General features: G+C 39.9%; 2 protein-coding genes across 9 annotated transcripts in view; one reads left to right on the top strand and one right to left on the bottom strand.

Moving 5' to 3' along the window:
- Positions 1 to 8,582: 8,582 nt before the first annotated feature.
- igbp1 (immunoglobulin (CD79A) binding protein 1) lies at positions 8,583 to 30,422 on the top strand. Its single transcript, XM_043704923.1, has 6 exons — positions 8,583 to 9,757; positions 13,308 to 13,616; positions 13,730 to 13,925; positions 22,486 to 22,556; positions 26,741 to 26,853; positions 29,543 to 30,422. The coding sequence occupies exons 1-6, from the start codon at positions 9,516 to 9,518 to the stop codon at positions 29,680 to 29,682; spliced, it is 1,071 nt and encodes a 356-aa protein (XP_043560858.1). The 5' UTR covers positions 8,583 to 9,515; the 3' UTR covers positions 29,683 to 30,422.
- Positions 30,423 to 42,498: 12,076 nt separating this feature from the next.
- Positions 42,499 to 64,821, bottom strand: part of LOC122557511 (serpin H1-like) — a 37,449-nt gene continuing 15,126 nt past the window's right edge. For 2 of the 8 annotated variants that reach the window (XM_043705260.1, XM_043705259.1), the window contains 5 exons: positions 56,316 to 56,383; positions 48,117 to 48,730; positions 47,902 to 48,000; positions 47,048 to 47,280; positions 42,499 to 43,530 (listed from right to left, as the gene is read on the bottom strand). In XM_043705260.1, coding sequence (XP_043561195.1) covers positions 43,231 to 43,530; positions 47,048 to 47,280; positions 47,902 to 48,000; positions 48,117 to 48,699 — 1,215 coding nt within the window. In that variant the 5' untranslated portion in view covers positions 48,700 to 48,730; positions 56,316 to 56,383 and the 3' untranslated portion in view covers positions 42,499 to 43,230. Of the gene's footprint in view, positions 43,531 to 47,047; positions 47,281 to 47,901; positions 48,001 to 48,116; positions 48,731 to 50,746; positions 50,791 to 56,315; positions 56,384 to 57,095; positions 57,116 to 61,243; positions 61,353 to 64,821 lie in introns of those variants that run through there. The other 6 variants (XM_043705263.1, XM_043705257.1, XM_043705258.1 and 3 more) reach the window with 5 other exon arrangements.

Below are 64,821 nucleotides of genomic sequence, written 5' to 3' on the forward strand. Positions count from 1 at the left end.
AGCCTATTGGCCCATCTGGTCCAGATTCTGTTGTAATCTGAGGTAACCCTCTTCGCTGTCCACTACACCTCCAATTTTGGTGTCATCTGCAAACTTACTAACTGTACCTCTTATGCTCGCATCCAAATCATTTATGTAAATGACAAAAAGTAGAGGATCCGGCACCGATCTTTGTGGCACCCCACTGGTCACAGGCCTCCAGCTTGAAAAATAACCCTCCACCACCACCCTCTGTCTTCTACCTTTGAGCCAATTCTGTATCCAACTGGCTAGTTCTCCCTATATTCTATGAGATCTAACCTTGCTAATCAGTCTCCCATGGGGAACATGGTCGAACACCTTACTGAAGTCCATATAGATCACATCTACTGCTCTGCCCTCATCAATCTTCTTTGTTACTTCTTCAAAAAACTCAATCAAGTTTGTGAGACACGATTTCCCACGCACAAAGCCATGTTGACTATCCCTAATCAGTCCTTGCCTTTCCAAAAAAATGTATACCCTGTCCCTCAGGATTCCCTCCAACAACTTGCCCACCACTAAGGTCAGGCTCACCGGTCTATAGTTCCCTGGATTGTCTTTACCACTCTTCTTAAACAGTGGCACCACGTTTGCCAACCTCCAGTCTTCCGGCACCTCACCTGTGACTATTGATGATTCCAGATGCCCAGCAATCACTTCTCTAGCTTCCCACAGAGTTCTCGGATACACTTGATCAGGTCCTGGGGGTTTATCCACCTTTAACTGTTTCAAGACATGTGCTAATTTTTTCGCTGTTGTTGACCTGCAAAATGCCTTTTACTCTCTACGTCTTCACAGTAGTCAGCACCTGTTCGCCTCTACCTTTAATGGACACCAGCCTCGTGAACTCGACTATGTCAAGACTCCAACCTTGTCTCTCAGACCTTGTAGAAACAATTGCGATCTCTAACCCTCAAGGTGGATCTGCACTGATACAATATGTAGTTGACCTCCTTATTGCCAGTCTGGATGAAGAATCCAACCACTCTTATGTCGTCCTCCTCCTCAACTATCAGAAACGCCTGGGGCATGTAGTCTCCCCAAATAAGCTTTCCATTGTACAACATCAAGTAAAATTTCGAAATTTCAACCTGACTGCTGACTCATGCTCTCTTGAACAGAGTGCATCACTCCTATTGTCAACTTTCCAGTCCAAACAACCACAAAAATGGTACGCTGGTGACTACGCATGGTCAACATCTGCCGACAATGGATCCCCAATGCTGCTCTCCTTGTTAAGATGTCAACCCCATTTACCACCCATGAAGGTACCCTCGACCTCTCCTCAGAGGCAAAGCAAGCCTTCGATGAACTTAAGCAAGCCTTGTCACAAGCTCCAGCTTTGGGAAGACCCCTCAATGACAAACCCTTCCAAGTATGCTGCACCATTCTAGATGACCGTGCTACCTCAGTTCTCACTCAACTACATGGAGATTGACACCGCCCAGTTGCCTATTTCTCTACTAAACTTAACTCTGTTGCTTTAGGACATCCCCGTTCCACCCAAATCCTAACCACTATTTATCTTAGTTTGCAGTCCGTAGAAAACCTCACACCTCAACAGGACATTGTTATCTACAATTCTCATGTGGTGATCACCCTGTTAGGACAATTGCAAACTCAGCATTTGACTGCAGCTCGCCAAAATCTTTATGAGGTTTACTTCCTGAACAATCCCAGACTGACCTTTAAGTACTCCACCACCATTAATCCTGCCGATTTCCTTCCACACCCCCTTCACCCTTATCCACTCCTGACCATGATTGCTTTCTTCTCATCGATGAAGACATCCAAATTCATCCAGATCTTTCTGATGCCCCTATCTCAGACCCCAACATTAATATGTTCACTGATGGTAGTTCCTCTACTAACCATACAGGTACTCGCCTTTCAGGCTATGTGATAGTTGATGACCATAGCTCTGTCCTGGAGTCTGCTGCTTTTGAGTCTCCCTTTTCCACCCAACAAGCTGAGCTTTTTGTCCTCATCTGTGCCTGCATCTTCAGATTTACACTGACTCCCGATATGCTTTTGGGATTGTGCATGATTTTGGATAACTCTGAAGAAGCAGAGGATTTTTGATATCATATGGTACTCCCATTTCCCACCGCCAACTTGTCTCAGATCTTTTAACCACGCTCCTGCTCCCAAAACCGGTTTCTGTTATCAAATGTGCCGCCCATACTACTGGCCAATCCCCTGTTGACATTGGTAACCGCGCTGCTGATGACACTACAAAAGAAGCCTGTCATGACCATCTTATGATTGTGCCTATAATGATGAGCCAGACTGAAAGCTCCGACAAGAGTGGGTCAACCTTGGACAAACTAGTGCCAACCGTTAAAGATGTTGTTACCTTACAGGGGGGCACCTCTGATTGTGAAAGACAGTTGTGGTCCAAAGCTAGCTGTTATTGTAATCCTGTTACTAAACTATGGACCACTCCGGTTGGACCGACGTGTACGTCTGATGCTCTTGCTTCATGGATAGTCAATTGCCTCCACAATGCGACACACTCTGGTGATCGCTCGATATCTGACCTCCTTTAGACCACTTGATGGTACCCTCGCCTCCAGCAGATGGCCCAAAGTGTCAGTGCTCGATGCCTCACCTGCCAAGAACACAACTCGGGCAATGGTGTGCCTTCCCTGGTGGGGCAGACACTCCTCCCTGAAGGGCCCTTCCAAACCCTCCAACTTGACTTCATTGAGTTACAAAAGCGTCAACACTATGTTTTGGTCATTGTTGATGTTTTTTCTCGATGTATTGAAGGTTACACCACTTCTAATGCTACTGCCAAAACTGTTGTAAATATCTTACTTAAGGAGATTATTCCCCACTTTGGTATTTCTTTTTGCCTGTCTTCTGACAATGGTCCTCATTTTATTGGCGACATTCACAAGGAATTATACTCTCACTTTGGCATCTGCCACTAACTTCATTGTGCTTATCGCCCACGTGTTCTGAAAACTAAACTTGCCAAATTGACTTCTGAGACAGGTCTTTCCAGGGTTAGATTATTGCCTCTGGTATTGTTCCACCTATGCTGCACTCCTGTTGGTAAAACCCGTTTGTCCCCAGCCGAAATCATCTATGGTCGAGCTTTCCGCACACCTTGGAATGATGCTTCCTCCCCTATTCATTTCCCCCACATGACTGAGGACATGTCCACCTCTGTCCTTTCCTTTACTAAAATTTTGCCAGGTCTTCACTCCCAAGTCGTGCTGCTCACAAGAAAATCCCCTCCCTCAACAGTGTTCCCATTGTTGAAACAGGCTCTTCCATTCTCATCAAAATTGGAATTGCCACGGCCTCCAACCTCGATGGGAAGGACCCTTCCGGGCCCTCCTCACCACCACAACTGCTGTTAAGGTCACTGGGCGTTCTGCCTGGGTTCTACTCCATCATTGCAAGGTCTTCGTATGAGCCCCTTCCAAGGGAGGAGATGATGGAGATGAAGACGATGGGGAACCGAGAGAGGAACCGGAATCAGACTACTAAGATATAGCTGCATGTTTCGAATAGTAATTCTTCTTCTGTTTTAGATATCCTAATCCTTGCTCCAGAAATGACCACTAGGATCACGATTGAACTTGCCCTGCTATAATGACTTGTCATCGCCAGCATTGGTAATCAAGAAGGGACTGTTTACCTGTGTGATCCTGAGCAACCAGAGACTGTGTATCATTTATGCCAGAAAAATGTCCTTGTGTGCCAAGAGACTGATTCCTTCGATGCATGGAACATTACCAAAAATGACTGTCGCAATAGTCAACTGCATCAAGATTATCGGACAGTTCAGTTACAGAACAAGTCTAAATGGTCCTTACCCTGTCAGGGTGTTGTGTGCCAGTTTGATTTCAGTTGTGCTATGGGCAGCCCTGGTAAGCCTTTCCCCCGTTCAAATAGGTCTAAATCTGCATGCCATAAAAGAGAAAAGGGGGAAATGTTATCTTTCATTAATAATCTGTTTCTTCAGAGTCATAATAAAATATTGGTTCGGGATGAAGTGGTCTGTTATGTCCTTACATCAGCAAAAGACACTTTGACCCCTTTCCCCCTCCTGAATCCCAACGAAGAGGTATGGAACGCTTCTAAGGCATTTATTGGACATAATATTTCGTTTGACTATTACTTATCCCCACTTGCTAGCTGCTTATGGACTTCCTCTAGTAAGTCTGGAGTAGCCTATTCTAACTGTTACAATGGTGAGGGAAGGGAGTGCACTTACGTGAATGTGACTAAGACTATTCCCTGCACTATGATCAAATGGTACCAGTTGCAACTACTCCCCTGTAGGACCTCGAATATCGTGGGTATGGCCTAGAGGAGGAGTGTGGCTCTGTTATCGCTGGTACTCAGGCCCTTCGTGGAATGGGTAATGGCACCCACCTGCACTATGAGACCCCTAACGGGACCTCCATTTTCCCAATTGTGGGATGGAAGGAACCATTCTGGCACAATAACCATATCTCTACCAAAAGACCCACTTCTTTCTATTGAGCAGCTTTCACCCTAAGCACTCAGGACAACCATACTTTGTAGCAATGGACTACCCATATGTTCGGGGAAGTCACAACGACAGACCTGCTTCTTATCGGGAAGCTCCCTCCATTATCTGTACTAAACCTGGTTACTACTTTTTCAGCCAAGGCAAAGCAACCAACTTCCTTCCCTTGATGAAATAAGTACTCCCCATGCTGTAGCTGTAGGGACACCTTTCCCAACTACTGTTCCCTGTCCAATTACCTGAGGAATGGGATTGGAGTTTCCCTGCCAAATGTTCAGTTTCACCTGAATTCTTCACACATTGGAGGCTAAGGCTTTAGACACCACAAAAGCTCAGTCTGTGGGGTACACATTTCTTAGTACTTTTTCCTTAGGAGGGTCTGCAGGAATTATTAGCCATCAAACCCAAAATTATCTTATTTCCAGTCTCACCCTCTTGGGCAACGAGACGGCCTCGGCCTTAGCAGGAATTAAGGACATTCTTTCAGAATTACGCCTATTTCCCAACAAAACGCCCTTGATTACCTTCTTACAAAAGAGGGTGGGGTTTGCACCATAGTTAAAGGCAAATGCATGATTGAGGTCATCGAGAATATTACTAGACATGTAGATAACACCCGCACCTTCATCAGTCAAATGACAGAAGGCATGAGAAGGGGAGATTGGGGCTTTGGCTCATGGTAAAACTGGTTGATAAATCTGACCATGTATATTGGTATTATTTTAGTTTGTCTCTTTGCTAGTATTACTATTGTTAAATGTATTATTGCTAAGTTAATAGCTTCTGTTGACATCATCGGTTCCCACCCCCCCAATGCTTCTTCTCTATCCAAGTGAAGATGAGGAGGTGCAATTGCCTACCCCTACTTCCTCCCAAGAGTAGAAGGAAGTCTGGAAGTCTCTAGCATCCATTCGATTGGACTGATCTAATCTATGCCCTCCCATCCTCTGGTATGGTCATGGAATGACCAAAGTGGGGGAGATAAGGATCTGAAATCTGAATACAGGCTGAAGTAACTAGTTGTAGTCTGAAACAACCATTTAATACATGCCCTTACTAACATAGGCAGCAATAAAATGGTTTCTTAATGCAAATAATGTAACAAAATGGCTTCTAGGCTGCAAATTGACAATTCTGCTTAAAAGCTGCATAATATAGCTTTTAACCCTGCTAAAAGCTGCATTCCTGAACAAGCTATAGTGTGCCTCAACAAAGATTAGCAGACAATGCTTCCTTTACAGTATATAAAGAACTAGACTAGATAAGACATTGCTAGCCATCCTAAATGACCTTGCAAGTGCAGGTGCAAAGAAGTTGGGGATGCTTGGATGTGGAAAATAAGGTTGGTTCCCAGGAAATACCATTGGGCTAAGTTGCTGTCAGTAAAGCCAGTTTATTAAAGTCGGCTGAATGTGTTCTGTAATAATGCCCTGTACTCCTCTCAAAAAAAAGGTATAAAAAATGTCTTTGTCTTAAGCCATGCGCTCAGTTTCTCCTAGGGACACAGAAATGTTTAACCTCTGTGTTGCTGCACAACCTGTGCCCGGCCGTAATTAAAGTTTGAAATCGTACAGAACTAGACCGAATTGCTAGTGTTTATTGACCAATCACGGAACCGAGAGACCCCTCCCATGTGTTGAGATCTTCAGATGGAGAGCATGGGTTGGCATAGATTGCATGTAGAGAGTATATGGGACTAAAGAGGAATGAGGGTGGGTTGACAACTGAAGGTTGGAGGAATATTTCATGCCCACATCCATTGTTTTAACTTTTAGGTGCAGCACTGAAGCCCTGAGGTAACGCCAATCTACCTTGATAACTGGCAGACTCCTCAGATTCTGGATCACCTGGCCTTGCTTCCAATCCAACTCATGCCCGTGGAGCAAAAGTGGATAGAGCATGCTGTCATTTTCAATTTAGGTTCACAAAGCAGACCACCTCTGCCCACAACCTGGGAACAAAAGTTGGGGCCAAAATGTCAGTATTTCAGCCGTTTGATCATCGCTGAAAAACCACAGAGATCCTTTCTGGCAGAAAAAAATGAATGTCAACAAAATTGAGCAGGTCAGCCTTTGTGTCTTGGATGATGGTCACCACAGAATGGTTGAAGATAAACTACAGTGGATGTGTGAGGATGGTGCATGACATAGCATGGCAGCAGCACTCTTGGCAGGATTAGCAGTGGCACAGCAAATCTCCTCTCAACATTCTCTTCTACAAGGGGAACAGTCACAATTTCTCCAATCTGAGATCCAGCAGAAACCCGAGTCATGTACAGACATTAATACAATTGCACAAGCAAAAGCAGTGCTCTGAGCTTATTTTAATTAATCACATCGGGGCTTAATCAGGTTTTGTTATGGACAAAGTACCGCAGATGCCGGAGATTGAAATACAAACAAAAAAGTGCTGGAGAGATTCAGCAGGTCTGGGAGCAGCTTCAGAGAGAGGAGTTAACCGTTCAAGTCCAATATGATTCTTGTTCGGAACAGCCAGTCAATTTTAGATTGTCTTGTAGCTACTTTTCCATCTGTGTATGCAAAAGGCTTCAATGGGCAGAAGACATGGCTTGAGTGTCATATTCCAGGTCTCTGCCAGTGAGCAGTCTATTTAAAAGGTGGCAGCAGAGGAGAAAAGCAGAGCAATAGTAAAGGAGATGGGCGAAAGATGTATCCATAGAGAAAATCAGGAGCTGAAGCAAAGGGAAGGTTGGATCCAGAATGAAGATTAGAAACCAGAGGAGAAGTCAAAAGCTGTAGATGAGGAGCCAGGTTCCAGGGAGATCAGAAGCCTCATCAGTGGAGACATCACAAGAATCAAAGAAGGGGAGATGGTATGGGGTGTCCAGTCATGGGGATGGAGACAGGTGGTGAAATTGGTAAACTTAATCTATAAATTGAATCCATCAGCTAAGTGGAAATTGCTTAACCTCAGATCCAGCAGTCCTCACCTCCCTTTACAAGGATCATTAACCCAGTGATGTAACTATCAGATCAGCATATAGTGAAATTCAAAGTTTGTGAGAAGATTTGTAGCTCGGGTGCTCGTTGTTGTGGTCCTGTTCGCCGAGCTGGGAATTTGTGTTGCAGACTTTTCGTCCCCTGTCTAGGGGACCTAGACATCATCAGCTGGAACTGATAACCGGAAGTGGCAGATTCAAACCACTACAAATGCCGGAGGAAAGATCACATAAGCACTTCACAGGAGGCTCCCAAGCACTGAGGATGTCACCTAGACAGGGGACGAAACGTCTGCAACACAAATTCCCAGCTCGGCGAACAGAACCACAACATATAGTGAAATGCCTAGGGAGCAAAGGCTGCCTGATACATATACCACAGCAGTCATACTAGCAATCACATCATAATGAATTATGCTCTCTTTCTCTCTCCTTCTCTCTTTTGCAGTTTTCATTTCTTAAACATGGCAACAGTAATTTGATGCTGAAGATTCTTGAATATGCCATGTAGGTGCCAAAACAAGCTGGAAAATAAATTTTGTCTCTTTCCACCATAGTTTAAATCAGAAACCTATCAAGCAAACAAAATCAAGTGTAACTAAAAATATATTTTAAATCTATTTCATTCACATTAACATGGTGCAGTTGGTGAATATAAAATAGGTGCCACACTTATTTTCAACCATATTCACATTCTCCCTCGGTTACGGGGGGTGAATTTGGTTGTACTGGAAAGATGGCGGGCTAGGCATTGAAACGCATCCCCCCATCAATTGAAAATACACCTGACAGGGGCAGGTAAAATCCAGTCTGTGACCCTAAAGCTGGACTTACCAGCTAGGGAACATCTTAACCACATTCATTCTGTCACACCCTCCATGAATTTTGTAAGTTTCAATGAGATCCTTTGAAAGTCTAAAAAAATACAGGCCCAATTTCCTCAAATGGTTCTCTTAAAATAATCCTGACATTCCAGGGACTAGTTAACTCTGTTCCTCTTTCCAAATTAGAATATTATTGTATTCCCTCCACAGGAAGTACACTCTTCATTAGAAGACTAAAACTACTCAATACTTTGGGTGAGGGCTTGCCAAGGCTGTATAACAAATGCAACAACACATCTTTAATTATGTACTCAATCATTTTCAATATTTTACTGAACACCAATTGTCCTTGTGGGATTTGAATCAAGAACATTAGCCTGTGGGCACTGGATTATCAGTCCAGTGACATTACCACTACACAACTATCTTTTCACAGAAGCGTGGTTTAAGGATTCTGCAATATTCCATGTGGAAGCACGTTTGGCCATCTAAATTGAATGGTCTCTGTGCTGTTGAACACAGCGCAATAGAGGATATTTTGTTGTTAGTGAATTTCTTTAACTGTTGAATTTTCATGGGCGTCCTCAGGTGAATTTGACGCATTTTCCATAGTAGAATTACGATTCTAGGCCATGCAACAGGGAGGAAGGGATAATAGCGTGCTAGCATTTAAGTTTAGTCTTCAGTTTACGTGTTTCCAGATATTAACGTAATATATTTTAAGTTATAAACGTGCTAGCCGTAAAGTTAAAAAGCATTCCAATGTTAATCAGAAACATAGTTTGACATTTATTTTTCTGGTGAAGTATTCATCCTACGTGTTGCTCATTTTTCTCTCATAAATGCATGCACCCGCATTTCCAAATTTGTTGTTCACACATGTTTTCAAGGTGACTTTTTCCCCCCTCGCTCAAGAAGAGCCGAACAAATATCTGCTGAACTCATGTTCAAAGCTGGACCAGGAGATAGCGCTGCAACTGCACGGAAGGGACAGGAATGAAGGTTATCGAAAACTGGAAATGCCATCCTCCTACCGCTGGGTGGCGGTCAAACAACCAGTTTCGGGGGGCGAGAGGCGTGTTCAGACGGAAACAGTGAAGGCGGTCCTCCCACCGCCAGGGCGGCGTGGCAGCGTATCCCCGCTCTCCTTCCCTCCCCCCGGACAGACGGAGCGGAGGCGGAGCGTTGCTACCTCGGAGTGATGGCGGCGGTGGGGATGTCAGAGCCTGAGAAAGAGGGAGAGGCGTCCGCGACGTGTTCTAAGGCAGAGCCGGCCGAGTCCCGAAAACTGTCCGACATCTTCGAGAGCGGTTGGAAACTGCACGAGGAGGCCGAGAGCAGCAACGAGCCGTCCAACTCGGACACCTACCAACGCAAAGTGCGGCGAGGGGTGGAGCTGTTGGAGCAGGCCACCCGAATGGTCAACCAACTGGATCTTTTCAGGTAACCAGAGATTAACAGCAGGAGCCTGCAGTCTGGGCTGTTCACGCAATGCTTTATTACAACATGTATCACTCTTAAGTGCTTTAATGTTACTCACGTTTTTCCATCTTTAATCATTGGCTAGAGTAGGCTACAATTACACAGTCATTGGTAGCCCTGCAGCCTGTTGTCTGGACGAGGGGGTGTTGTTTCAATAACTGAAAATGCTGGAGAAACTCAGCAGGTTTGGTCCATCTACGGAGAGAAATAAAGTTCCGAGTCCACAGACACATCGAAACGGCTGTCTTCCTTTTTGGAAAGAGCTAATTTGTCAGTCTGTGTTATTTCTGTCTTGTGGGCAGACATGGGCTGCTTTGTAATCAGAGGGGTTCTGAATCAGCCAACATTGCACTAAACGCTAATATTCACACTTCTGATCTAGTGGCAGACCGTTCTATACTCTGCATTGAATCAAGGTTCATTTCCTGACTTCATGATCAAGGTTGAAGGTTATTACCAGATGTAAAATTATAGATTATTATGGTGTATAAACTCAATAGTTTCTCAGTTTCTGTTAATCTGATTTTAATTTGGCCTACTTGGGGGTAACCATTCCATGAGAGAAGATAGTGGAAAAGTGAAGTAAAAGCAGGAATTGATGAAAATTTTCAGTTCATCAGGAAGCATTTGTGGAAAAAGAAGTTGTTTTTTTTGTTGGTAAGGTTTCAAAAGTGACTTTGACTTCAAATTACATGGTCACCTTTACCTCCTGTTTGGGAACACACATTAAATGCCAGAGACAATGATTTGGAGATGTCGGTGTTGGACTGGGGTGTACAAAGTTAAAAATCACACAACACCAGGTTATAGTCCAACAGGTTTAATTGGAAGTACACTAGCTTTCAGAGCCTCGCTCCTTCATCAGTCTTCAAAGTACTGTTACATGGCAGACAGCAGATATGTTCCTTGAAGGCACGCAAACTCAAAGAAAGTCAACCGTCGCGAACAAATTAAGTTCAGAATTATATGAGATCAAAAGAAAAGGCCTACAAAATTGTCAGAATTTCAATAAATTTGGGAAGTTTTGAGAATACAGCAAAAGACCAAGAAATTGATAAGGAAAGGGTGAATAAAATAGGAATGGATTCTAGCAAAAAAAACAAAAATTATCTGAAAAAGCTCCTATTGGTATGTTTAAAAAAAGGAAAAAAATTGGCTAAAATGCAATGAGTCGATAACAGACAGGAGAATTCATTTTGGAAGAATAGAGAAATAACAGAGAAGCTAAATCATTACTTTTGAGTGTTTTCATTCAGGAAGATACAAGAAATCTCCCAGAACTAGAGATCCAAGTGGCTAAGAAGAATGAGAAGTTAAAATAAATTAGTGTTAATACAAAAATGGTACTGGAGAATTTAATAGGTCTGAAAGTTGATAAATTCCAAGGATTTCTATAATCCTACAATACTGAAGGAGGTGGCTATTGAGGTGGTCAATTGATTGGGATTATCTTCCAAAATTCTTTAGATTCTAGAATCATTTCCTGCAGCTTGGAAGATAGCAAATATCGCTACACTTTTTAAGAAGTGAGTGAGATGAAAAACAGGCAACTACAGACCTGTAGGGACCTGTAGGGAAAAATATTAAAATCTAGATATTTTCTAATTAACCTGATCAATGATGTTATTGCGCATCTTTGGAGCAGGTGAAACTTGAACCACAGACTCCTGGGTACGAAGAAGGGACACTACTGCTGCACCACAGGTGCCCAATGAAAAAATACTGGAACCTATTATAAAGGAGTATGATGAATAGATAATTAATTATCATGATCTGATTGGGCATCGTTGATATGGTTTTGCAAATAGGAAATAGTGTTTGAGCTTGGAGTTTTGATTTTGAAGATGTGTCTAAAATAATTTATAAAGTAGGGTCAATGTGCATTTATACTTGGATTTTCAGAAAGCTTTTGATAAAATTGCCCACTGGAAGCAGGTTTGAAAAGTTAAAGCACCTGTGATGGTAGATGATTTATTGACGTGGATTTATAATTGGCTAATAGAGAAAAAGAGTAAGAATAAATCATTCATTCTGACATTGGCAGCCTATGATGTAGGGCGAGAATCAATACCTGTGCCCCAATTGATCACTATATATCAATTACTTGGAGACTAAATTAATGTTTTCACATTTATAGATGACACATAGCTAAGTGTGAATTTATGTTGTGAGGAAAATGTAAACTGACTCCAGGAGGATTTGGACAGGCATAATGAATGGGCAAAATATGGCAGGTGGAATATAATTTTGTGAAATGTGAGCTTACCCATTTTGGAGAAACAGATGGACAGAATATTTTCTAAATGATAAGAGGTTGGTAAATGGTTGTTATTGATAAGTTACTGGAATAAACATGCAAATACAGCAAAAGACTATTTGAACGTTGACCTTTATTGCAAGAGGATTTGAGAACAGGAATAGTGAAGTCTTGCTTCAATTATATAGGATCTTGGTCAGACCCCACCTGGTGTGTAGTGAGCAGTTTTGGTCACCTTATCTCGGGTAAGATATTATTGCCATAGAGTAAGCGCAGCACAGGTTCACCAGACTTGTTCCAGGATGGCAAAACTATCAAAAGAAAGATTGGGAAAACTGGGCCTGTATTGTCTAAGGTTTTGAAGAATGAAAGATGATCTAATTAAAATTTAGAAAATACCTAAAGGGTAGACAGGATTCATGCAGGTCAGATGTTTCCTTTGGATAGGGACTCTACATCTAGAAGACGCAATATAAAAAATGTGATGCCATTGCAACTGTTGAGGAGAATTCATTTTACCAGAACCTTAGGCATTCTTTACCACAGTGGGCTGTTAACGCTCAGCCTTTTAAGTATGTTTAAAGCAGAGAAGAAGAGATATGCTTTTCAGTGGCCTACAGGGTAATGGGGATGGAATGGATAAAAAGCATTAGTGTTTCATCGGGAACATATGTATTGAATGCCGGGGCAGACTTGATGGGCTGAATAGTTAGCATTTTGATTCCAGTGACCCTTCTTCAGAACAGGTCATGGCTAAATCAACTGGCTTATTAGTTTCAAATTTAGGAGGCATCCAATTCCTGGCAATAGCTCTGTCAATTTAAGTTTGGAACAAAAATTTCCATTTGGGTCACTCAGATCTGCTGACTGAAGCAGCATTGCTTTTTTACTTTTGCATTGTCATCATCAGCAACACTGTCAAATATAAATGTGAAGCTTCCTAAACACGTCAGTGTTCCTTTAAACCAGATCGTAGGGGAGTACAAAAATGATGAAAACACTCAGCAAGTCAGGCAAAATCTACAGAGAGAAACAGAGCTAATATTTAGGTCCCTGATCTCATCAGTTCAGATTAAACACCATTGATAACTTTAAATGTAGTTTCTTCTTTGTGGGCAAACACAGCAAATTTCTACATTCAGCACTGAGGTAAATTATCAGTTAACGTTTTTAGTTTTGACTTAATATCAAAATTGAAAGTTTTTGCTTAATGCATTTGAATTTATGTTAAGATTTTCTTTCATTGAATTGCAGTCGAAATGAAGAGCTGGAAGAAATAGCCACTGCAGATGTTAAATATCTGTTATTGCCTGTGCTCCTGGGAGCCCTTACAATGAAATTAGGAAATTCTGCTAAGCGACTGGAACATGTACAGAAAGCCCAGGTCTATTACATGGACTTCTTAAAGCGTTGCAAAGATTACAATATTATGAAATTTGAAATCCCTCAAAAAGTAGAAAACAACGAAGAACATAATGAGTCAAATGTTCCCAGTAGTCCTGGTGTCTGCAGTCAATCCAGTTTACTCTCCATGGCAAGTAAAAGACAGGCTAAAATTGAAAGGTAAGAGTTTCATACATTTCTTTGTGCTTAACGGAATAACTTTGGAATAAATGAGGCTTGAAAGCAGATTATCTAGCAGTGCTTTGAAAGTTTTTGTAATGCATTCCAAACAGGTATAATATGAAGAAGGAAACTGAAGCTCAATTGAAAGAGATTAAATCTGTTATCTGCAGTGGAAAGGCAGATGATGAGCAAACGAGAAAATTCTATCTACTCAATTTGCAGCATTGGATAAGCACAAGTCTAGAAGAGATTGAGAGTATAGAGCAAGAAATTCAAATTTTGAAAAGAATGGAAGGAACGAAACGGGTATGTGATTTATTTTAGTCTCTGCATTTTATACACTTCACAACTACAGACGTCGTGTGTAGAAGAACTGTAATAGGAATGTTAGTGAGCAGACTTGGATCATCTCAAATATAACATGGTTAATTCTTGTGTTGTTACTCCCAGTGTGGATGAGGGCATAGACTGCAGGAAGGATAAGTTAACTGACCATAGCATCGTGGCCAAAAATACCAATTAAGTGCCTGGGAGAAAAGAAAAAGTAGTATTAAGGCTAGCATAGTTTGGGGATGCTCGTCCTCACTGTTCTGCAATAGTAGATGCTGAAACAAAAACAAAGATTCCTAAAGGTTATTTTGCCTGCCTAATGAATGCCTGTTCTGGAGTGGAAAGGAACTTGAAGTTCAAGGAGTGGATCCAATTGATGATGCCTCAAGTTTTTTTAGAAAAGGGACTTCAAAGAGTATTTCAGGATTGCTACCACTGTACGCACTAGTTAGAATAGAAATAGGAGAATATGTTGAATGAATATGTGGCTGGAGAGATGGTGCAAGGTGAGCATTTCAGATTTCTGAGGCATTGGGACCATTTCTCAAAGAAGTAACATCAGTACAAGCTGAGTGAGTAGTACCTATCCAGGACTGGAACTGATATCTTAGGGGTGTATTTGTGAGTACGGTTGGGAAGGGTTTAAATTAAAATGGCAAGCGTGGGAGCCTCAAGAGACAGATGACAAGAAATACTGTACATACCCGTGTAAAAATTGAATTTTTAGACTTTTTTTAAGGTTAAAATTATGGGGTCAACTATTGCATGGATACTACTTTTGAGGAGCTGAAAGTCGTGCTACAGTCCAAAGTAGCAGAAGCCCAAGTAATCTCTAAACGAATAAAGAAAAGAAACAGTATGAATTACAATAATTCCACAATGCTACAGGGGAACTGAGCTGCACACATTGGAAGGTTGTCACCTGACTCTGACTTGCACGACAAATTCTTCTACTTCCCACCATTTTCTCTCGTCTACTGTTGTATTAGTTTTTCAAACTAATATTTTAAGCTTTTATTTCTGATAAAGTTGTCAGACATTTGATTCTCGTACAGTCTCACCGATCATTGTAGCCATGAAAAATTGTCAACAAATGCACTGTAATTGTAGTGAAGTAAATGCATATAGGCCTATCTTATATAGGAAATAATGTGATAAACTTTGTAGCACACTATTTCATACTAATTACAGTGCTCATTCAATAATAATTTTAAGTAGTCTGTAGCATAACGTTGGTGTGAATTGTACATCAAAACATAATAGCATGAGAAAAATTCATTTCCTCATCATAACGTTTATGTATAGATAATACCTTGACTCTCAAATCTTGATCTGCGAAGAATCTTTACATGAGATCAACTTTTGCTCTAGCATGTACAGTAAGGTCTAAAATAAAACACTGAATTGGAAATAAGGTGACAGGCAGATAATTCCAGAGAAGAGCAAGGCCTTAATGCACAGATGTTTGCAATGAAATGGATGAATTAGTATCACAAATAGATCTAATTAGATACAATATAGTAGGAGTTGCAGAGATGTCACTCTAGAGTAATAGGGAATGGGAACTGAGTATGCAGTTTCCAGAAAGGAGACAAAAGGGAAAGGTGGAGTAGCATTGCTGATTTAAAAAGAAGATTTAATGTGATTGTGAGCAAGGATGTTAACTCCAGAGAAATAGAATCTCTGGGTTGACCTTAGAAACACCAAGGGGCAGAAATGATAGGAGTTGGATTTTCATTCCAAATCTATTGGGGAAGCATTAAGAAAGAAATAGAAATGCAAGTAATAGATATATGGTTGTAATTTAGTGACTTCAGTTTGCATGTAGGTTAGATAAATGAGTAGCAATATTGTAGAGGAGGAATTCTTGGAATATGTACAGGATAGTTTTATAAATCTATATTTAGAGGAACCAATTAGAGAAAAAGTTCTCCTTGTCTGGGTATTTTGTAACAAGGAAGGAATCATTGACAATTCAGTTGTGTGTGGGCCTTTGGGAAGAGTGACCATAATAGGATAGAATTCTTCATTAAGATGAAGAGCGACTTGTTTCTGACACTAAGGTCTTGAATTTAAATAAAGGCAATTATGATGGTGTTAGTTGCAAACTCGCTATGACAAGTTGGGGGTCATTATTCATCGACTTTTATTTTAGCATATACAGATAGATAAACAATGAAGATCATTTAATGTGTGCATGGGTGAACTGCAACAGTTATTCATCTCAGTTTAGCAGCCCGTGGCTAACAAAGAAAATTAGGCTTAATATTAAATCTAAGGAAGACGCACAGAAATTAGCCAAAACACACAGCCCTGAGGACAATTTTAAATTCCAGCAAAAGGAAACAAAGAAACCGATTAAGAGGTGGAAAATGTTACAAGAATAAGCTTGCAGGGAATAGACAAACCAATAATAAAAGCTTCTATAAATATATGAAGATTAAAAAAAAACAGCATATGACCCCTACAGCTTTTTTTAAAGACAGGAATTTATAATGGGAAACAAAGATGGCAAACCAGTTAACTACATACTATAGTTTTGCATTCACAGAGGAAGACACAAAAAACTTACCAAAATATGGAGGAGCACATGGTTGTGGTGTCGGCGGGGATAGCAGGAATTGAAACTGGAATTGAGGATAAAAGATAGATAAATGCCCATGGCCTGAAACTGCCAGAATACTTGAGGAAGTGTCCCTAGAAATAGGCAATGTGCTAATGGTCATCAAAAAATCTATAAATTCTAGAACAATTCCTATGGGTTGGAGGGCAGCTAATGTGACCCCACTATTTAAGAAGGATGGCAGAAAGAAAACAGCAAATTGTAGATTGGTTAGCTTGACATTGGTAGTGGGAAAACTGTATCGGCGCCGCCTCGTGCTCCCACGAGGAGGTTGAACAGTTCATCCACTTCACCAACACCTTTCCACCCCGACCTCAAATTCACCTGGACAGTCTCAGATTCCTCCCTCCCCTTCCTCGACCTTTCTATTTCTATCTCAGGCGACCGAATCAACACGGACATCTATTACAAACCGACCGACTCCCACAGCTACCTGGACTACACCTCCTCCCACCCTGCCCCCTGTAAAAACGCCATCCCATTCCCCCAATTCCTTAGTCTCCGCCGCATCTGCTCCCAGGAGGACCAGTCCAAAATACGTACAACACAGATGGCCTCCTTCTTCAAGGACCACAATTTCCCCCCCGACGTGGTCGACGGTGCCCTCCACCACATCTCCTCCACTTCCCGCTCCTCCGCCCTTGAGCCCCGCCCCTCCAACCGCCACCAGGACAGAACCCCACTGGTCCTCACCTACCACCCCACCAATCTCCATGTACAGCGCATCATCCGCCGTCACTTCCGCCACCTCCAAACAGACCCCAGCACCAAAGATATATTTCCCTCCCCTCCCCTATCAGCTGTCCGTAGAGACCACTCCCTCCGCGACTCCCTTGTCAGATCCACACCCCCCACCGACCCAACCTCCACTCCCGGCACCTTCCCCTGCAACCGCAGGAGGTGCAACACTTGCGCCCACACCTCCCCCCTCACCTCCCTCCAAGGCCCCAAAGGAAACTTCCATATCCGCCACAGATTCACCTGCACCTCCACCCACATCATCTACTGCATCCGCTGCAGCCGGTCTGGCCTCCTCTATATTGGGGAGACAGGCCGCCTACTTGCGGAGCGATTCAGAGAGCACCTCTGGGCCACCCGGACGAACCAACCCAACCACCCTGTAGCACAGCATTTCAACTCCCCCTCCCACTCCACCGAGGATATGCAGGTCATTGGACTCATCCACCGCCAAACCACAACAACCCGACGGTCGGAGGAGGAGCATCTTATCTTCCGACTGGGAACCCTCCAACCGCAGCGGATGAACTTGGACTTCACCAGTTTCTTCATCCCCCCTCCCCCCACCTTGTCTCAGCCAAATCCCTCCAGCCCGGCACCCTGCGCTGTTCCAGCAACACATTTTCAGCTCTGATCTCCAGCATCTGCAGACCTCACTTTCTCCTCGGAAAAATGTTGAGTCCGTTGTAAAAGATGTAATAGCCGAGCTCTTGGAAAATAATGATGGGATGCAATAGAGTCAGCATGAATCTATGAAGGGGAAGTCTTACTTAACAAATCTGCTAGAATGTTTTGAGGATGTAACTAGTAGAGTGGATAAGTGGGAGCCTGTAGATGTCATTTAGTTGAATTTTTCTGAAGGTTATCAAAAATTCCACATAAGAGATTAACTTGCAAAATTAAAGCTTGAGTTCGTTACTGAAATGGACTGAGAACCAGGGAGACAGGAAACAGTAGGAAAAAGCAGGTCTTTTGCTGAGTGGCAGGCAGGGACTAGTGAGGTATCGTAGAGATCAGTGCTTGAACTCCGGTTATTGATAATGTATTAATTAGATGGGGGAACTATGTGTCATCGCTCGATGTTTGTTTGAAGATGACAAAGCTGGCTGGGAAAATGTTCTAAGAGGAAGATGCAAAGAAGCCTCAGTGTTATTTGTACAAGTTAGGTTAGTGGACGAATAAATGATAGATGGAGTATAATATGGATAAGTATGAGGTTATCCACTTTGGTAGTGGATTAATATCTAAATGGTGATGCAATGAGACCTCTGTGTCCAAGTACACCATTTACTGAAAGTGCAAGGCAAATAGTATGTTGACCTTCATAGCAAAATGATTCAAGCAGGGTTGACTTGCTCCAACTGTACAAGGCATTGGGAAGACCACACCTGGAGTATTGTGTCCTGCTTTGGTCTCCATATTTGAGAAAGGATATTCTGGCTGTTGAGGAAGCACAAAGAAGGTTTATTACACTGAACCCTGGGATGGCAGGACTGAAATGCTGGACAGCGACTGGATTGTTTAGCCAAAAATAATACAACCTCAGGTTAAAGTCCAACAGGTTTCTTTGAAACTGCAAGCTTTCGTACCCCCTGCTTGTTCCTCAGACAAGTTGGATTATAACCCAGTGTCGTGTGATTTTTGACTTTGTCCACCCCTGTCTAACACTAACACCTCCACATCATTGATAGTTTAGGACTATCACTGTAGTTTAGAATAGTGAAGGGGAATGTCATAGAAATATGTAATATTCCAACAGATTAGACAGTAGATGTAGAAAGAATGCTCTCGATGTTTGGAGATACCAGAACCACAAATCACCAGTCTAAGACTAAGAGGTAGAGCCCTTCCTGAAGAAGGGCTTATGCCCGAAACGTCGATTCTCCTGTTCCCTGGATGCTGCCTGACCTGCTGCACTTTTCCAGCAACACATTTTCAGCTAAGACTAAGAGGTAGGCCTTTTAGGACAGAGATGGACACTGTAAACATACCAAAGATAACAGATTGCTAGTGGGAGGAAATATCTAGTAAGAGTCTATATCACAAGAAACAGAGAGGATTTTAAAGAAAGTGGCTGCAGAAATAGTGGAGGCATTGTTTGAAATATTCTAGAAATCTTTGGATTGTATATGTTTCCAGCAGATAGGAAATCCACTATTTGAACCCAACCATCTTGTGGTTGCCGGGACTGATGTTTGAGTTATCGGGTCAGTTTCCCTGAGATGTAGAGGGCTGAGGGGTGACCTTTATTGAGGCTATAAAATCATGAGGGACATGGATAGGGTGAATTGCCTGGGTCTTTTTCCGAGCTGGGGCAGTCCATAACAAGAGGGCATAGGTTTAAGGTGAGGGGTAAAAGATTTAGAAAAGACATGAGACATAACCTTTAAATGCAGAACGTGGAACAATTTGCCAAAGAAAGTGGTGGAGGCGGATACAATTACAGCATTTAAAAGGGGTCTAGATGGATATATGAATAGGAGCGATTTAGAGGGATATGGGTGAAATGCTGGCAAATAGGACTAGGTCAGGCTAGGGTGCCTGGTCAGCGTGGACAAGTTAGACCAAAGGGTTTGTTTCTGTGTTGTATGACTTGATGACTCTAATTGCACAGGCTGATAGTGAGGTTACACATGGAGTGTTTTGTAAGTTTTGGTTCCTGTATTTAAGTAAGGATATTCTGGTAGTTGAAAGCCAGATTCACAAGACTGATTCCAGAGATGAAGGGCTAACTTATCAAGATCATCTAAGCTAATTAGGCCTTTATTCATTAGAGTTAGAGCAATGAGAGGTGATCGTATTGAAACATGAAAGATTCTGAGAGAGCTTGACAGAGTGGATGGAGAAGAGGTTGGCATAAGTTCAAAGCATTGAATATACTCATTTAAAACTGAGATGTGAAGGAATTTCTTCTGGAGGGGATGAATATCTGCAATTCAGTACTCCCCATAAAATTGTGAAGGCTAGATTACAAAGTATTTAGAGAAGGGCTAAGTAGGCTTCACCTCTACTCTACTACAAATTATATGATGAGATGGCACAAAAAAGTTGAGACTTGGGGCATATCAGCCACGATCTTGTTGAATGGCAGGGTAGGTAAAGGTAAAGTCACTAGTCCCAGAGGACCATAGGGCTGTTCTGTCATTAGAGAGACAACAGATGGTGAGTTTAATCTGAGGGACACCACAGCCACAGTGAGTTTGGGAAGGCAAATTCTTCAATCTAGCTTCGGCTAGTGCGGGAATTGAATCCTTGCTGTCGGTGTTACTCTACGTGGCAAACAAGCTGTGTGTGCCAAGTGACTTAATCTTGCTCCTATTTCTAATGTACAGGCCTTACTCCACCTCATCTCTGACTTCCTCCAGTCCAACAATCTCATAACATCTGTTTTCCCCTAATTCCATTCTCCTGTGCATCCTTGCTTTCTATTACACTACTAAGGGCAACTGTACTTTCAACTGCCTAACCTTCTGTCTAACTTGCTCCTTTCAGATGCTTGACTATTTTAGTATCAGTTTATGTGGCTTAGTAACAGGTTATTGGCCTGATAATCCTCTCATGAAGTGTATTGGAACATTCTATTGTGTTAAAGATTCTTTCTAAATAAATGTTACATAACAAAGACTAGAAGTAGTAGCTCTTGCAATATATTTTACACCATTTGTTTGAGTCACAAGAGTTTCTTCCATTTAATCTGGCAGTTTGATAGATTGGAGAGGTTGAAACTATTTTCTTTAGTGACATAACTTCTACTGGATTGTCCAGTAGCTCTTTTCAGAAATGAGTGGTCTGGAATAAGTAGCTAGGGAGTCTGCTTATGAAAGGATCAAGAATGAGACAACATAGATTTAAAGTGACTTGCGAAAGGACGAAATATGACATTTTTTTTAAAGACAATAACACAAGTGATTCTGATCTGGAACTGTTGTTGTGATATTCGTGCTTTAATTAAAGTTCTCTGTCTTTTAAGTAGTTGCCCTTGAAAAGAAGATCTGAAACAGAACCATGGATTGTGTCTATAGGTACAGCTCATAGATGTCGAAGTTCCAGTTGCACTGCTGGGCTGATTATAAGCTTGCCTATTTGTTTGCACTGATAGTGACAAGAACTCAAGTACCTTCGCCCCCCCGCAAACTAATTCTGTGTTATGTCGATGGCTTAGGATCAATATTTTTAGTTTTATTTTTCTCTTTCTGAGATGATCTCATTTATCACTTGTAACTTCTCCTAGATTTCCATGAGCATAACGGCTGTCAGGATTAATGCAAAATAGGCAATTGCATAATATGTCATTTACTCAGTATCACAGTGACATAGCTGAAAATGCAGAATTCGTGAAGTGAGTTCATGGTTGCCTATTTGAAGGGGTGCTGTAGTATATGTCACAAAGTTTAAAAACATATGGATGTAAACTTTCAACTTACTATGTCTACTTGACCATAAAAGAACCTTGCAATGTATTTACAGCTTGCATTCTCCAAAGCTATCAATTATTTAAATAATCATCCAATGCTGTATTGAATGCCTCAATTGAACATGTCTCCACCACACTTCCAGGTAATGCCTTTCAAATCCTAAGTACTTGCTGAATGAGAACTTTTTTTTGGTATTAATCTTGCTGCTTTTGCAAATCACTTAAAGTCTATGCTCTCTCATTATTGTTTCTGTTATATGGATTGATCTACAGTTTCCAGCCCATTCTTAATTTTGAAAACCTCTATCAGATCTCCTTTTCTCTAAGGAGAACAGTCTCAATTTCTTCAGGCTATCCTCGTAACTGATGTTTCTCATCCCTCCTGTAAGGTGCTTCTGCACTGTCTCCAATTTGTCTTGAAGGGTGGAATGGCCCACTCGTGCACGTATTTCTTATGTACCTAGGCTTTTGAATCTGTTGGTGTATGTTTTACTGTAATGAAAAATAGATTCATTGCAAACGTTACACTTTCTGGAAGCATCCTTAAGGATTCTTTAACAAAATGTAAACTTGACATTTAAAATTTAATGGCAAAACTTTGGTGTTTTGAGAGTATTTTAACAGGCAGTTTCTTACTTTCATGCTATAAATAAGTACAGTTGTGAACTTGAATATTTGCAATGACTTTGGATTTGAAATTTTATTTTACGATACTTGTAGACAATTCTGTCTACCCACATAAAACTAATGGTCTTTTTCAGCCTCAGGCCACTCGACCACAAAGACCTCCCATGAAACCGTTTATCCTTACTCAAGATGCAGTCCAAGCCAAGTAAGTGCTAAACCAGAGTGCTATTGAAAATCTAATATCTACTCTAAATTCTGTGACCAAAAAGCTTACAATTTTGTGAATAGCTTTTTCTTTTCTTGTCATCTTATTCACCCCATCCAAATTTTCTTTCTAAAAGAATAGTACACATTACCATAACTTCAATGTCCGCTCACCTCCCCTCACCACCGGCTACTTTATCTCAGCAAAGCAGCCGTTCTTCACAAGTGATTAGGAATTCACCATCAGGTTTGCTTGAAAGGAGACTAAGAGTGTAGTGCTAGAAAATCACAGCCTGTCAAGCAGAATCCCAGGAGCGGGAGAATCGATGTTTCGGGCATAAACCATTCCTGATGAAGGGCTAATGCCTGAAACATTGATTCTCCTGCTCTTCAGAATGTGAAGAATGGCAGCTTTGCTGAGATAAAGTGGCGGCTTGGGGGTGGGGGGGTTGGACATTGGAGTTATGGTAATGTGCACTATTCTTTTAGGAAGAAAATTTGGATGGGGTGAATACACTAATACACTCTTCGACTCTGTTCTCCAGCATCTGCAGTCCTCACTTTTTCTCCTTGCTTAAAAGGAGGACAGCAGAGTCAAACTCAGTCTTGTTCTGAATTGACATTCACATACATGTGTTGAATTTTATGTTTTCTATATTTGTCCAGACCAAGTCAAGCACGAATCTTAAAAGAAATGTAAAGAGAACTGTAAAATGCACCTCAAGGGTGTACAAGTTAGCAAAATGAGCAAACATGCAGCAGGAGCAAAAATAAAAATTGCTGGAAAAGCTCAGCAGGTCTGGCAGCATCTGTGGAGAGAAATCAAAGTTAGCATTGCGGTTCCAGTGACCCTTCCTCCAAACAGTTCATGGCTAAATCAATTGGCTTAATAGGGCTCAGAAACTTAGGAGGTAGTACTGAGGAAGGGTTGCCAAACCCAAAATATTAACTCTGATTTCTTTTCACAGATGCTGCCAAGCTTGCTAAGCTTTTTGTTTTTGTTTCTGATTTACAGCATCCACAGTTCTTTTGGTTTTTAGACATGTGGCAGATATAATTTAATGTCAGGTAATTTAATTTGGGAGGTAAAACAAAAAGTGAGCATGTGGTCAATAAATGCAAACATGTGCAGAGACATTGGGATTCTAAGACATAACTAAATAAAACAAGCCAGCAGTATTTTGGATTGCTTTTTAAAGGAGCATAGATCCTAAAAGTATTCCAAAAAAAGGACGTAATCCTAATTTTGCCAATGGATTGGTTAAACCATAATTGAAATATCAAGTGCAGTTTTTGGTACTCCATTTTAAGGACATAGAAGGCAAAGTAAGCATTTATGATATGTTTAACAAGATGATGCCAGAATGGGAAACTATAAAGAAAGACTAAACAGCCAGGGCTGCATTCTTGAGATAGCTAAGGAAAAATATAGGATGGATATTTTTTTAAATCATTGAAAAGATCTCTTCCTCAACGTTTAGCAATCATTGGCAAGGTATCATAAACATAGAATAGCACAGTACAGGCCCTTCAGCCCACCATGTTGTGCTGAGCATTTATCTTAATCCAAGGTCAACCTAAGCTATACAGCCCTCAATTTACTGCCGTCAATATGCATGTCCAGCAGTCGCTTAAATGTCCCTAATATTTCTGACTCTACTACCACAGCTGGCATTGCATTCCACGTACCCACTACTCTCTGCGTAAAGAACCTACCTCTGGCATCTCCCCATACCTTCCTTCAATCATCTTAAATTATGACCCTTCGTGATAGCCATTTCTGCCCTGGGAAAAAGCCTCTGGCTATCTACTCTCTCTATGCCTCTTACTACCTTGTGCACTTCTATCAAGTCACCTCTGTTTCTTACTTCTCTCCAGTGTGAAAAGCCCTAGCTCACTCAACCTCTCTTCATAAAACAAGCCGGCAATCCAGACAGCATCCTGATAACTGTCCTCTGTACCCTCTGCAAAGCATCTACATCCTTCCTATAATGAGGCGACCAGAACTGGGCGCAATATTCCAAATGTGGCCTAATCAGGGTCAAATGGAACTGCAGCGAAACCCTGCGGCTCCTAAACTCAATCCCCCCTGTTAATGAAATCCAAAACACCATATGCCGCCTTAACAACCCTATTAACTTGGTTGGCAACTTTGCGGGATCTACGTATGTTGCCGCCAAGATCCTGCTGTTCCTTCACATTGTCAAGAATTCTGTCTTTAACCCTGTATTCAGCATTCAAATCCGACTTTCCAAAATGAACCACTTCGCATTTATCCAGGATGCACTCCATCTGCCACTTCTCAGTCCAGCACTGCATCCTGTCAGTCTTGTTATAGCCTGCAACAGCCCTCGAGGCTATCTACAACACCACCAACCTTTGTGTCATCAAGAAACTTACTAACCCATCCTTCCACTTCTTCATCCAAATCATTTATAAAAGTTACATAGAGATCCCTGCAGGACACCACTGGTCACCGACCTCCAGGCAGAATACTTTCCATCCACTGCCACTCACTGTCTTCTTTCGGCCAGCCAATTCTGTATCCAAACAACCAAATTTCCCTGTATCCCATACCTCCTAACTTTAAGAATGAGCCTACCATGGGGAGCTTTATCAAATACCTTACTGAAATCCATATAGACCACATCCACTGCTCGACCTTCGTCAACTGTCTTATCATATCCTCAAAGGATTCAAAATGATTTGTGAGACATGACCTGCCCCTCACAGAGCAGTGCTGATTATCTTTAATCAGACTATGTTTTTCCAAATAGTCATAAATCCTTTCCAGTACCTTACCACAGACTAAGACTGGCTAGTCTGTCATCCTCAGGAATTTCACTTTTCCCTTTCGTGAACAGAGGAACAACATTCACCTCCTTCCAATTAACCGGTACTACTCCCGTGGAGAGTGAAGATGCAAAAGTGATCATTGCCAAAGGCGAAGCAATTTCATTCCTTGCTTCCTGTAGTAACCTTGAATATATTTGATCCGGCACTGGAGGCTTTTATCTATCTTGATGCTTCTTGAACTTTCCAGCACATCCACTTTCCTAATATCAATCTGTTCACCCCTATCAACCTGGTCCACGGTGTTTTGCATGAAGGGGTAAACATTAGAACCTCCTTTTTGCAAAGGATAAATGGAAATTTTAATGCTTTACCACAGGAGTGGTTGAGGCCATTTAATCTTTCAAGGGAGGATTAAATAAATGTTTGAAGTATTTGGATTATTCTAGCGAATGTCACTGAACAGGTACGCAAGAGCCCAGGCTCATGTTTGGAAGACATTGTTTGTATCCAACCATTGTAGATGGGGAAATTGAATTCAATAAAACAAAACTAGAATAAAAAGCTAGCCATGTAACCACTATTGAAAAAACTCCTGTCCTTTGGAAAGGAAATCTGCCATCCTTAACTGGCCAGTCAAGTGACTCCAAAGCTCTATCATGTGAGTGACTCTTAATGTCTGCCCTCTTAACATTGATTGCAAGTCCCTTGTTACCAATGTTGGTGTAGCCAGCAATTTCCACAAATGAGTGATTTTTTTTTTAAAAGGCCATAAAGGACATCTTTCTGTGCAGTATACATTGATGAAATATGAAGCACTTAATGTTTGCTTCACACATACTAGACACCGCAGTTCATAAAGTTTTTTTTTAATTCATTCATGGAGTGTGGGCATCACTGGCTTAAACCAGCATTTATTACCCAATTACACCAATGTAAAATCACTTTTGGATAATAGTTGCGACAGCATGGAAGGAACCGCATAATGATAGATTAATGCATCTGGTATCACACCTCCAAACTAGTTTTCTTGGTTGAAAGTTGTTTCTTTGAAATTTTAACATGCTATGTAATATAACTCAAATTTTTATTTAGTTTGGTGGCAAAAGGTAAACATTCAGGGTTGCATAGTAAAGTATGAAATCTGCTAAGGGCCACCAAATCAGCAGTATTCTATATGGAAGCATTAACTCTAAATCGTGATATTTGTTCATTGTTTGTTTAATTTTATTTTCAATATTGCTCAAATAGATATAGTAGATATAGCACATTAGTGTGAACAAGGCTTTCAGCTGAAAAAAGTCCACTTAAAATGATGTACACTTAATTACAATTCCAGTTGAACCTGTATTTTCATAATTGTCATTCATAAATATTCTGATTTGTTTCTAGGGTGTTTGGTGCTGGTTACCCAAGTCTTCCTACTATGACTGTTGATGATTGGTATGAACAACATAAGAAGCAGGGTGCTCTGCCTGATCAGGGTATTTCAAGAAGCTGTCCAGGTAGGAATAGTCCTGTCACGTGTTTTGGTACGGAATAATTTGATCCATTCCGTTTTGATGCATAATGTTTGGTGCAATACCTTTTCTAAAATGCCAGCAGTTGAGCTTTATTGATCTCAAATATTATAGAACCACAAATATTGAAGACCTGCAAATGATTCTGTGTAATTTACCTTGTGATAATGCAGCAACACTGCATATTCAAGGTTTTTTTCTTCTTTATCACCTAAGAATGAAACAAAAGTTGAGTTGAAAAAATTAATCTTAAAATGTTAATGTTAAAATTCTCAACTAGATCCTAATTATGCAACGGATATATTAACCAAAAATTTCAACTGTCTGTAATTTAACAGTTTTGCATTTCACAGTTGATTTCTGACTTTCGTGCTGTTTAGCAACATCAAAACCTCTGGCTAGATTTTCACTGTGTCCCGTTGGCAGATTTGCAGATGGAGTGAGTGGTAAAATTTCCCAGTTGTTTTTCCTGACGCAATTCCATGCGTCCCAAGTCTGTCCATGATTTTATGTGAAGCGGTTGAGGTCTAGAATGGCATGCCCATCCTCTCATTAGTTAAGGCCTTTAAGTGACCAGTTATTAACAACTTAAGAGTGACTTTAAATTTGAGGCTGACAGGAAAACTTCATGGCAGAGAGAAACCTAGCAGTTACCATACTTGGGCAGAAAGAGGGTCAGAGGTGCCCCACTAAAGAGCCCACATTCCATAATATGCTCCCACACCAAGGTCTGCCAGCTGCAGACATCCCTTACATCTCCTTCTCCGTCAAGACTCTTTCCCCACCACACGCCCATCCTCCTTGCACCTTTCTTGGCCTTGCATATTTGTGTTGCAAAATTTTATATCTGTGTACACTTCCTAGTCTCTTAACAAGATTTTCTTCTTCAAGTTCAACATAATGGTCTGTCTGTTTCATGCTCCTTCTGTAAAGACAAGCATCCACAATACTAGTGAGTGTTATCCAGGGAAACTCCTAACGTGACTACAATCTAACCACAAGATTTTCTGTTAACTTGCTCTAAGTACTTTTAAGCAGAATAAATTTAATCTATCTAACTTTAAAATGAGTAGCAGAAATGTAGAAGATGAAATTTAAAAATTACTTGTTACAAGGAAACAATATTTGTAGCATTACCTTTAATTATTCCGTTTTTCTCGAAAATCTCACTTTTTCACAAAATCTTAAAGTTCTCAGCCCTGTAGCTCAATCAGATCCCCCCTTACCCTTCTGAATTCTAGAGAAAACGGGCCTAATTTACATAGTCTGTAAACCTATGTTGTACTCCCTTCAAGGTCGGAGTATCCTTTGTAAATTGTGGTGCCCAGATCTGCTCAGTACACATAGTGGGGTTTAGCTAGGGTGTTTTAAAGCCACAGCATAACTTCTGCATCCTTGTATCCCTATCCTTTAGATATAAAAGCCAGCATTCCTTTAATTTTTTTGATTATTTTCAGTTTGTGATATTTTAAAGATCTATGCTTCTGAACTTCATCTTTTTGGACATCCACTATATTTAACTTAATGCTATCTGTCAAATACCCTGATCTGTACTTTTATCAGTACAAAATGGATAACCTCGTACTTGCTTCCATTGAACTCCATCTGCCAAAATTTAATCTGTTCACTTAATCTATCAATGTGCCTTAGTAATTTTAAGTGGGACTAGTTTAATTTGGGAACATGGTGTGGACTGTTGGACCAAGAGTCTGTTTCCATCCTCTGATTCTATATGCACACTGTTTATAGTGCCACCTAAATTGTCATCAGCAAATTTGGCTATATGAGTTTCTATGCCATTTTCCAAGTTGTTATAAAGAATGTGAATAATTGATTCTCTAACACAGATCCTCTTGGAACCCCACTGGTTGCATCCTGATATTTTGATTTCTTTAATTGAGAAATTGGATGTTTTAGCCAACCAACTGCTGTTTTGAATTCACCATGCCAGATAGACTCCTCTGGCACAGGAGGCAGTGTTTGTGAAAGATCCTATGATTTCTTTTGGTCAAACCTATTTATTCAAATATTCATTGAAATGTTTATGGATTTTTTTTCCATTTATGTAAGATTATATCCATTTTAAGCCATACAGATCAGCACCCTCACTAGTGTGTTCTTAGCATTTGGCATGTGTGTGGACATTAGGAAATTGAAAACATGCAGCACAGAATTTAGCATATGTTATTTTGAGGAGAACATTAAATTCTTGCACTAAAGCATAGGAATATGGAACAGCCAATGTTGGGCAGAGTAGTGATTGTAGTATGAGCCATTCAGGAATTGGAAGACAGAAGTTTAAAAGGAGCCAATAACACTTAAATTGGTAATGCCTTTCCCACAATTGGGTGCAGCTGTTTCCAGCACTGTTGAGATTCCAGTAACACTCCAGATGCTTCCAGCGTTTTGCTGGATATTGGGGTGACCTTCCTCAGACTTCTGCTTTCAAGATTCTAGTTCTTCTGAGTCTTTTTGATATTATTCCAATTCTAGAAAGTCTTCCCTTATCGAGAGGCACGTGGGCTTGACTTAGTTATCTCAGTCCAGATCAACAATGGAATTCTAAACTTTGCAACTTTATACTTATGTGAACCAAGTTGTATGGTTCATTTAACTTATGTTGTTGGTGTAGTTGATAGATGTCAAATTGATGTTGGAAACTTTCTTGTTCCAGGTGAAGAGGGCAATCAAGATCAAGAGACAGAGAATGATAATGAGAGTGATGATGAACAAACCTTGAAAATCGCACGTGACAAGGATGACTGGAAGGACACGCATAGGCGTGGATATGGCAACAGGCAGAACATGGGCTAGCCTTTCTACTCAGATAACACTGCTTTCTTTGGTGCCTGTGAAATTGCACTGAGAGTCGGATCCTGCACCAATGCTCAAATGGATTTGGCAACCATGCAGAGTATATTCCTCTGTCTCTTGTCTGAGAATGTCACTGGTTTCTGAGTTGTCAGCAATTATGTTGTTGCTGCTTTAAAAAAAATTCGGTGACAGTATTGTGATGCTTAACTGTTAACAGTCAGGCACTTGTTGCTTTATGCCATTTAAAACTTGCATTTTCTCAGTGTATGGAAAGATAAATGGAGGAATGGCTTTGGGTGTGAGAAATGTGTATATTGCACAGATGTGCAATTGCCACTTATTGAGATGTTTACATAAGTAATTGCCTTAGTGGAGTTCTTCTGAGTTGCAATTATATAAATACAGTACAATTGCTAAATGTAATATTAACAACATTGAATACATTTTAATCTATAGCTCCTAACTGTTTTCATTCTCCAAATTAGGAGTTCAGATCTCTTTGGCAACTTTCCTGGTGTTTAAAAAAAACTAGATGCACCAGATGAATTCTCAAGCTATAATTAATCCCTGATTTGATTAGTTTTTTTGTCACCTGAATTCATGTAACCTGTATGTATTCAATTTAGCATTTGTAGAAAATGTTTTACTGCCCTTTCAGAGTCCTTGGAATTGACTTAATTTTTAAAAATCCTATGTTGAAAACCAAATATTGCAAAATAAAAGAAAATTCACTCTCTTCATCAGTTATTGAACTTTTCCTACAGCAAAAACAAACCCGGCTGTTCTGAATGGTTGATTTCTTTAATCATAAGCAATGATAAATTGTCAATGTGACAAATCTGCTTCTTAACAAAGTTATGCAGTCCTTGGGTTTTTTTTTTCAGAGAGGTTGTAAGTGACACAGATTCCGAAAAGTCTGGAGGTTGACTGGTTTTAGGGCCAGTTTGATAATAGCTAACACAGACTGCCTCAGGCAAAAGGCTTTCAAGAAATAAAAACACTAGTACAATGAAAGGGGAGCGGCCATTTCTCCCAGCTCAGCTCTCCTTTGGTTTTGGTATTTGTTTATGCAGTAGTGTGGAAATGCTGCTGGACCCAGAAGCACATCCAGGCTGATACTCTCTCTGACTTCTATCCTGTAAGAACTTGAGTTTGATTTTACCTTTCGTGCTAAAAGGTGTTTATTGGGATTGTTGCAAGTGCTTGGAACAGCATCGTTATGTTGTAATGGTCTGTTGGGCTTTCGGCTGCTTAAGTTATTTGGTATTCTGTTTTCTGTTGTTTGTGTTTCATTCAGTCATCTTGTAAATAAATTCTGTTTTGTTTGAAACTAAGTGGTTTGACCAGCTGATTCTCTCCTGGAATATCCACTTTACACCTCCTTAAAACAACTAGTTAGGGTTTGGGCTACTTTCTTGCAATGTCGTGAGGGGGTCTGGCCTGGTCCATAACAAATTGAGGGCTCTTTGTGAGATTTGTTCTGTAATTCCAAGTTGGGATTAGAGTTTCTGGACTCTAAGCTGGCAGTGGTGGATATTGGTGTCTTTTGTTCCAAGTGTTGAATTTGGTTGGTTTAAACAGTACTTGGGATAGCAATGGTTCTTTCAGTCACCAAGAGTTTTATGGAGGTGGAAGAAGTGACCTTGGGGGTTTTACAAAAGGTGATTAAGGCTAGGTTGTTGGAATTAGCAGAGAAGCTGGAGTTGGAGCTGCCTCCTTGCATGAGGAAAGGTGAGATAATTATAGCAGTAGCTCAGCATTTAAATTTGCTGGAAACACCATCAGAATCTTTCTTTGGCTAAAATTCAATTGAAAATAAAGCAGCTTGAGTTAGAGGCAAAAGACAATGAATTATACTTAAAAGCAGAAGAGAGAGAGTTCGAACGTTGGAAATTGGCACTTAGGCAGGAGTTCAAAAATTTACTTTCAGATATAATGAGAACTCATGGAAGAGCAGAGAGTTAAAGCAGCAAGACTAGCAGCTGAAATGGCTGATGATCATGAGTAGGTCCATAAAGCAAAGTTTGGTTTCCAGAATCAATTTCAATTTGTGAGGGATAGAAATTGGGGAAAAGAGAGATCCTCACTTGGAAAGGGTAAGGTAGGTCTTCATGAAAATCATAAAGATAACTTACCACTGGGTAAAAAGGAAACCCTTAAAGGGGACAGAGAAGATAAAAAGCTCTGATATTTTCAATGCAATAAAGTAGGCCAAATGAAGTCAGTGATGGGTTAAGAGAAGCACTGGGAAGCTAGATATAGGAAAACAGGATAAGCCAGTGAATTTTGTTGGAGTGGTAACAGAAAGCACAGTAGAGGCTAAACAGCTGTACCAGAATGTACAAGCTGGCTGGAGGTTGGTTAAGGAGGAAGTGCCAGATCTTAAACCACATGATTGCAATGGTGAAGATTATTTGCATAGGACAGGAGCAGCAGGTAAAGAGGTTACAATATTAAGAGACATAGGATTTTCTCAGTCTGTGATGCTGAAAGATGAGGAGAGATGTACTTGTGAAGGATTATTGCCAGAAAAGGTACTAGTAAATGGAATTTACAATGAGACAAAATGCGCTCAATTATGTGAAGTGAGGTTACGGTGTCCAAGAAGAGTGGAGAATTTGTGGTAGGAGTACTGGATAAACTCTCGGCTCCAGGAATACAATTTGTATTCCTGGATGATATGGCTGATTCACTGGTGGGAGTGCTGCGTACTGTGGTTGAAACGCCAGTGGAAACTCAGGCAACTGAATTATTGCAGGACGTGTCTGAAACTTTTTCCTGACTGTGATAACGAGGTCACAAAGTCACCAGCTGAAATAGGAGAGATCAAAGAGTACAGATAAGAAAGTTGAAGTGGAATTAGCAGAGAGCTGGTTTGATCAGATGGTTGGCACAAACCAGGAGCAGATTGATTCCAATGCAGACATCTTTAACTCTGATAAATTAACTGAGTTACAGTGGGAAGATGAAAACGTGAAGCAATTGTATCAAAAGGCATACACAAAAAAGGAATCTGAATGTATCCCTGAATATTATCTTTAAAATGATGTCTAAATGAGGAAATGGAGATCATCTCACATTCAGGAAGATAAGAAATGAGCAGAAATTTGTCAAATAATTTTGCCAGTGGGGTATAGGAAGGAGGTGTTGTGAGTAGCACATGAGCTACCTACCACTTGGGGTCATTTAGGAATGAGGAAAACACAAGCCAAAATGCAAAAACATTTTTACTGGCCTGGACTGCACAAGGATGTAGTTAACATTTGCATGTCAGGTAATTGGAAAACCACAGGCAGTAATAAAGCTGCACCTTTAATACCTATATCTGAATTTGAGCCTTTTACAAGTGTTTTAATTGATTGCATAGGTCCTCTACCTCAAACAAAAAGTGGGAATCAGTACTTGTTAACAATTATGGATGTGTCAACTAGATTTCCAATGGCTGTTTCGTTACACAATATTACAGCTAAAAGGATTGTAGAGGATTAACAAATTTTTTAACTAGATACAGACTACTGGCAGAGATACAGTTAGATCAAGGGTCCAACTTCACATCAAAATTATTCAAGGAAGTTATGGACAGCTTAGGAACAAAACAATTCAAATCTACTGCATTCCATCCAGAATTGCAAGGAGCGCTAGAAACGTGGCATCAGACATTAAAAACCATGTTGAGGGCTTGTAGTTGAAACTATCCATGTGATTGGGATAAGGAAATTCCATTTGTGCTTTTTACAATTGGAGGTGCACCAAATGAATCAACCAAATTCAGTCCATTTGAATTAGTTTTTGGGCATGAAGTGAGAGGACCGTTAAAATTGATTAAGAAGAAATTGGTAAGTCAGAATTCAGAGACCACATATTTGGGACTATGTGTTAAATTTTAGGGAAGGATTAAACAGAGCTGAGGAGTTGGCTAGACAGCATTTAAGAGTATCAGCATACAAATGAAAAGGAAGCAGACAAAACCAAAAATTTGCAATTTTGCTTTTAGTGTGTTAGTGTTAATTCCAGTGATAGGTGAACCTGCAAAAGTAAGGTTTAGTGGACCTCACCAAGTTGAAAGAAAATTGAGTGAGGTGAACTACTTGATAGGGACTCCAGACAAAAAGAAATCTCACTGTGTGTCATGTGAATATGTTCAAAAGGTATTTTGACAGGGAAGGAAAAGAGGAAAATGTGTTATTGATTACAGCACAGAGGGAAGAACCAAGTTCAGAGGATTCTGAATTGGACATTCCTCAAATTAATTTGGAAAATGAGAAAGTTGTCAAAAATTGGGATAAATTATTGAGTTACCATCCAGAGGAAAATCAAAATGACCTGATAGAGTTGTTACTATCACATAAGGAGATAAATGGAAATAAGCTGAGAAGTACTAACTTAATTATGCATGATGTAGATATAGGCGATGCTGTTCTGATTAAGCAACATCCTTCTAGGCATAATTGTCTAAAGTTGGCACAGCTTCAAAAGGAGATTGAACGCATGTTCCAAGACGACATAGCCAAAGTGAGTTACAGTGACTGGAGCTCACCCTTAGTAACCAGATGGTACCCAATAGTTATGTGTGGATCATCGCAAAATCAAAGCAGTTACAAAGACTGATGCATATCCGATTCCATATTTGGAAGACTGTTGAGAAGGTGGGTCAAGCAACTTCAATTTCTAAATTGGACTTGCTTAGAGGATAATGGCAGGTACTTTTGTCAGAAAGAGCAAAGGCAATTTCGGCTTTCCTAATACCACATGGACTGTATCATTTTAAAGTCATGCCATTTGGCATGAAAAATGCACCAGCCACATTTCAGAGACTAACCTATAAGGTCATTGTCGGATTACTCAACTGTATCATATATATTGATGACCTGGTTATTTTTAGTCATGCATGGAATAAACATTTGCAATACTTATCAGACTTGTTCGATCAACATCAGAAGGCAGGCTTGGTGATAAACCTGGCTAAAAGTGAATTTGCCAAAGCCCAAGTCATCTTCTTGGGCTATGGTATTAGACACGGACAAATGGACCCACAGGGTGCAAGAACAAAGATAATTTGGGGAGTTTCCCATACCATCAACAAAAAGAGCAGTAATAAGGTTCCTGGGATTGAGTAGATTTTATGAAAAATTCGTACCAAATTTTAGCAGTGTGGTTGCTTCAATTACTGAATTGCTGAAGAGCGAGAGGACATTTCAGTGAACAGCGGACTGTCAGAAGGCATTTGACAGCCTGAAAACTGTGTTCACCACTGCTCTGGTAGTAATCATGCCTAATTATGCAAAGCCATTCAAGGTGGCTATTGATGCAAGTGATGTGGGTGTTGGTCCTGTGCTCTTGCAAGAAGATGACAAGAATCCACTAATATCATTTATTGCATCCGTTGCTCCCGATGCGGTCTCCTCTACATTGGGGAGACTGGACGCCTCCTAGCAGAGCGCTTTAGGGAACATCTCCGGGACACCCACACCAATCAACCACACCGCCCTATGGCCCAACATTTCAACTCCCCCTCCCACTCTGCCGAGGACATGGATGTCCTGGGGCCTCCTTCACCACCGCTCCCTCACCACCAGACGCCTGGAGGGAGAACGCCTCATCTTCCGCCTCGGAACACTTCAACCCCAGGGCATCAATGTGGACTTCAACAGTTTCCTCATTTCCCCTTCCCCACCTCATCCTAGTTCCAAACTTCCAGCTCAGCACTGTCCCCATGACTTGTCCTACCTGCCTATCTTCCTTTTCCACCTATCCACTCCACCCTCCTCCCTGACCTATCGCCTTCATCCCCTCCCCCACTCACCTATTGTACTCCATGCTACTTTCTCCCCACCCCCACCCTCCTCTAGCTTATCTCTCCACGCTTCAGGCTCTCTGCCTTTATTCCTGATGAAGGGCTTTTGCCCGAAACGTCGATTTTGCTGCTCCTCAGATGCTGCCTGAACTGCTGTGCTCTTCCAGCACCACTAATCCAAAATATGGTTTCCAGCATCTGCAGTCATTGTTTTTACCAAGAAGATAAAAAGACCTATTGGGTGTTTCTCCAGGAAGTTGAACATTCATCAGCAGAAATATTTGATAGTTGAGAAGGAGACTTTGAGTTTGGTGTTGGCATTGCAACATATCAGTGTTTGTTACCAGTAAAGTATCTGAGACAATCATATACACTGATCATAACCCAATGATGTTTGTGGAGAAATATAAGGACAAAAATGGGGCTTGTTGTTACAGTCATTCAATTTGAAATGGTGCATGTGGCAGGATGAGAAAACGTGATTGCCGATGCATTGTCAAATTTCGAGTGAGGTATGGAAGCATTCAGTGGCAGGAGTACAACAGACTGAAACAGAATGTAGTCATGCATTGGGTCAATGCAAATATGTGTGTTTTAGAGTACTAACAAAACTTTTTATGGGGTTTTAAAATGAAGCCATCTTTGGATATTGGAAGGTGTGACAAAGCTGCTCCTTTAACAAAGTTATGCAGCCCTTGTTTTTTTTTTCAGAGATGTTGTAAATGACACAGACTCCGAAAAGTCTGGAGGTTGAAGTGTTTTAGGGCCAACTTGATAATAACTTACAGAGTCTGCCACAGGCAGAAGACTTTCAAGTTAAAAAAAACACTTATTCAATGAAAAGGGAATGGCCAGTTCTCCCAGCTCAGCTTTCCTCTGGTTTTGGTTTTCTTTTTAGCAGGGGTGTGCAAAATCTGCCGGACCCAGAAGCAGGTCCAGGTTGGTACCCTCTCTCTGATGTCTTTCCTGTAAGAACTTGTGTTTGATTTTACCTTTTGTGCCAATGGGATGTTTATGGGGATTGTTGCAAGTATTTGGAACAGCATCATTAAGTTGGGATAATCTGCTGGGCTTTCGGATAGGTTAAGCTATTCTGTGTTCTGTTTTCTGTTCTTCATGTTTCATTCAGTAGCCTTGTGAATAAAATCTGTTTTATTTAAAACTAAATGGTTTGACCAGTTGATTTTCTCCTGGAATATCCACTTTACAGCTGCTTAAAACAACTAGCAAAGCCAGGGTCCAGGCTACTTTCTTGCAATGGTCTGAGAGGGTCTGGCCTTGTGCATAACATCTTATATAAGTTTATATAAGGCCAGTTTATATAAGGTACATGAGCTAAGTAAATAGGCAAACTATGCAATCTACAACAGTTGAGAGTGGTTCACTGATCCAGAGCACAATGGACAGTGTGCCAATATTAAGTGACTTGTGATAGCAATATTCTTTTTTTCTGAATTCATGATTGGAATGTGGGGGAGGTCACAGGCTGAGCCAGAATTCATTGCCCAAACACAGTTGCCTTTGAGAATGTGGTGGTGAGCTGTCATGAACTACTGAGTTCCAGTTGGTGTAGGTATACCCATAATACTTTTGGGGAGAGAGTTCCAGGATTTTGACCCAATGACACTGAAGGAACAGTGATGTATTTCCAAATTTGGATGGTCGGTAGCTTGAAGAGAAAATTGCAGGTGGTGCTGTTCATGTGTACCTAATGCCTTGTCCTTCTAGATGGAAGTGGTCATGGGTTTGGAAGGTGCTGCATAAAGAATCTTGGTGAATCTCTACAATGCACCTTGCAAATGGTACACACTACTGCTACTGAATGTTGAATATGGAGGGGCTGAATGTCACCATATCTACAAACAAAGCAATCAACTAAGTTGGATGGTATCAAGCTTTTTGAGTGTTTTTGGAACTGCGCTCCTCCAGCCAAGTGGGGAGTATCCCATGACAATCTTGACTTTTGCCTTGTAGATGGTACACAGGCTTTGGGGAGTCAGGAGTTGAGTGGCTCACTGCAATGGTAACCACCAGGATGTTGTTAGTGGGGATTAAGTGATAATGATGCCATTGAATTTCAAGGTGCAATGGTTAGATTCTCTCATTGGAAATGGTCATTGCCTGGCACTTACACGGTTCAAATATTACCTGCCATTTGTTGGTCCAAGCCTGGAAATTGTCCAGGTCTTGTTGCATTTGGGCATGAAGTGCCTCAGCATCTGATGTGTTGTGAATGGTGCTGAAGATAATGTAGTCGTCAGTGAACAATCCCACTTGTGACCTTATGATTGAGGAAAGATCATTTCTGAAGTAGCTGAAGATCTTTGGGCTGAGAATAGTACCCTAAGAATTCTTGCAGAGATGTCTGACCTTCAAGCTATACAACCAGCTTCATTTGTGCAAGGTGTGAATCCAGCCAGCAGAGTTTTGCTCCAATTCCCGTTGATTCTATGATTGGTAGGGTTCCTTGATGCCACATGTGGTCAGATGCGGCATTGATGAAAAGGCTTGTCACTCTCATCTCTCAACTTTTGGAATCTACAGTTTTGACCATGTTTTACCCAAAACTGTAATGAGGTCAGGAGTGAAGTTGTCCTGTTGGAACCTGAACTGAACATCAGTAAATTGGTTATTGCTAAGTAAGTGCTTTTGATAGCACTATTGATGACATGTTCCATCACTTTGCTGATGATCAAAAGTAGACTGGGTTGGTGGTTGGCTACCACTGAGGGTGGGGATATTTGTTGAGCCTTGACCTCCAGTCCACAACCATTCATGACTGGATATAGCAGCACTGACCAGTTGAAGTCTGAGTGATTGAGGAATCACTTGACTCTGTCTATCACTTCTTATCCTGTTTGGCATACAATTAATCCCAATTTGTCAGTTTACCAGCTTGATGTCATATTTTTAGGTGTGCCTGGTACTGCTGCACTCTACTGCCTTCTTGCCGTCTTTCCTTTGAACTGATATTGAAACCTACCATCATGATGATAGAGTGGGCAATGTGCTGGGCTATGTAATTGCAGATTGTGTTGGAGTGCTTTTTGACTCATGGATGCCCAATATTGAGTTGCTAGATCTGCTTGAAGTCTGTCCAATTTAGTGTGGTGATGGAGCCACACATGTTGGAGAGTATTTTCAATGGGAAGGCAGGCCATTTTCTCCATAACTCTGCACTGGTCACTCTCAACAATACTGACATGGATAGATCCATCTGAGACAAGCAGATTGGTGAGGATGAAGTCAAGTATGTTTTCCCTCTTATTTGTTTCCCTCACCACCTGCTGCAGACCCAATCTAGCAGATGTGTCTTTGACAACTCATCCAGCTCAATCTCTGATAGTGCTTCCAAGCTCTCTGGGTCCCGCACCCAGAGTTCATTAGATCTTTACCACCCCCAGTGTGTCCTGAAAGAAGCTGTATAATGTGGAAGAGTACTGACTTGTTAATTATGGGAAATGGTACATGGCAATCAATAGGAGGTTTCATTGCTCGTGTTTGATTTGATGCCATAAGACTTCATGGGATCCAGAGTTAATGTAGAGAACCCATATGGCAGCTCCCTTCTGACTGTATACTATTGCTCCCACCTCTGCTGAGTCCATCCTGCTGGAACAAGACATGGTGATGGTGTTGCCTGGATTGTTGTGTGCAATGTATGATTCCAAGGGTCTAACTATGTCAGGGTGTTGCCTGACTAGTCTGTGAGACCATTCATCCAATTTTAGCACAAAGGAGAATTTGCTAGGTTAGCAAATCTGTGTTCGCTGTTCTCATTTCTTTCTTGATGTCAGGTGATGCATCCAGGATTTTTTTTCCTTTCTAGTTGATGCAACTGAATGGCTTGCTGGGCTGTTTCAGGGAGCTGGAGTCACATGTAGGCTAAACCAGGTAAGTTTCCTTCCAGAAAAGTCAGATATTTTTTCCAACAATTGTCAAATAATCATCATTAGACTTGTAATTCCAGATTTATTAAAACTGAATTTAAATTCAATATTGTGATGGAATTCAAACCCAGTGTAGGTTTCGGCCATATCAACATCCTGGAAGTCACCATTGACTGCAATCCGAACTGGATTACCAATATAAATACTGCAGCTATAAGAGCTGGTCAGAGGCTAAGAATTATGTGGTAAGTCACCTAAATCCCAAAACCTGGTCTATCATCTATAAGATACAAGTCAGGAATATGATGGAATGCTTCCTACTTGCCTGGATCAGTGCATCTCCACACAAGAAACTCAACATCATCCAGCGCAAAGGAAACCACTTGGTTGACACACCTACATGCATTCAATCCACTACTTTTGCTTAACAGCTGCAGAGTGTACCATCTACAAGATATACTGCAGAAATTATTAATGTTCTTTTGATTGTAGCTTCCAAACCCACAATCCCTACATTTGGAAGTCCAATGCAGCAGACACATAGGAGCATCACAGTCTCCAAGTTCCTCTCCAAGTCAATCACAAAGTTAACCTTTGCAGTGTCGCTGGATCAAAATCCTGAAACATCCTCCCTCACAGAACTATTGGATATCTTCACCCAAGTGGAGTCCAGCAGTTGAAGAAAGCAGCTACCACGTTCTCAAGAGCATTTAGGGATGGTCAGTGCATAATGATCCAGCCAAGGAAGTCGTCATCCTGTGAATGAATATTAAGAAATATCTGGGGAGTAATGAAAACATTAGCATGAAATTAAAAAAGAAAAATTAGGAAGCAAAGATAGGATGTGAAAAAACATTGGCACGTAAAATCTATGAAAATCCAAAGATGCTTTATCATTTAAAAGCATGAAAAACTGAGGAAAGGGTAGGTCTATCAAAGTTGCACATGGTAATCACTGATGCAGAAGATCCATGCAGGGTTCTCAGTGAGTAATTTCCTCTCCTTGCTGAAGACAGAGACAATGATGCAGGCACTCTAGTTTGAGGAGAGTAAAATATTTGATACAATGAGTATGAGAGGGGAAATACTAGAGGGAGAAATATCCATGAAAGTGGATAAATTACTAGAGCCAAATGGATTGTATCCTAGGCTGTTAAAGGAAGCAATTCAGGAAATAATGAAGGCTTTAAGGAAGATCGTCACTCGGTGCAGATGTGTTGAAGATTGGAAGCATGCAATGCTATACCATTACTTAAAAAGAGTGCAAGTGCTAAGTAAAATAATTACAGGCTCATCAGTGTAGTTACTATGGATAGCAAATTCAGGATAGTGAAGCTTTAATAGGGAAAGATTGTGACTGCTGACATTTCTGAAAAAATAACAAGGAGAATTGATGATAGTATTGCTGTAGATGTTAGGTACATGTGGTAGACTGGTCACAAAAATACAGGAATATGGTGAATTGGATGCAAAATTGACTCAGCAACAGGAAACAAAGGGTAATGATTGCAAAATGCTTATACAAATGGAAAGTGGTTTCCAGTGGCAGTCCACAAGACTCAGTGTTGGATCCTTGCTATTTGTGGTATATACTTAAATGTGAAAAACATGACTGGGAAATTTGCAGATGATGCAGAAACTGGTCATGTAGTAGATGGTGAAAAGGATGGCTGTTGACTGTAGGATGATGTCAATGGTTTGGTTGGGTGGACAGTAAAGTGGCAAATGGAATTCAATCTGGAGAATTTGGGAGATTATGCAATTGGTGAGAATAAATAAAGCATATAAATCAAATAAAGAATATTGAGATGGTTAGAGGAAATGAGCAACCTTGGCATATATGTCTTCAGGTCCCTGACAGTGACAGTGCAAGTTCTTAATATGGTTAAAAAAATGAAATGCTTTATTGAAAAGGGGGTAGAGTACAAAATCTGGCTCTAATGTTGGGATTATATTAAATACAGGCTAAGCAACAGCTGGAATTTCACATCATAGGAAGAGCAGAATTGCTCCAGAGAAAGGACAGAGGAGACCTACAACAATGTTGCCAGGATTTGAAAATTGCAGCTAAGAGATTGGATAAGCTATGGTTGTTTTCCTCAGAACAAAATAAGCCGAGGGGTAACAAGTCAAGTGTACAAAATTATGAGGGGCCAAAACACAGTAGGCAGGAAATACTGATTTCCACTAATTGGTCAGAGTATTGGGTACAGGAGTTGGGAGGTCACGTTGCAGCTGTATTGACTGGGCCACTTTTGGAGTGTTGCATGCAATTTGGGTCTCCTTCCTATCAGAAGGATGTTGTGAAGCTTGAAAGGGTTCAGAGGAGATTTGCAAGGTTGTTGCCAGGGTTGCAGGGTTTGAGCTATAGGGAGAGGTTGAAAGGCACATGAATAGGAAGGGATTGGAGGGATATGGGCCAGCTGCTGGCAGCTGGGACTAGATTGGGTTGGGATATCTGGTCAGCATGGACGAGTTGGACTGAAGAGTCTGTTTTTGTGCTGTACATCTCTATGACTCTATGAGACGTCAGTTACCAGATTGTGTAGATTTGACGTGATGGTTAAGGAATTGATGGACACAAAGAACAAGTTAGTGAGCATCTGTCGTTCTAAGGAAACCTTGCTCAACCGGAAATGTTAACTCTGATTCCTCTCCACAAATGCTACCAGACCTGCTGAGTTTTTCCCAGCAATTTGTTTTTGTATTTGTAATTCATTGTCTGGCTTTGTCATTGAGGCAGAAACCCTAACTCAATTAAAAGATAATGAGATCTACACCTGATGTTCAATAAACTGTAAGGCAATGAACCAGGTAGTGGAATTAAAACAAGCAGCTAGGTCTTTCTTTTCTCTTTTTCAACTGATGTGGACATAGTGGGCTGAATTGTCTCTTTCAATGCTATAAAGTTTCTATGGTTCTATATATATTGAATACTTTTGAAAATTCCCACAAGTTCACTTAGGACATGCACTGCTCCTGAAATAAAACTCATTCCATTGACCATTAAACTTCACCCTTTCTTGATATCTTTTAAAGCTTTTGCTTAGAATGTTAAATTATCTTACCTTACACCAATATATATACAGGGTGCATTCAATTTCTATAATTTGAAAAGACACGGCAGGCCAGTAACTTTTTTGTTCCTTTTATTAAGAATGGTAAAAATGAGACAAGGTTATTCTGAATGATCCAGCCTACCAAAATATGTGGAAAAATAGATGTAACACTGTCTGCCGAAGAATTGTATTCACTTACAAACAGACTATGTTCCACAGAAGGAAAATATTCTTTTCTTGGTGATATTAACAACCTCACTTCCTAAACAAACTCATGCACACATAGGTAGTATCTGTTGTTGAAGAAGAGAATGACTAAAATATTCATGAATTAATTTACATGAAATGAAGATATGAATCATATAGATTATAATTTTTTGTTCTCTTGATCTTACAAATAGTATATTTAGGGATCTACAAAGCTGTTCAAATGAAAACAAAATGACAGGAACAGGTAATAGAATTGTGTGTGTAATGATTGATCCCATGATAATAGGTTTATCATATATCATTATAAGTTGGTAAATTCCTTAAACTCTGATGCCACTAAGATGCATTTAGTAATCTTGATTTTAAATATTCTTATTTTTTGTGGAACAAAATGCATTTGTTTGGACAGTTTGTCTACTGCCATAATCACAGGCATTAGAATTCAACACAATCAACACTTTTTTACCCCACAGGGTCAACATTGTGGAACCACAATAACAGGAATGATTCTTACACCACCCCCATGTCATAAGTAATCTAAATGTGAGGTCATTAATATACATACAGAATATTGCTGCATTTATTCAATTGAAGTTTATAACTCATCATGGTCATTGCCTTTTGGTTTAACTAACTTTCCAATAAGGAGTATAGAGTTGGTTTTCTTGTCTCGGACTAGGAAGATGTAGGGATGATCTGCATAGAAGAGCTTGGGTGATTTCATTGCCTCATGGGAATGTATGCCTGTATCATAAGGATTTCCTTCAATATTCCATTCAATAGCAGTAGCATGGAGCATGTTGGACAAGTGTAGATCCCTCTTCCCTGTGATACCAGAGAAGTCAGCTTTGTTCTTATCTACAGCTTCAGTCAGACCAAGCTCTTGCAGATGTTTCTAAGAAACAAAGAAAGAAGATTTTCAAAAAATTGAAAACAACCATAAGCAAAGCAAAACTAGTTATGCTGCAAATAAACACAAATTTGTCACTAGAAAATAAAGTAAAAGCATTATCTAAACAATATCTTATTCATACGCGCTTTTTAAAAAATCTTCACTTTATTCCACTGCAAGCATTCAGTTAACCATCGGGTTACGTGCTCGACATATCTGTAATTAAACTGAACGTAAGAAGCATTAAGTAGATGGTGACATCTTGAAAAATGTCCATATTACAGAGGAGTAGGTGCTGGATGTCTTGAAAAGCCTAAAAGTGGATAAATCCCCAGGACCTGATCAGGTGTACCCTAGAACTCTGTGGGAAGCTGAGATATTTGTATTATCGATTGTCACAGTTGAGGTGCTGGAAGACTGGAGGTTGACTAACATGATGCCACTAGTTCAAAAAAGGTGATGAGGAAAAACCAAGGAACTATAGACCGGTGAGCCTGACATCAGTTGTTGGAGGGAATCCTGAGGGACAGGATGTACATGTATTTGGAAAGGCAAGGACTGATTAGGGATCGTCAGGGCTTTGTGCGTGGAAAATCATGTCTCACAAACTTGACTGAGTTTTTTTAAAGAGGTAACAAAGAGGATTGATGAGGGTAGAGTGGTAGACATGATCAATATGGACTTCAGTAAGGCATTTGACCAGGTTCCTCATGGGAGACTGGTTAGAAAAGTGAGATCTCATGGAATACAGGGAGAACTAGCCATTTGGGATATAGAACTGGCTCAAATGTAGAAGACTGAGGGTGATGGTGGAGGTTTGCTTTTCAGACTGAAGGCCTGTGACCAGTGGTGTGCCACAAGAATCAGTGCTGGGTCCACTGCTTTTCAGGTGAACGATTGTTTTTCAGATTGGAGGCCACAAGGATCGGTGCTGGGTCCACTGCTTTTCATCATTTATATAAATGATTTAGATGTGAACATAGGAGGTATAGTTAGTACATTTGCAGATGACACCAAAATTGGAGGTATAGTGGACAGCAGAGGTTACCTCAGAGTAACTCACTCTTCATATCAATAATCTAAAGTTCAATCCATAGAGTCATAAAGATGTACAGCATGGAAAAAGACCCTTCAGTCCAACTCATCCATGCCTACCAGATATCCCAAACTAATCTAGTCCTATTTGCCAGTACTTGACCCATATCCCTCTGAACACTTCCTTTTCATATACCCATCCTTTTAAGTGTTACAATTGTACCAGCTTCCACCACTTCCTCAGACAACTCAATCCATACATGTAACACCCATTGTGTGAAAAAGTTGCCATTAGGTCCCTTTTACACATTTCTCCTCTCACCCAAAACCAATGCCCTCTAGTCTGGACTCCCACACTCCAGGGAGAGGACATTGTCTATTTACTGTATTCATACCCCTCATGATTTTATAAACCTCTGTAAGATCACCTGTCAGCCTCCAACACTCCAGGTAAAACAGCCCCAGCCTATTCAGCCTTTCCCTATAGTCCAAACCCTCCAACCCTGGCAACATCCTTGTAAATCTTTTCTAAACTCTTTCAAGTTTCACAACATCCTTGAGACTAGAATTGCACTCAATATTCCAAAAGTGGCCTAACCAACGTCCTGTGCAGCCACAACACAGCCTCCCAACTCCTATACTCAGTGCTCTGACCAATAAAGGCAAACACACTAAACGCCTTCTTCACTATCCTATCTAGCTGTGACTTCACTTTCAAGGAATTATGAACCTGCATTCCAAGGTCTCTTTGTTCAGCAACACTCCCCAAGACCTTACTAAAATGTGTCTAAGTTCTGCTCTGATTTGCCTTTCCAAAATGCAGCACCTCACAATTTATCTAAATTAAACTCCATCTGCCACCTCTCAGCCCATTGGTCCATCTGATCAAGATCTCATTGTACTCTCAGGTAACCTTCTTCACTGTCCACTACACCTCCAAATTTTGTGTCAAGTGCAAACATACTAACCATACGTCCAACATTAACTATACTAACTATCCAGTTAAAATAAACAAAATAGATCTCAGCATCTGATAGCTGCAAGGTTTTCTATGTAAAATGTGTTTAAAAAGTGATATTCTAATTTATTATGAACATAGTACCAAATTTATGCTGTGGACCTGATTGTCAATCTAAACTACTTTGTAGGATAACTGGAACATGAGGAAAAAGCTAGGCCATTGGATCCCTCAAATCATCCGTTTCTGTTAATCATGTTATCCATAGTTTATTAATTTTATTTTACTCCCAGTTCTGGCCAGTTTAAATTCTTGACCAAAGAGGTTGATTTAAGGAGGATATTAAAAAGGAAGAGGGCAATAGAGATGGAGTTGCCAGAAAAATACTTTGTGGCTAGAGCCAGCGCCTGTGACTCTGGGCTTTCAAAAGTTTAACTGTAAGAAATTGCAACTTATTCATGGCTGCATGTTGTACAAGTAATCTGAAAACACATAAATAATGGAGAGATTCAGAAAGGTCACCAGATTTCTCTTCAGATAATTTTGCCAAAAGGCAGAATATCTTTTTCTAAATATTTTAGAAATTCCAGTGATTAAGGTCTGGAAGCAATAAAAACATTTTGTATTCTCAGTCTATGACAGAACAGACAAGAGTTGAACCATGTAAAAGCAGTCCCAATGAGCTGGACAACAGAAGAGGCATGTCGGTCAAAGATGCTGCTACATCAAAGGCAGCATTAAAGTTACGAAGAACAAGGAAACAGCATGCAATTAATGACTTTTATGTGGGCCATTTTAATCTGTAGTAAAGTGTGAAGTACAATTGGAAGATATAACATGGATTTCTCAGAAATGATGGTATTTTATGGATTTGATAACAGTCCATAAACTTTGAAAAGACAAGATTTGACAAGACAGAGCAAGTTATTTTTGATTTGGGAAATTATTTGTCAGTTTTGGGGAGGAAAATTGAAATGTTAGCTAGTCTAAGGTTCAGAAAGAAGTATCTTGTGGTCTCCAGTTTACTATACAAAGGATTAAGGAATAATTTCTTGAACAGCTTGAATTTGGAGAGGTCATGAGGCAATATAGAACAGAATTTTCAGATAAGAAATAAAAGAATGAACCTTGAAAGTTTAGAATTGTCAAGGGGAAGGAAGAATGTGGCAAAGGTAGCTGAATAGATGTATAATTCTTAGTGATAAAGACATCAATTAGCTCCTTCTGCAAGTGAGTGAGGGTGTAGAAGGCATAAACAGATTTTAAAAAGGGGGGGAGGGGTTTCATGGAAAAAAGATGCTTGTTCTCCAGAATAATCTTTGAGCAGTGAGTAAGGCTCCATAGTGTTTTACAAATACACCTAGCGATGAATTGTTGAAGTTTAGAGAGTAAAATACGTCCTTAATTGAATATGTTAATTTCTTATGTTAAGTTTACATGATATTTTTAACATTGTAAATTATCTACAAAGTCAAATTTTCATTAATTTAGTTAGTTAAGCAAAAGCTATTAATTTACAGATATTACCTGTAGCTCATGGCTGACTTCAATGTTGACTTTGGGAAGAGAGATACCAATAGCACGTTTCTGCATCTTGCTAAACCAATTGTTGAGTTGTTCCTTTGTTAGTAACTTCTCTATTCTTTCCAGAGGTTCCACGTGACGAGACAGTATTAAAATCATGCTGGAAAACTTGTGAGCCAGAGGCATCTCAAGAATTTGTACTTTATTTACCTCATCTTCATAGTAATTATACAGACCTGAAAAATTAATTGGTAGTCACGTGTCAAAAATGACAAGCACTTCAATGCAGAGCTCTAAATTATCATTGTAATTAAAGATCACAGTAGATAAATAACATAAGATCTACAATTCCAAACAAAAGACAGGTTTTAACACAAAGCAGTTGGAATAATTTGGATTAATGCTCTATTTCGTTGAGCATCTTGATATAAAAAATTTAATGGAAAATACAAAACTTCTTCTCCACAAATATACACATATCTTTTTAATTTTGCAAGTACTCTCCACTTTACTGCAAGCAGTTACGTCACTGGAGGTGTTAAAGCTGTCTGGTGTACTTTGATATCTTGCCTAGGTAGCCATCATTCATACGTCAGCTTTCTCAGCTAATATTCCAAAGCTATCAGACTTTAAAGAATATCTATCAAGCTTCGCCTTTTCTCCTTTGTTGTCTAAACAAGCACATTTTCAGTTGAAATTGCTCTCACTAACACCCTGAGAAATGTTTCTAACTCACAGCAGTGGAATGAAATGCAACACCCATAAAGTCACCAAGGCTACAAAATCTTTATGGATCAAATCTAGGACTGTCCTAGGCTGTGAGATTCAGAAACATGTTTCAAATTTCTAACACTTGCCTGTGCGGTGCATCATAGGTACAGAAATAGTATGGGTTCTAGTCACCATAAAACCTCTTTTATCAACCAAGGTGTCATGAAACCTCTCGTCCCAGTGTGCTGAAAAAAAAATAATTACAAGTAAGTTTGTAGTCAAGTACAGAGTCACTGAATATTTATATATAATCACTGTCACCATTTAATACAAAATCTTTAATACCAAATACAATACTTACGTTTAAAGTACATGGCGTTAACAAATAAGGCACCATCAACATTAGACATATCCTTTATGATTTCTCCTAGCTTTCCCTCTGTTGTCTGAAAGGCCCATTCATTGATGGATTGGATTGTACTCCTCTTATCCCTGAAGTTTATCTTGGAATGATCATGTCTGTAGTGCGTCTTGCTTTTCTGAACAAAGTCATCCCTGAATTTAACTGAACTTGGTCCATAGAGGCGACTGCCAATCTTCCAAGTGGTGTTGCGGATTGTTTCATTGCTCACCTCATTGAACAATTCTGAGAATGCTGGATGAAAAACATCATCACGCATGTTAATGTTGAGAAGGGACTTCACCTGGTTGGCTGTTTTGTCTTTGGCACCCAGAGACATCACCCCCAAAGAGGAAGCCACCACCACAGGTGAAAAGAGGATGTTCTGAGATGATAACTTCCGATCTTTGGCTATTGTCTTGTAAAGATTAAGGGCCAGGTTTATAGTGCTGTCTGCCAGCATGGAGCCATGTTCTTTCAACATCATAGGATCTGCTGTTACCACAGCAAGTAGCAGGCTGAGGACCACTAATTTTATCTCCATGGTTTTGTCCAGTAAATACAAGTTAGTAGAACTGTTGGATAGAGAATGGAACACAATTATTTTGAAGTACAGAGTTTAGAAATACATAAAGCCTATTCTTAAATATTAGGAGTATTTACAAATTGAAAAATGCAATGATTTCTCAGAAGACCCGATTTCAACTTCTTGTAAATTTCCAGCAGGACAATATGTCATCAAGATTAATTTCACAGCAGTCCAAACAGAAAGAAATCTAGCTAAATTGTATGAATAACCGCATCCCTTCATCAACTTCCAACCTATCCTGGACATGACAGAAAATCATGCATCCCAGAGGATGCCCTCAAATAGCAGTTACATTGTGACAGCAGCTACATCCTGTTGTGGTGACTGGGGAAAGGTGCAGGGGTTTGCAGATGAGACTGTGCCAGCTGAGCGCCACAAAGAAATATAAAATACAGCTAAATAAATGTTGCCTTTATGAGCCTCCTCAGGCAAGAATCAGCCACTTTACTGGGTTGGTCTGATTAGGAACTCTCTGCCATTTCCCAATCTGGATTGTAAGAAAAAATAGAAAATGTGTAATTCTTTGTACATTTGCACTTGCAAAGTTTACAATATAGTAACCAACATTAGATGCAATTCTGTAATTGCATAACATCCAGTATATAATCCTGAACGTGCAAAGAATTACACTGAATGTCGAATTAGGATTGTCACTTTAGCTCGTAATATGGCACAACATATGTCAAAACACAAAGTCCTCACTTTGCAAACAAAGCACACTGAGCATGGTGGCTCAGTGGTTACCAGTACTGGCTCAGTGCCAGGAGCCTGGATTCAGTTTCTGCCTCGGGTGACTGTTTGAAGTTTTCACATTCTTCCCATGTCTGTGTGGGGTTTTTTTTGGGTGCTCAGGTTTCCTCTCACAGTCCAAAGATGTGCAGGTTAGGTGGACTGGCCATGCTAAATTGCCCATGGTGTCCATGGGTGTGTAAGGTTTGGTGGATTGGCATTGGGAAATGCAGGGTTACAGTGACAGCGTGAGTCTAGATGAGATGTTCTTTGGTGAGTCAGTGTGGAGCTGTTGGGCTTAATGGCCTGTTTCCACACTGTGGGGATTCTAAAGTTTCTATTCTACGAAGAGTCTTTTTATTCAAACTTTTGATTATCTCTGTTTCTCTCTCTCCACAGATGCTGCCAAATTCCTCCAGCATTTTCTGTTGTTATTTCAGGTTTCCAGTCTCCACAATATTTTGCTCTTATTTTAACAAAGATAACAGTTAGGTCCATGACATCATCGGCACCTGATATGTATGTATAAAAGAGAACTATTGACTATGAACTATTGTCCTTAGTACTTGCTCAATTGAGTAAATTAAAATAATATTGGTCAGTTCCTAGCAGCTTCAGACTACGTAAGTAGTTTGGGCTATTTTATTTGCTCATCCATCTTCCACTAATTATCTAAAATGAATCAAATACCAAAATTGTCTTTCACTCTATGATTGTTACATGGTCTATGTTTTATTATCTGCATTTCATAGGACTATTGCCAATTTTCTGAAAACTAGCACATCATTATGAAGGTTTTCAAATCTGAAGGGAAATGGTGTATGGAACAATGGTGTGGAATGTGCGGCAACAAGAAAACAGAGTCAAAATCAAGCAAGTCCATCCAGCAGCATTGTGTGAGGTTGTTATTTATTTGTTCGCATTAAGTGGCTTAGCTCTTGTTGCACTTGAAAAGATGATAGTGAATTGCCTCCTTGAACTGCTGCAGTCTGAAGGAACCAGTGTCCAAATGCAGCAAATGGTCAATATCCAGGCTTGAGTCAAAAAGTGACGAGTAACATTTGTGCTACACAAACACCAGGAAATGACTACCTCCAGCAGTAGAGAATCTAACCAAAACTCCTTGACATTCAATGGTGTTACCATCACTGAATACCACATCTTCAATATCCTGGGGGTTACTACTGACAAGAAACTTAACTGGACTTTCCAGATAAATATATTGGTTACAAGAGCAGATCAGAGGTTAAGAATCCTGCAGAGAGTAACTCACCTCCTGACTCCCGAAAGCCTGTCCACCATCTAAAGGCCATGAGTCAGAAGTGTGATGGAAAACTCTCCATTTGCTTGGATGAATGCAGTTCCAACACTATCCAGGACAAAGCACTGTGAATGATTGGTACAACAACCACAAACATCCACCCCCTCCACCACCGATGCACAATAACAACAGTATATAACGTCTACAAGAGGCACTGCGTAAATTTAACAAGGATACTTAGACAACGTCTTCCAAACCCTTGACCACTTCCATTTAGAAGGACAAGATCAGCAAATACATGGGAACATCACCACATTCAAGTACCTCTCCAAGTCACATTCTTGAAAATAAGTCACTATTCCTTCAATAAATATCTGTAACTCTCTTAACCTACATCACATGCATGGCAGAGGTTTACTCCCACTTTCTGGCATTATAGAGACCACACTTGAAGTCTTATCACCTTACTTTAAGGAGTATATTAATGTATTGGAAGCAGTCCAGAGAAGTCCATAGACTAATACTTAGAATGAGTGGTTTTCCTTATTCATTCTCGGGCGGTGGGCGCCACTGGCTAGGCAGCATTCACTGCCATCCCTAATTTGTCCAGAAGGTAGTTAAGAGTCAATAACATTACTGTGGGTCTGGAGTCACATGTAGACCAGACCGGGTAAGGATGGCAGATTCCTTCCCCAAAGGACATTAGTTTGCCTTGTAAGTAAAGGCTAGACAGGCTAGGCCAATATCCTCTGGAGGTTAAAATAGTCAGAGGTAATTTAATTGAATCACAAGATCCTAAGAGTACCTAACAGTGTGAATATTGAAAGAATATTGTGTGTTTAAAAATAAGGGGGTGCTCATTTTAAACAGAAACAAGGAAACTTTTCTCCCCCTCAAAAGATTGAGTGTCTTTGGAATTCCCTTCCTCAAAAGGAAGTGGTTACAGAATCTTTCAATATTTTTAAGACATAGATAAATAGAATTGGGCATAAAATCAGATTAACTGAATGGCGGAGCAGGCTCAAAGGCCAAGTTAGCCTACTCTTATTCCTTATTTATATGTTCTCAAGGGGAGCTAGGGACAGCAAGTGCTGGCCCAGTCAGCGATACATCCATCACATGAATGTTTGAATAAACGAAAGTCCTTGAGTTTAGGTCTACCCATAGTGCTGTTAGGAAGGGAAGTTTCAAGAGTTTGATCCCACAACATCCTTCAGCACCAACACTGTGGCAACAGCATGTATCATCTTCAAGATGCACTAAAGTAACTCATCAAGGTTCATCCAAAACCAACTTCCAAATCCACAACCACCTAGAATGAAAAGAGCACAGGTCCAAGATACAACCACCACTTGTAAATTAGTCTCAAAGCCAGATATAGTAATGATTTTGAATTATTTTGCTATTCCTTCACTGTTTCTAGGTCAAAACCCTGGGGCTCTCTTCCTCACATGATTACATGGATCTCCCTACACCACCAGGGACTACAGCAGCTCAAGAAGACAGCTCACTACCACCCTCTCAAGAGAATTAAGGATGGACAATATATGCCGACCTAGCTAACATTTTCCATATCCCATCAGCTAATAAAAAAAGTCAAGGAGCAGTGATATAGCTTTACATCAAGATGGTTTGTGGCTTGGACAGGATTTTACAGATGGTGATTCTGTAACCACTTCCTATAATCTGCTGGCCTTATCCTTCCAAGTTGTATAGATTAAAGATTTGGAAGATGCTGTTGGTTTTGAAGGGTTTAACCATGATAAACATCAAAAGAGACTTCCACGAGTTGGCAACACAGACGCAAAGGAGCATTAACTATTTGAGTAATGAGCCATTCATCATTGTTGCAGAATACTAATTGGGAATTTCGACAAACATGAGAAGAAAAATATAATGGAAATGAAAAAAAACAAAGAAATGGCTTTTCAGCAGCTGATTCCAGTTGAGAATCTAGCACTCATGCTGGCATGAGGGATCATTTAGCCTTGATCTCGACTCCAATAATTAAACTGACTCGTTCTCATTTAGGTACCACTCAATGTGCTGTTTCAAATAACTTACATCTTTAAAACTACAAAAATGTTTTAAAAGCTAGATGTTACTGTTAATAACCTTGCTGAGCAAGTACTTAACATCCTCACATTGAGATGGATTTTTAATGAGTGGGACTTGCTGATAACATCGAAGCAAGCTATTTAAAGATCGGGCAAATCATCGAGCACTGACTTCCTCTTTCCTAACATCTGTGCGAGTCAAATGGACTTGCAGAATCTAGCAACGTAGAAGACATCAAGCAGGGTAAGCAACCTCACTTTGAAGAATTCTCACATACATGAAAGAAAGTAAAACCCTTCACTTTTAACTTTAAAATTTTACTGTTAGTGAAAGAAATGACTGGGACAAACATATATAAATAAAGATCGAAGCTAATTTTTTTTTTAAATCAGTGCTTTTATTTCGTAATAAAGACAACTGACATTCAACCAATGTAAAAATATTCTATTTAAAGACCAGTGAGGTTGCTTAACCCTACTTATGAATTTTGTGTATTGCTAAAATCCAGTTAAACCCCATTCAGTAAGGTGCAATACTAGTGAGTTTTGAGAAGATTTGTAGCTCAGATTGAGGTTCTGGATGTAGGTTTGCTCGCTGAGCTGAAAGGTTCATTTTCAAATGTTTCATCACCATACTAGGTAACATATTCAGTGAGCTTCCAGACAAAGCACTGCTGATGTTTCCTGCTTTCTGTTTATATGTTTGGGTTTTCTTTGACTGGTGATGTAATTTCCAATGGTGATGTCATTTTCTTTTTCTCAGGGGGTGGTAAATGGGGTGGTAAAATACCATGCAAGAACTGTAACAAATACTACCTTGGACAAACAGGCAGAAAACTAGCCACAAGGATCTATGAACATCAACTAGCCACAAAACGATATGACCCTCTCTCACTAGTATCCTTACATACAGATAAGGAAGGACACCACTTCGACTGGGACAACACATTCATCCTAGTGCAAGCCAAACAGAGACACGCATGAGAATTCCTAGAAGCATGGCATTCCAACCGGAATTTTGTCAACAAACAAATATTTTTTTGAAATAGCGTATCTATAATGTGCTTTATATATATTATAATATTGTTTATTTCTGACATTGGAGTTTTGACTTTGAACTTCTGGCTTGATATTTTTGTGTGCCTGAAGGAGTTTATGATTAACTTGTAAGTATTTTATTAGCCATGGTGATGTCCTTTTAAAAAAGTCTGAGAAAGACAGTTTTGGAGCAGAATGAGAATTTGTTTACTTTGGGAGAGTTTACAAATGAACAAGGTGAACATATAATACATCAGGCATTTAGAAGAAGAGCCAGCAATTGATTTTTGGGGGAAACATCCATAGCTTGAAACAAAAAGGGTTTTTTTGATTCAGTTGAACAGTTCTGCAGGATGCTTAACAATTGCTACCGAGAAAGGGAAAAGATAGCTTAGAGTTGATAAAAACAGGTTACTTTAGTCAAGGCGTTTAGTTTAAAAATATCCAGAGCAGAAATGTTAGTTAAAATAAAAACATGAAGTCTTAGAGAAACTTGGCAGATCTGGTTGCAGCTTTGGAGAGAGAAACAGAGTTAACATTGCAAGTCTAATATGACTTCTCCACAACTGGGTTGACTGTGTTTCTCCAGCACTTCTGTTTTATTTCAGATTTCGAGCATCCATAGTATTTTGCTTTTATTTAGTATTTGATTAAAGCTTTGAAATGGTTATGTCAAGCTGCATAATTCTAGGCTCAGTTTTATGACAAATCAAGGAAGAGCCTTCCAGATTCTCATGGCCTGGAATTGAAGCAACAGCTCAGTCAAACCTTATGTGGGATCAAGAAAAGCATTCTCTGTGGTGTTTGAATACCTTATTGGGATATTGTTGGAATTAATGGGATTGTATTTTTACTGAGTTTGGAGATCTTTAAGTATGTGATATGTGTAAATAGTTGGTTTATTCTATTTTATTTTGTTTCTTTTGACTAAAAACTTATCTCTTATTGTTAAACCTGAATCTGTAGTATTGCCTGCTTATATCTTAGTGAAAGGACAAAACCTCAGAATGAATGGATGACCTGTTATAAGTGAGACGAGGAAACTTTCGTCAGCTAGAGGGTGCTTAATCTGTGGAACTTACCGGAGCAGAAGGCTGTGGAGGCCAAACCATTGAGTGTGTTTAAGACAGAGATAGATACGTTCTTGATTAGTCAGGGGATCAGAGGTTACAGGGAGATGGTAGGAGATTGAGGTTAAGAAACATATCAATCATAATCAAATAGCAGAGCAGATTCGATGGGCCAAGTAGCCTAATTCTGCTCTGTTTCTTATGGTCTTATAGTAATTATATCAGCAATAAGAAATGTAAAGTGCAGAAAAATAAGGTTATAGGATTAAGCAGTGGTCTCTTGAATTTTGTGATCTCGTATGTATCTGACTGACTGTTTCCCTTCATTTTAATGTTTGTAAAGCATTCTATAATGACTGATCATTACCATTTAGTCCCTGCATTTATCTAGATGTTGATAGTGCAAGTAAATGCAGTGAAAATTCTTCCCTGATTTCCACATAATTGACAAGATGAAATAAATTATAACACCTTTTGCAATTAAAAATAACTTTAAAAACTATGTCCTCCAAAAACATTGAAATGAAAATACCAATAGTAAATTATAATAAAGTGCAAAGTATGGCAACTACAGCATGAATTTTTAAAATTATGTAAAGCTCATCTGTTCAAACTTTAAAATTGCTGAAATGATAGAATGTTTCAAAAAATTGTTCTCAAGGCTGAATATGTCTGCATAATCTCAAAAATTCTTATTTTATTAATCTAGAAGAAACAGGCTTCTATATAAGACAATACCAAACTCAACCTTAACCATAACTTTCATAAAGTCACAGCTCTCCTGAAAAAGATGGATAAAAATTTTCTACTATGCAGTATTCCTCCAAACCTCTGGATATATCAAAATATTTCACTTTCAGTTAAGTACGTCTGAATTGTAGTTGCAGTGTAAGAATTGCAAAGCCAACTGCACACATTAAGATCTTACAAACAGCAATGGGAGAGTGACTAGATCATCTATTTCAAGGTGTAATTTCAAAACAATGTTATAAAACCTACTATATCCAGCTAAGAAGGAAGAAGATGAGACCTTAGTTACATGTGTACCTGAAACACAACATTCTGCAGAACTGTGCTAGGGTGTCAGGTTAGACTTTTTCTCAATGTGACTTGAAATGACAGAAAGTACTACTCCTGAATCACAATTGGCAGAAAAAAATTATACTTCTCGTTCACACTCATTAAGCAATGGGAGAAAATAAAGTATGTTGAACTGGGACTAACTGCCTCTGATGTTTCTGCTTACAGCTGATCCACTTGGTGAAAATTGACAAGCTCCAGTCCTATGAAAACCCTGCCTTTTCTTGCAAGATTAGTAAAGGAAGACATGGATTAAATCACCATCAAGCAAAACAAACTGATGGCTAACATTTATGTTACTGACACTGCTTAGAACTTTAACAGTCAAACCCGTACATAGGGTAATCGAAAGTTTGCAGACTTGAAATCTTTTCAAAGGGACGTGCATCTTTGCCAAGTTCATTCTGAAAGATATAATAGATACAAATGAAGGCTATACAGTTCATTCAGTTATTGTCTATTATAGCAATGCATTACACTGCATGGAAGGGGAGAAGCATGGACCCAAAAAAAACTTTCATTCTCTGCCTGTGTGTTTCATGCAAACAGGATTCTAGTTAATTTTGATCTCAGTCATCACACAACTATCTAATGTCCTGCTGAATGTATTAATTTTTAACACATCTAATCGAAACATTTGTAAATCTAAATTATAGAAACTGGTTACATTGATAATACATAATCAAATTATACAATTGCCTTACTCATCTCAAGATCTATCAAGATTCAAACAATTCAGTTTTTTTTAAGATATATTAGGCCTTCAACTTAATAGTTCTACTTTAAGGCTGTTCAACAGAAATTACAAACTACCTTAACTACATGCATGGTTTTTGTAAAAACACCTTACTCACATCTACAATACAGATAAATGTACTCCACACATATTGATCTTTTGTTACCAAGATTTTTCCAGGATATTTTGGCCAAAGAATTAAAGCCCTCAACAATTGTAAAAACACTTTGTCTTTCATTGAACAGTTGCACCAACAAAGTGCACATGCATATGCCAAGAGATCACACCCCACAAAATCAGTGACAATGCACTAATGAGGAACACACTGGGATTCCTGAGTTATTTAAATGTGGCCTGTGGCAATGTATTGAACAACTTACATCAAGCAGCTTACAGAATTACCACAATTTGATTTTGGCAACTTCCATTTATGCTTCTGGTACAACAGCACCAATAGTCTGCTAAGCAAGCTCAAAATATATAGGGTAGACAGGCAGGAGGCTAGAAGAACATAGCAAGCCAGGCAGCATCAGAAGGTGGAGAAGTTGATGTTTTTGGAGTAGCCCTTCTTCAGGACTCAGGGTGTGTGTGTAGGGGGAGCTGCAGATAAAGGAGGTGGTGGCGGCAGGGTGGTGAAGTGGGGATAGGTGAAGACAGGTAGTGGTTATGACCTGGTTGGTCAATGGGAGGAATAAATCTGGTTGGTGGCAGGGAGGAGTGGAAGGCAGGGGGAGGAGCTGGAAAGGGAGTCAGGGATGGGAGGGGAGGTTATTTGAAATTGGAGAACTTAATGTTGAGTCCTCCGGGATATAGGCTGCCCAGCTGGAACATAAGATGTTATTTCTCCAATTTGCGGTTTGGTTCGTTGTGGCAATGGAGGAGGCCGAGGATGGTCATGTCGGAAAGGGAGTGGGAAGGGGAATTAGACTGGGTGGTGACTGGGAGGTCCGGTCTGCCCATGCAGGCCCGACTGAGATGTTCAGCTAATCATTCCTTAAGTTTGGTCTCCCCGATGTAGAGAAGACCACATTGGGAGCACATGATGCAGTAAACTGGGTTGGAAGAGAGGCAGGTGAACCTCCGGCTCACCTGGAAGAACTGTTTGGAGCCCTGGATGGAGGTGAGGGGGGTGGTGTACCGGCAGGTTTTGCATCTTTTCCGGTTGCCGGAAAGGTACTTGGGTGGTCAGGGGGTTGGTGGGGAGAGTGGTGCAAACCAAGGACTGTCAAAGGGAATGGTCCTTGCGAAAGTCAGAAGGGTGGGGAGGGAAAGATGTTCTTGGTGGTGGAGTCTAGTTGGAGTTGGTGGAAGTGTTTAAGGATGATGCATTGGATATACGGAGGGTCAGCATTTTATAATCAAGCATTATACTTGCGGACATGAATAACATATTTATGCCATCTCAAGAAACTGGATCGCTTTCACCCAAGCTGCGATGAATAATGAAAATCAGATGGCAAGGCAAGGTCCCTTTATAAAAGCAAACATGAAAGCTCCATTACACTGACCAAGTCATATGATGCATGGGGATTATGGGGCATTAACAATCCAGAAGCATTATCCTAATAAACGGCAACAAGATATAAAGATTAAAAGTGACTGAAGTAGAACAAGAGTCCAAAATCAGAACAACTTGCTTAAGCATTGTATTAAAGAAGAGGAACAAGAAATACTGAGAATAAAAAGAAAATATTTAGGGGTTAGCATCTTCAGAAGTGGATATGTTGCTAGGTCCAGATGAAATGTATTCCAGGCTGTGTAGGAAAGCAAGGAAGGAAATAGCAGAGGTCCTTGACAATTCTTTCTTCTTGCAGGTACTTCTAGAATAGTGGAGATGTGTTAATCATATATCATTCTTTAAATCTTAACTCCAGCCACCAACCAAAGAGGCATCATCAATATTTGTGAATGCATACTTTGTCTAATCTATATGTATTTGATTGAAACAAGTTGGTAAGATTTTATGCAACAAGATCTGACAAAGCCATCTCAGTGTTAGAAAGTCAGACACTTATTCCCAAATTCATTGTTTTGAGCTCCATTAAAGTTGATGATTTTTATCAATGGTGAATTTGCACAGGGATCTGGAATTTCCAAGACTGATTCTCACCCATTCTAATAAGATGCTGAGGAAAAAAAAATTATTTTGGATTTCAAGAATCTGACTATTAAAATAGTTGCTTTCTTGGTAGTTTATTTTTCCATTAACTGATTTTGTTGTTATTACAGTTGTAAAACACCATCTTGCAAAAACAAATAGCTAATTCAGTGACAAAATGCAGATCTGCATTTAAAAGTTATTTTAAAAATTGACACTGGTGTGTGCATCTCTGCATGTACATGCCCTAGTGTTTCAGCAGAAATATGAAAGGAAGTAGCTCATCACCATCACCTCTTCTCAAGGGCAATTAGAGATTGGCAATAAATGCTAGCCTAGCCCACAGCGTCAAAGTCTCATGGTATTTTTTTTTAAAAACACAGACTTATAATGGGAGTAAGGCCAGCTGCAATAAGCCGAACCTCAGTGGTGGGCAAATAAGCAGGAAAAAAATTAGGGATAATATTAATCAGCATTTAGGAGAGCATGGATCACTCCATCAGAGCCTTGTAAAAGACAGGTTTACTGAATAGTTGAAGGAATTTTTTGAGAAGCTAATAAGGAGCATCAATGAGGACAGCATATCTTGTATAGAATACATAGACGTTAGCAAGGCTCTTTAAAAAGTCACAACATGAGGTAATGGTCAGAATAATAAAATTCTGTGGAAATGTGTCAAGTTACATCTAAAGTTAGAAAGAAGCAAAGAATGATTGTGGGAAAGGTGTTCTTGTGATTCCAAGACAATTTCCAGTGATCTAATGTATTGTGAAGGTTCCTTGACCTTTGTAATGTATCTTAATGATTTAAATTTGCAGATAGGAGATAGGATGCTTTCGGATGAAATAAGGAAAAAGGTTAGCTGGGTAAAGTAAGGAATAAAGCCGTAGACTATAAGAAGATATCAATTAGCCCATCAGGGAGGAAAATGGCCAATAGAGTTTCAGTCAGAGAAACATGAGATAATGGCTTTGGAAAAGGCAAAAAAAAAACCATGATAAATGGTAGAACACTGAAAAACGTAGAGGTGCAGAGGAACTTGGGAGTGCATGTCCATAGATCACTGAAAATGATGGGTCAATTGTACAAGGTGGTCAAGATAATACTGTAGAGAGAACAGCTTTCTTAGCTGAGAACTCAGTAAAACACCGATTAGGTCACAGGTACAGTCGTGCATAATATTCTAGTTACCACTTTACAGAAAGATGTGATTGTACTGGAGAGTTTATAAAGGAAAATTACAAAGATGTTTCCATAACTGAAAAATCTTTGCCATGAGAAAACAATGAACACCTTTGTATGAACTTGACGAAACTGAGATTATTTAATTGAGGTGCTAGGAAGGGCTCTGATAAAGCGGGTAGTAATGACATTTCTTTTCACACGGAGGTCAATGGATTTAAAGTAATTGATAACCGGATTACATAAATGTTTTTTTCAAATCCAGACGATGTGAAAGGTTTGGAGCTCACTGCTAAAACAGTGGTATATAGTCAGAAACCCGCACTTCACATGGAAAGTTCGTGGATAATGCACTTAAAGTGCTGTAACTAACAAGACTGGTGACAAGCTGTAAAATGAAAGTTGGTTGGATAACTCATTTTAACTGCCAAAACTACTATAAATCGAATGTCCTTCGGCATAGATTTCTGGAAGAAAGCAGAGCGAAAATCATCCCTGAAAGACGTTGAATGAGACCCTTCAATTTACAGGCGCCGAATGTATACCCCAGCTGGGGAGATCTCTGAAAAATCAATCTAATTTATCAAGGGTTCGTTGTATACTTGCAGTCTTTGCAATAATTACCTAAATAATCATCTTCAAAAGTATCTACAGAAAACGAATGTTTTGGATGTTTTCAACAGACGGGCCGCATTTTACATGTATTTGTTTATAAACCGCTTGGGATTACATTGCAAATAGTAAACAAAGGCTATCGTCATTTCTACTTTTTTCTACGCTTTACTCTTGTAATTCTCGCAATCTATCCACGCTGGCAGTAGGAGCGCCTCCCGCAGAATTGGAGTACAGTATCTAATCTTACTACGTAAAAATACTTCTCTTCCCACAGATAAACTGCATGCGTGGCAGTTTCTCAACGTTATGTTTTCTAATGAATGCCTGCACTTTTTAGCGATTGTACTTTATATAGTCGATAGAAGACTATCTTAATGTCCTCCTTAGCGTTTCGTGCCATATATCAATCAATACTTAAAATATTGCCATATTGATTGTACTAAATCGAACATGTTTATTGTCCTCTAAGAGGAACAATTACCCAGAAACTTTTGGAAAATTTCTCTCCCATCTGATGTATATAAAGTGGAGCCGCATCATAGCGCGCCCCTACACTTAGCTCTTGCGATTACTAAGGTTTTTCCTAAAAGATGAAGCCAGGCAGCTGTGCCATAGTGACTGAGGAATTCTTACCTTCACTCTCCGGCTTGCTCAGGTCAGACAGCGGAACAGTGATAAAGCCAACACCACTTCTACCCCGCTCCACGCATTCAATGCAAACAGACAAAAGACCTCTCGCCCATTTTATAACCAACCACAGGAAAGATCCAGAAAGAATTCGCTGAACGTATGTGAAACCCGAGCCCGCAGAACCGCCTACATTGAAAAAGTTAGTGTATATCCTCATGATCCAGTTTGCAAGAGTTTATAAAATCAAGATCAATTTAATTGGGGAAATCAACAGAACACATTTAACATTTATTGGGGTAGGGGTGGTGGGCAGGTTTTTGAATTTTCTATTTGTGCAGTTTATGTAAATAAAATTGAAAGAAAAAAATGGTGGTAAATAAAGAAAATCTAATACGATAGCCGGAAATCAATGCATTAAAAAGAAATTTCACTTCTGTTGTTTTCGCTTTATTCTAGTACTAAAAAATAGGTGCAGAGGGAAGTACATATCCACCGTTCACTGAATGGTCAATGAAGTTGGACAGGTCAAAATGATATTACCAACTTTACATTTTCTGTTTTAGCAATTAGCAATTGAGGTGTAAGGTTTTACATATCAAGGTTGTGATTTAGACCACATTCTCTACATGAATTTATTAAACTGGTCAAATAGGGTATTTTAAATCAAGGGTACCAATATTTTGTGCTTTTAGCACGCCTTTAAACGTTTTAGTCATGACATCGTACTAAGAAATTAAAACAAACACTTGTAACAGTATTATAAAAGAAAACGATTGTCAGATCGATAAGAGAAGGAAAATGGCACATGAACTTTAATTATGACGAGAGTTTGATCATACTTTTGCTTTTTGTGTGATTTCAGGGAAAAAAATTACTGTAATAGTATTTTTTGCATTTAGGTGTAGCCCATCAGGGTTTTCCACTATAAGCAGTTAAGCATAGATACACCACCCCCAGGCTTCACGCCGGGAATTGCCACGTCGGCAGTTAAGAAATATCCGTCAGTTTTCACATCTGCACTTAGTTATTTTACACTGACTCTTTAACTTCCAAAATGTAGATGTTCTTTACCTCGACCACGTGCCCTCCCAATCAACACAATACAATTCTAGATTACGTTTTAAGCGTATAATAGCATACTTTATTAAAATGAATGTACTGTTGGAAGTATGGACATCACAACAAAGAAAATTATGGCATTTCATTTAAAATAAATAACTTATCTGCAAAGGACTGAGGACTTCGAGCTTTCAAAATGTCAATGTGTGAATGTTCTATCTGGTTAAATTCTAGTGTAGTTTTGTGCCCACCAAAGTTACCACAGACATCAATACTCACCTCTGCACATGGCTCTTTTTTAACCTCACCCGAAAAATCCTTTGTCGCCTTCACGGATTATCTTCCTCAAATTTGACTGCTCACTCCATAGTGCCATATACCTGTAATCCTCACCTACAGCCAAGCTAGTCCTTAACGCAATGAAAGCTGGTGTCAAACAGGGTTGTATCATCGCACAAACCCTCTCCTCTATCTTTCTCAAAGCATCACCACACCTCATCTCCAGCGAATTACTTGTAGTCGTGCAGATAATTTACAAGACAGGAAACAGTTCCACCTAAACTGCCATCAATCCAGATCAAAATGACTTCAGTCATGAAGCTTGTGTGGGCATCCACTCAGAAACTAAGCTCCAACTATTTTTGACTCCTTCTCTGAAGATTACAAAATAGAACTTTCAACAAACCAGAAAACTGATTCTCTCCAAAACAGTTACAAAAAACTCCCCATCCACAAAGATCAATAGTGAGATCCAGAATTAGATAGGATGGTGAAGGCGGCATTTGGAATGCTTTCCTTTACTGGTCAGAACTCTGAGTATAGGAGTTGGAAGGTCATGTTGCAGCTGTGTAGGACATTGGTTAGGCCACTTTTGGAATAATGTGAGCAATTCTGGTCTCCCTCCTATCGAAAGGAAGTTGTGAAACTTGAAATGGTTCAGAAAAGATTTACAACAATGTTGCCAAGGTTGGAGAATTTGAGCTATAGGGAGAGGCTGATTAGGCTTGGGCTGTTTTTCCTGGAGCGTCAGAGACTGAGGGGAAACTTTATAGAGGTTTATAAAATCATGAGGGGTAAGGATAGGGTAAATAAACAAGGTGGGTGAGTCCAGAACTGGAGGGCATAGGTTTTGGGTGAGAGAGGAAAAGTTTTAAATGGACCTAAAGGGCAACCTTTTCATGCAGAGGGTGATGCTTGTATGGAATAAGCTGCCAGAGGAAGTGGTGGAGGCTGGTACAATTACAACATTTACAAGGCATCTGGATGGGTATATGAATAGGAAGGGTTGAGAGAGATATGGGCCAAGTGCTGACAAATGGGACTAGATTAGGTTGGGATATCTGGTCTGCATGGACGAGTTGGACCGAAGGATCTGTTTCCGTGTTGTACATCTCTATTACTGTGGATTATTTACCAGATCTTGGGAGCTTTCTTCTCTCAGTGAAGTCATACACAATTAAAATTATCATCATATCCAATAAGCTCACACAGCCTTTAACTGACTGAGGAAAAGAGTTTTTGAGGACCATAATCCTCAAACTCAAGGCTAAGGTCATGGGTAGCAATGATCCCTGTTCACTGGTATGCTTTTTTTTTTAGATGGCAACTTTTTTTTTATTAGAAATTTAACATTTTTACAAGTTTACAAAAATAAACAAAACTCTCAGATATAAACATTGATCAATTAGCTCCTCAAATATACAATAGCCAAAATTTGACAAAAAAAACAAAACAACAAAAAAAAATGAAAAAAAAAACAACAAAAAAGAACAAACAGACAAAACTCAACTATCTAATAAAACCTGTATTCGTGCGGGATTCCTCCCCCGAGGGGCCGCGGACCAGCCAGGTTTGTAATCTCAATTAAATAAAAGCCCTTGTTAGGATAGCCGAAATATCTGTATTTATGTAATTCAAAAAGGGCTGCCATATTTTATAAAATAATTCGGTCTTTCGGTGCACCATATTTGTAAGGAAGTCAAGGGGAACACATTCCATAATTAATCTGTGCCAATTTGAAAGTCCAGGGGGGCCCTCAGCCACCCAGTTCACCAAAATATTTTTCCTTGCACAGAAAGAAAGAATAGAAAATAGTCTCTTCCCGTACGTGTCCAGGGAGGGAAAGTTCAAAAAGCCCAAGAGGAGAGATACGGGGCCCACTTTTATTTCCGTTCCTAAAATTTCTGTCAGGGTACTTGCTACTTTAGTCCAATATCCACGGATCTTATGACAGGTCCATAAGCAATGTACAAGAGTGCCCACCTCTATTTTGCATTTAGGACACATTGGAGATGCTCCTGCCTTAAATTTTGCCAATCGAACCAGTGCTATATGGGCCCTATGAAGTATCTTCAGCTGGATAGCCTGGGTTCTGTTAAAAATAGTAATTCTTCTAGCATTTTCCCAGATATCATTCCACGTTTCTGTGGAGATTTCTAGTCCCAGATCCTGATCCCATGTTTTAAGCAGATTATCCATATCTCCCGATACTTCATCATGTAATAAATGATAAATAGTACTGA

This window comes from Chiloscyllium plagiosum, chromosome 15 (assembly GCF_004010195.1).
Source record: "Chiloscyllium plagiosum isolate BGI_BamShark_2017 chromosome 15, ASM401019v2, whole genome shotgun sequence".
Classification (NCBI taxonomy): Eukaryota; Metazoa; Chordata; class Chondrichthyes; order Orectolobiformes; family Hemiscylliidae; genus Chiloscyllium; species Chiloscyllium plagiosum.

Excerpts from the sequence above, each read along its gene's own strand:
- igbp1 (XM_043704923.1), top strand. The coding sequence starts at position 9,516 with ATGGCGGCGGTGGGGATGTCAGAGCCTGAGAAAGAGGGAGAGGCGTCC. Across the intron at positions 13,617-13,729 it reads AGACAGGCTAAAATTGAAAG|GTATAATATGAAGAAGGAAA; the intron begins GTAAGAGTTTCA and ends CATTCCAAACAG. Across the intron at positions 26,854-29,542 it reads TATTTCAAGAAGCTGTCCAG|GTGAAGAGGGCAATCAAGAT; the intron begins GTAGGAATAGTC and ends TTCTTGTTCCAG.